Below are 72,089 nucleotides of genomic sequence, written 5' to 3' on the forward strand. Positions count from 1 at the left end.
AAATCGATAGTAAGATGGTAGTCATCGAAATGTGGGTATACAAAAGGATGTTATATCCTGGACAGAAGACAGAACACAGAACCAATCTTCTCTTTACAATTATGTACTTGTCAAGAGTGACATTATAGGTTAGAGGAATACAGGTTAGGTCATCAGAATCAACGTGGTTTTCATGTAATTAGTCCATTGAAATGTTACATTTAGTGTACATTTCTTAGAGGAGTCAATTTTATTTTTTTAATCTGTAGGGGGGTTCAGTAGAAGCTTAAGTTCAAGTTTTTGGGGTTGAGGCCCTTGTCTCCCGGCCGCCATCTTGGAAAAAGAGGTGCAAAGGGCTTTCGCGCTGTATCTCGTAAACTAGCTACCCTACAGAAAATTTAATTTCACGTAAAATGAAGCAAATTAAATTTTCTACAATTTTATATCTATTACGTTTTATCGTAAAGTGACCAACAAAAAAGTTATTAACAAAAATAAGAGAAAATTTTGTAAGAAATTTCCTTTTGGAGGTTATAACTTTTTTTACGTTCATTTCACAATAAAATAAGATCATAGCGATTTTGTAGAGGATTTTTCAATAAACAATTTTCACTATAAAGTTGTTTAATTTTATTTGTTATCTAGGTTTTACAGCGCTCCAAACTTGACCAGATTCTCGAATTCTCGTAGAAAAATAATGCTTTTCTATCTATAATATATTAGACGAGCGGCATTAACCGTTATGCCAACCACGAAAATCAAATTTAAGGTGAATGATCAATTTTGGTCTATTTTTATGTTTTCGAGGTCGCTGAATCCGAATATGAAGTTTATTTTTATCTAGAGTTGGTGGAACATGTTAAAAAAAATAAATTTTATACAAAAATTCCAAAAATCAATTTTGATGATTTTCAAATTTACCTCGCTGTATCTTTGGTAAATATTTCCTTTTAAAAATTTTACTGTGTCATCTTTGAAGTATGTAGATAACAATGAAATTTGTCCAAAATGTTTAAACACATTAAAAAAGGAGTTGTTATTTATTAACATTTTGTCATCATATTTCGTTAGTTTCATGTTTACTTAAAAAAGTTGAGTGACAAACTTTTTAGTTTATAATTTTAACCAACACAACAATAAAATATAGTTCATGAAGAAGTTTTTTGGAAAATTTTAAGTCAAAATATATAATAGGAAAAAAGTTATGTTACTTCATATACAAGCGGCACACCCCAAAAAACGCTTATATCTCGAGATCCTGACCACGGTGTGGTGAATGGCTAATTTTTATTATACTTTATGATTTTGATATCAAAAATCGTTTTTTTGCTCTGCTTAAGAATTTTGCATTTTGCGGTTGCGTCATTCTTCTTCTGAAGCGGCGAATTTGTCCTCAAACAACTTCTTGGGCCTTTTCTATATATGCTTAAGAGTAATAAGTTTTATAGTGGAAAGAAAGGTCAAAAACATATTAATAATAGCATAGGAATGTTAAAATCATAATAAATTGTATGAATAAAAAATCTATGTAGATAGAAAAGTAAGCCTAACTTTTGTTTTTATTGTATCCCTATGAGCATTCGAGAAGCTGGTCAAGTTTGGAGCGCTGTAAAACCTATATAAATAAATAGAATTAAACAACTTTATAGTGGAAATTGTTCGCTGAAAAATCCTCTAGAAAAGTTATATCTTTTTTGTTGGTCACTTGACGATAAAAAGTAATAGAAACAAAATTGTGTAAAATTTAATTTGCTACATTTTATGTTTAATTAGATTTTCTGTAGGGTTGCACCCCATTTCCAAGATGGTGACCGGGGGACAAGTATGGCGACCCCAAAAAAATGAACTTTTACTGATCCCCCCTACACATTTAAGAAATAAAATTGACTCCTCTAAGAAATGCAAGGTACGGCCTAAAAAATGTAACATTTTAATGGACTAAATGTGTATTCAAAAAAGTTTATTATTAAAATAATTATACTAAGAAGTCTTCCTTCATTAGTAACTACAACATGGCCATAGAACACAGAACCAATTATTTTTATAAATTATTTTAGTTTTGTATCAAATACTCGTACGTACTTATTATTAAATAGTAATTTAAAATTAATTAATAATATCTATTATTAAATAAAGAACACGAAAATAAAATGTTCACTTATTTCAGCATTTTCCTACAATAATCGGTTTTCCTAAAGTATATGTGTACTTCAAGGATTATTTATTTATATTGTTGTGATCTTGATTATTGATATGAGATGATAATTTTATATGTCATTTAATTTAATCAATGCATTACTAATAATCTAATTAATTTACCAGATCACATATCAATATGTTTTCAATCTCAGGGCTTTTTATAAAATTAATTACTTACATACGTGGCTTCTAAGTATTTCTTAATGGTTCCTAATCGGGATAGGAAAGAAAAGAGTAAAATAATAACACATATGGGTTACAATTGTAATCAAAATATTGTTTATTTTATTCAAATGGCAATCACTGCTTAATATTTGCTGTATCTTATTATTCTTAAACATAACATTTACATATGGAAATCTTATTTTCTTTTGATTTCCAATTGAAAGTTTTTATTAACATTTAACTATTATGATTTATTAGCAATAATTCTATTTAAGTTTGATGAAGCTTTTCTGATATTATTGATTATGTTTCTTCAATTTTAAATGTGGTATTTACTACGAAAAACCCATACATTCATGTCCAAAAAAATGAGACTGACCTTTTTCTGGTGCACTGAGAATGTCTTCACACAAGACCCGTTTCCTGCTATCCTTGGCTGCAATCAAAACCTCGTCCTGGCTTCCAGTAATGTTCTCCTCTGAAACTAGCTCGTATAGCTCTCGTTTCCTGCTTCTGTCGTGATGCTGTCTTCTACCTTTTTCGAAACTGCAATCAGCTACCGGGAACTCTTGGCTCAAGGAGGTTCTTTTACTCTCAACCTGGCCTACCTCTCGTTCTACGATAGATACTCCACACTCACGGAACTACACAGGCTTTCTCACTCTCCGTACACTACCGTCTACTACTCGACTTCACTTCTCGACAGCTCAAAACATTCTGCCCTCTATTTGTCATTCATTCCCCTACTTTCTAAATATCCCTTCCAGATTCACAAATCAAAATTCCACCACCAACTCTCATTCGCAGTATTCCTCAAAACCAATTTTTAAACTTTCTAAATATGCTTAATGGATTTCAAAGAAAATAGTTAATTCCCATTCTAAAATTACTTTCTACTATATACAAATTTTAATGACCTACTCTCTATTTCCACTTAGTCTTATTTAGCATCGGCTAATGATCGGTCCTTCCGCGAACAACGATAATTACCTATTATCGATTTCACTTGAGTCTTATTTAATCACTTCTTAAAATTAAATATAACAATTTGTTGTATACAGGTTGTTCTAAATTTATATGCCCGTGGTTGAGAAAATTGAAAATATTTTATATTAAATTGAATTCTGTTTATAATTATCAAATTTTAATTTTCATATCACACAGAAATATAACAAATCCCCGCCTTGTATTCGATAAAATTTATCTGCATTTTTAAAGAAATTTTCTCGAGGCAAAACCAACTCCCTGTATATTTCCTTACTTTAATCTACGTCTTATACCCCTTCTTCTTGTATTACTCTAATTAGTCCCACCTGTAGAGTAATTGTTTCCTTATTTTCAGTGTCCTCATCCTGTGTTAGAGTGTCGGCTATTATGTTGTCTTTCCCTTTTTCCCATATCAATCTTCTGTCTTTTTCCTCAGATTTTTCACATACTTTTACCGTGCATTCTGCATCCTCGTTTTCATATGCCTCCTCTTCAAATGCCACTGTTTCGATTATATCTTTTTCGCTTTCATTTGTTAGCTTTATTTCTCCTTCTCCTGAGCTCATCTCTTCTTTTGAGGAATCCCAGTTTTCTTTTGCTTTTGATACTCTCAATTTTTCTTCTTCTGGGCTCAACTCTTCTTTTGAGGAGCCACAGGTTTCATTTTCTTTTGTCTTTTTCTGACTTTTTCTCCCTTTTCTTCTTTGTCCTTGCTTCGTTGCCAAATTCATTTCCACTGTTTGGTCTTTACCTGATTCGTCCGTATTTTGTTTCTCCTGTTCCTTGTCCTGTTCTTCTTCTTTTTCTTCTGTTAGATTCATCGTATTATTTTTAAAATCTATCACTACATGTTTTTCTGCCAATTCGTCAATTCCTACTATCATGTCATGTGACATGTTTGGCATTATTACACATTGTAGTGCATACATCTTCTTACCCAGTCGTACCATTACTCGTATGCCTTCATTTATAGTTGCCAATGTCCGTTTGTTTGCGCCCACTAAATTTACCCTAGGTATTTTGTAAATTAAATTTGTTAAGTTAACTTCTTCTATTAGTTTTCTGTTGACCAATGTTATTTCAGATCCAGTGTCTATCATAATTTTAATTGGTTTCTCGTTGATAAATCCATCCACAAATTTTAAATTAACTCCATTTTTCTTTTCGTTGTTCCTTGCCAATTTAATAAACTCCTTGGGGTTACAAAAGATTCCTGTTTGATTTTTGGTTTTTAGTGAGCGCCGTCGTGAAAAAACGCCGGTTGCTCATCGTAGTTTATATTTTCGTCATAATGTCTCTCTCCGTCATATTCATCTGTCTGGTTATTATTTACTTCTCTTCTATTTTCTCTTGGTCTGTCGGATCTGTTTCGGTTTTCTCGATATCCCTGTTCATTTTGTCTACCATTATTTCTGTTTTCTTGATTTGAGCGTGTGGTGTTTCTATTCTGGTATTCTCGATTTCTGTTCTCATTCCATTGCCTATTTCTTTGTTCATAATTTCCTCTTCCGTTGTCTCTATTTTCGTTTTCCCTTCTGGGATTAAAATCTCGTCTTGTATAGTCCCTCCTATTTTGATTTCTATCTCTGTAATCCTGTGTTTCTCGGGGCCTGTAATCTTCTCGCGACCTTCTTGATTTTCTTTCCCTTAAACGTGATTCTCTTATTTGTAGGAATTGGCATAAACTATCTATGTCTTTGTAGTTTTGCAATGTGATATGGTCTTCCAGCGTTTCTTCGAAATGTCTTGCAATCAGTTCGACTAATTGTTCCGATGAGTAATTATATTGTAAATGTTTTGCGTTATAGTAAATTTGTAATGCATATGTCCTTTCTGATATACCCATCCTATCATTGTATTTCCCATTTTGCAATTCCTTGTTAATTTCCAATTGTTGGACTTTTCCCCAGAAATAATTCAAAAATTTTTGTTCAAATTGTTGCCAACTGTCAAATTCTTCTTCTTTGCAATCGAACCATAGGCTTGCTTCATTTTTTAGATGGTTTCTGATAGTTTCTTTTGCTGTTTCGAAATTTCCGATGTGTTGTATTTTCTTTTTCAGGCTATTTATGAACGGCACTGGGTGTAATCTTCTTACATCCCCGCCAAACCTTATCTTCACGTCATCTGTGCTATGTATAACCATTTCTCTTCTTTCTCCTACATTTTGTTGAATATTGATTTCCGCAATCTTTCTTTCCATTTCTTCTCTGATTGCTTGAATAGCGTTTTGCAACTTGTTTTCCAAACTTTCCATTTCTTTTTTCTGGCAATTCGTTATCTCCTTAATTTTATTTTGGATTTTCATTTCTTGTTCTTTCATCTCGTTTTTCATTGTTGTCAAACATCCTTTTACTTCCTTTTCATACTTTCCTATGCGTTCCTCCATTTTCTTGTTGTTCTCTTCTATTGCTTGTTTTGTTTCCTTCTGATTTTCTTGCATTATTCTTTTTGTTTCATCTATTGCTTGTTTTGTTTCTCTTTGATTGTCATCCAGTTTTTGTTGTGTTTCATCCATTTTTTGTTGTGTTTCCTCCTGATTTTTATCCATTGTCCTTTTTGCTTCATCCATTGCTTGTTTTGTTTCTCTTTGATTGTCATCCAGCTTTTGTGACTGGAGTTGCATCAGTTGTAATAGTTTATCTATTCCTGATAATTCTTGCTGTTCTGATGCCATGATTGTCGTGTCTAAAATATCTTCTTGGTCTGAATGTTCTTTTTGTTTTTTGTTGTCCTTGCTTTGGCTTCTTGTCACAGACATTTGTTTTCAAGAAGTATTATCCCCGCCAAATATGAAATTTTACTAGTATGTTACCAAGACGACTTTTTTTTTACCCAAATATTATCAATTGTCAATAAATATATCAAATGTAAATATCGTAAAAATAAAATATTAAATCAGTTATGTAAAATTTGTACCTAAAGAGATCTTAAATTTTATGTTATCAAATGTAAGTATCTCACTTTTTACCACAGGCATATAAATTTTCAAATACCGGCTTTACTCTTTCTATCCTTCAAATTTGCCACTAGAAATACTTATCAATGCCCTCCACGTTGGACGACAGTTGTTGTGATCTTGATTATTGATATGAGATGATAATTTTATATGTCATTTAATTTAATCAATGCATTACTAATAATCTAATTAATTTACCAGATCACATATCAATATGTTTTCAATCTCAGGGCTTTTTATAAAATTAATTACTTACATACGTGGCTTCTAAGTATTTCTTAATGGTTCCTAATCGGGATAGGAAAGAAAAGAGTAAAATAATAACACATATGGGTTACAATTGTAATCAAAATATTGTTTATTTTATTCAAATGGCAATCACTGCTTAATATTTGCTGTATCTTATTATTCTTAAACATAACATTTACATATGGAAATCTTATTTTCTTTTGATTTCCAATTGAAAGTTTTTATTAACATTTAACTATTATGATTTATTAGCAATAATTCTATTTAAGTTTGATGAAGCTTTTCTGATATTATTGATTATGTTTCTTCAATTTTAAATGTGGTATTTACTACGAAAAACCCATACATTCATGTCCAAAAAAATGAGACTGACCTTTTTCTGGTGCACTGAGAATGTCTTCACACAAGACCCGTTTCCTGCTATCCTTGGCTGCAATCAAAACCTCGTCCTGGCTTCCAGTAATGTTCTCCTCTGAAACTAGCTCGTATAGCTCTCGTTTCCTGCTTCTGTCGTGATGCTGTCTTCTACCTTTTTCGAAACTGCAATCAGCTACCGGGAACTCTTGGCTCAAGGAGGTTCTTTTACTCTCAACCTGGCCTACCTCTCGTTCTACGATAGATACTCCACACTCACGGAACTACACAGGCTTTCTCACTCTCCGTACACTACCGTCTACTACTCGACTTCACTTCTCGACAGCTCAAAACATTCTGCCCTCTATTTGTCATTCATTCCCCTACTTTCTAAATATCCCTTCCAGATTCACAAATCAAAATTCCACCACCAACTCTCATTCGCAGTATTCCTCAAAACCAATTTTTAAACTTTCTAAATATGCTTAATGGATTTCAAAGAAAATAGTTAATTCCCATTCTAAAATTACTTTCTACTATATACAAATTTTAATGACCTACTCTCTATTTCCACTTAGTCTTATTTAGCATCGGCTAATGATCGGTCCTTCCGCGAACAACGATAATTACCTATTATCGATTTCACTTGAGTCTTATTTAATCACTTCTTAAAATTAAATATAACAATTTGTTGTATACAGGTTGTTCTAAATTTATATGCCCGTGGTTGAGAAAATTGAAAATATTTTATATTAAATTGAATTCTGTTTATAATTATCAAATTTTAATTTTCATATCACACAGAAATATAACAAATCCCCGCCTTGTATTCGATAAAATTTATCTGCATTTTTAAAGAAATTTTCTCGAGGCAAAACCAACTCCCTGTATATTTCCTTACTTTAATCTACGTCTTATACCCCTTCTTCTTGTATTACTCTAATTAGTCCCACCTGTAGAGTAATTGTTTCCTTATTTTCAGTGTCCTCATCCTGTGTTAGAGTGTCGGCTATTATGTTGTCTTTCCCTTTTTCCCATATCAATCTTCTGTCTTTTTCCTCAGATTTTTCACATACTTTTACCGTGCATTCTGCATCCTCGTTTTCATATGCCTCCTCTTCAAATGCCACTGTTTCGATTATATCTTTTTCGCTTTCATTTGTTAGCTTTATTTCTCCTTCTCCTGAGCTCATCTCTTCTTTTGAGGAATCCCAGTTTTCTTTTGCTTTTGATACTCTCAATTTTTCTTCTTCTGGGCTCAACTCTTCTTTTGAGGAGCCACAGGTTTCATTTTCTTTTGTCTTTTTCTGACTTTTTCTCCCTTTTCTTCTTTGTCCTTGCTTCGTTGCCAAATTCATTTCCACTGTTTGGTCTTTACCTGATTCGTCCGTATTTTGTTTCTCCTGTTCCTTGTCCTGTTCTTCTTCTTTTTCTTCTGTTAGATTCATCGTATTATTTTTAAAATCTATCACTACATGTTTTTCTGCCAATTCGTCAATTCCTACTATCATGTCATGTGACATGTTTGGCATTATTACACATTGTAGTGCATACATCTTCTTACCCAGTCGTACCATTACTCGTATGCCTTCATTTATAGTTGCCAATGTCCGTTTGTTTGCGCCCACTAAATTTACCCTAGGTATTTTGTAAATTAAATTTGTTAAGTTAACTTCTTCTATTAGTTTTCTGTTGACCAATGTTATTTCAGATCCAGTGTCTATCATAATTTTAATTGGTTTCTCGTTGATAAATCCATCCACAAATTTTAAATTAACTCCATTTTTCTTTTCGTTGTTCCTTGCCAATTTAATAAACTCCTTGGGGTTACAAAAGATTCCTGTTTGATTTTTGGTTTTTAGTGAGCGCCGTCGTGAAAAAACGCCGGTTGCTCATCGTAGTTTATATTTTCGTCATAATGTCTCTCTCCGTCATATTCATCTGTCTGGTTATTATTTACTTCTCTTCTATTTTCTCTTGGTCTGTCGGATCTGTTTCGGTTTTCTCGATATCCCTGTTCATTTTGTCTACCATTATTTCTGTTTTCTTGATTTGAGCGTGTGGTGTTTCTATTCTGGTATTCTCGATTTCTGTTCTCATTCCATTGCCTATTTCTTTGTTCATAATTTCCTCTTCCGTTGTCTCTATTTTCGTTTTCCCTTCTGGGATTAAAATCTCGTCTTGTATAGTCCCTCCTATTTTGATTTCTATCTCTGTAATCCTGTGTTTCTCGGGGCCTGTAATCTTCTCGCGACCTTCTTGATTTTCTTTCCCTTAAACGTGATTCTCTTATTTGTAGGAATTGGCATAAACTATCTATGTCTTTGTAGTTTTGCAATGTGATATGGTCTTCCAGCGTTTCTTCGAAATGTCTTGCAATCAGTTCGACTAATTGTTCCGATGAGTAATTATATTGTAAATGTTTTGCGTTATAGTAAATTTGTAATGCATATGTCCTTTCTGATATACCCATCCTATCATTGTATTTCCCATTTTGCAATTCCTTGTTAATTTCCAATTGTTGGACTTTTCCCCAGAAATAATTCAAAAATTTTTGTTCAAATTGTTGCCAACTGTCAAATTCTTCTTCTTTGCAATCGAACCATAGGCTTGCTTCATTTTTTAGATGGTTTCTGATAGTTTCTTTTGCTGTTTCGAAATTTCCGATGTGTTGTATTTTCTTTTTCAGGCTATTTATGAACGGCACTGGGTGTAATCTTCTTACATCCCCGCCAAACCTTATCTTCACGTCATCTGTGCTATGTATAACCATTTCTCTTCTTTCTCCTACATTTTGTTGAATATTGATTTCCGCAATCTTTCTTTCCATTTCTTCTCTGATTGCTTGAATAGCGTTTTGCAACTTGTTTTCCAAACTTTCCATTTCTTTTTTCTGGCAATTCGTTATCTCCTTAATTTTATTTTGGATTTTCATTTCTTGTTCTTTCATCTCGTTTTTCATTGTTGTCAAACATCCTTTTACTTCCTTTTCATACTTTCCTATGCGTTCCTCCATTTTCTTGTTGTTCTCTTCTATTGCTTGTTTTGTTTCCTTCTGATTTTCTTGCATTATTCTTTTTGTTTCATCTATTGCTTGTTTTGTTTCTCTTTGATTGTCATCCAGTTTTTGTTGTGTTTCATCCATTTTTTGTTGTGTTTCCTCCTGATTTTTATCCATTGTCCTTTTTGCTTCATCCATTGCTTGTTTTGTTTCTCTTTGATTGTCATCCAGCTTTTGTGACTGGAGTTGCATCAGTTGTAATAGTTTATCTATTCCTGATAATTCTTGCTGTTCTGATGCCATGATTGTCGTGTCTAAAATATCTTCTTGGTCTGAATGTTCTTTTTGTTTTTTGTTGTCCTTGCTTTGGCTTCTTGTCACAGACATTTGTTTTCAAGAAGTATTATCCCCGCCAAATATGAAATTTTACTAGTATGTTACCAAGACGACTTTTTTTTTACCCAAATATTATCAATTGTCAATAAATATATCAAATGTAAATATCGTAAAAATAAAATATTAAATCAGTTATGTAAAATTTGTACCTAAAGAGATCTTAAATTTTATGTTATCAAATGTAAGTATCTCACTTTTTACCACAGGCATATAAATTTTCAAATACCGGCTTTACTCTTTCTATCCTTCAAATTTGCCACTAGAAATACTTATCAATGCCCTCCACGTTGGACGACAGTTGTTGTGATCTTGATTATTGATATGAGATGATAATTTTATATGTCATTTAATTTAATCAATGCATTACTAATAATCTAATTAATTTACCAGATCACATATCAATATGTTTTCAATCTCAGGGCTTTTTATAAAATTAATTACTTACATACGTGGCTTCTAAGTATTTCTTAATGGTTCCTAATCGGGATAGGAAAGAAAAGAGTAAAATAATAACACATATGGGTTACAATTGTAATCAAAATATTGTTTATTTTATTCAAATGGCAATCACTGCTTAATATTTGCTGTATCTTATTATTCTTAAACATAACATTTACATATGGAAATCTTATTTTCTTTTGATTTCCAATTGAAAGTTTTTATTAACATTTAACTATTATGATTTATTAGCAATAATTCTATTTAAGTTTGATGAAGCTTTTCTGATATTATTGATTATGTTTCTTCAATTTTAAATGTGGTATTTACTACGAAAAACCCATACATTCATGTCCAAAAAAATGAGACTGACCTTTTTCTGGTGCACTGAGAATGTCTTCACACAAGACCCGTTTCCTGCTATCCTTGGCTGCAATCAAAACCTCGTCCTGGCTTCCAGTAATGTTCTCCTCTGAAACTAGCTCGTATAGCTCTCGTTTCCTGCTTCTGTCGTGATGCTGTCTTCTACCTTTTTCGAAACTGCAATCAGCTACCGGGAACTCTTGGCTCAAGGAGGTTCTTTTACTCTCAACCTGGCCTACCTCTCGTTCTACGATAGATACTCCACACTCACGGAACTACACAGGCTTTCTCACTCTCCGTACACTACCGTCTACTACTCGACTTCACTTCTCGACAGCTCAAAACATTCTGCCCTCTATTTGTCATTCATTCCCCTACTTTCTAAATATCCCTTCCAGATTCACAAATCAAAATTCCACCACCAACTCTCATTCGCAGTATTCCTCAAAACCAATTTTTAAACTTTCTAAATATGCTTAATGGATTTCAAAGAAAATAGTTAATTCCCATTCTAAAATTACTTTCTACTATATACAAATTTTAATGACCTACTCTCTATTTCCACTTAGTCTTATTTAGCATCGGCTAATGATCGGTCCTTCCGCGAACAACGATAATTACCTATTATCGATTTCACTTGAGTCTTATTTAATCACTTCTTAAAATTAAATATAACAATTTGTTGTATACAGGTTGTTCTAAATTTATATGCCCGTGGTTGAGAAAATTGAAAATATTTTATATTAAATTGAATTCTGTTTATAATTATCAAATTTTAATTTTCATATCACACAGAAATATAACAATATATTGCTGGCATATTTTTGCATGCACAAAGCATTGAACAAATTTGGTTCAAGCGTAATTTGCTAACAATGTAATCGAGATGAATAAACAGGAAGCAATTGGTAAATATGCGTTAATAGTTTACACAGCACACTCTGCTTTGATAAGGAAAAAGGTTGGAATGTCAATAAAATATAATTAATTATCAGTTTAACATGTAGCCTAGAAAATTTTATGGATTTTTAAAACTGTTTATGAGAGTTCTACTTTTCGTGTATTACAAGATTATACATGTATTAGGAAAAATATATTTAATCACGCCATTATATAAAATGTATAAGCTTATCAGAGAGCTTCAAAAAATACGAAACAAGCACAACATTGCAAGATTTATAATACTAAGGTATCTTTTATCTATAGATAAGATTAAACCGCTCTTCTTGTTATGTAAAAGTTTTTCTTCATTCTCAGTATGACATTATCCCAAGTTTTTACCATTGTTCCTACAAATATCTGTACCATATATCAACATGCTGACCTACGCGTCTCATCAAGTCTTCTTTGAACTTCCTTTCCTACTGTTTCCAGGAACTTCCAATAATTAATGTCTATGCCCATCATCATCATCATTGTCTTTGCCTTATCCCTATGCGGGGTCGGCTTCCCTAATTGCATTTCTCCACAAAATTCTATCCTGGGTCATATAAATATTAATCCCCTTTACCAACATGTCTTGCCTAATCGTCTCCCCCCCCACGTCTTCTTTGGTCTTCCTCTCCTACTCCTTCCAGGAATCTGCACTTCAGCTACTCTTCGTATTGGATGATTAATGTCTCGACGTTGAACATGACCAAACCATCTCAACCTATGCTCTCCCATTTTGGCATCAATTGGTGCCACACCTAGACTTCCCCTAATATACTCATTTTTAATTTTATCCTTTCTTGTCACTCCACTCATCCATCTAAGCATTCTCATCTCCGCCACATGCATTCGTTGTTCCTCTTTATTTTTCACTGCCCAACATTCAGTTCCGTACATCATAGCCGGTCTTATGGCTGTTTTATAGAATTTTCCTTTCAGCTTGATTTTAACTTTTCTGTCCATCTTTAAATGAACATTCCAAATACTCTGTCTTTGTCCTACTAAGTTTTAAACCTTTTTCCTCCAGAGCCTGTCTCCACTGTTCCAGTTTTTGTCCTAAGTCTCTTTCACTATTTCCTACTAACACGACATTATCAGCATACATTAAGCACCATGAAATTCTACCCTGTAGTTTCGCTGTTATCTGGTCCAAAACTAATGAGCATAAATACGGACTAAGCACCCAGCCTTGGTGCAATCCTACTTTCACATGAAATTTATCAGTCTCTCCCACACCTGTCCTAACACTAGTCGTTACTCCCTCATACATATCCCTCACAATCTTTGCATATGCACCAGGGACTCCTTTCTTATTGAGTGCCCACCACAGAATCTCTCGAGGAACTCATATCATTGCTTTCTCAAGATCAATGAATACCATTTGAGCGTTTGTTTCTTTACTCCTGTATTTTTCCATCAACTGCCTTATAATGAAAATTGCGTCTGTTGTTGATCTGCCCTGCATAAAGCCAAATTGATCCTCGGATATGTCGGTCTCTTCACGTATCCGTCTATCAATTACTCTCTCCCATATTTTCATGGTGTGGCTAAGCAGTTTTTTTAGCCCTGTAGTTTGTACACTGCTGTATATCTCCCTTGTTTTTGTAGACAGGTACTAGTATACTGCTTCTCCATTCGTCTGGCATTTGTCCAACTTCCACAATTCTATCAAATAAACCTACTAGCCACCTTGTTCCTGTTCCATGCTTTCCAATTAATGTCTATGCCCAGTTTATAATATATTCGGTTATGGATGACTTTTAGTAGTAACTTTAGCACATTTAACATCAAACAAATAGTCCATGCAGCATCGCCGCAATCTCTTGCGATTTTCTTTTTGGAGAGTCAAAAATACAGATCGACTTTAGCCAGTCTTTGGGTAATACGGCTGAACTTATAAATTTGGTTCAAGAGTGTCATTAAAACATCAATGTGATTCTCATCTATAATTCTATAATTTTTAGTACTTAGATAGGAAGCATGTCATATCCAGAGCTATTCTCATTCTTCATTTGTTTCTAAGGCGTGTAATATTTTTTCTTTTGTAATATCTGGATCCATTTCTTTTGAAGTACGTTATATGTGTTCCAGATACCCTCTTTCATCATCGAACAGTTAATCGATGTGTTCTGTTCAGCGTTGTACTTTGTCATCCGTCTGTGTTATAGTAATTCTGGTTCTTATTCAGCATCTTTACCTGAGATTTTGTTGTTAAGAGTCCTGCCAATTCTTTAACTTTCTTGGGTGCTACTATAGTATGCGGTCTACGGTAACGTTTATAAACGCATAATAGTAAATAAGAATTATTATCTTAATTTTACAAATAATCCTTTTACGCCAGTCAATGGGAGCAAGAATAGGATATTACCTCCGAATTCTATCCTACTGCATGGATTTTAATGACATTTTAGGCCTAGCCTCTACTTATCTCCTAATGCAAAGTCTACCCTATGCCGATGTGTGCTTTTATCTTGGGGGTGGTTCCCACCCCTTCTTAGGGGTGGAAAATTTTTTGGTTAAAATTACCACGGAATTCGCTAGAGAACCTAATTCTAAGCAAAAACTATAATTTTTTTTTAAAACTCGATACTTTTTGAGATATTCGTGGTCGAAAATTGGCCATTCTCATTGAAACATAATACCTTTTCGAACGGTTTTTCGCGAATACCTTAAAAACTATGTATCTAACTAAAAAAACTATATTAAACATTTTTGTAGGTTATAAAATAACAAAGAGACACTTGCCTTCATAAATCTTCTAGTTATAATACAAAAAGAGATATGGTAGGTGAAAATAGTTTGTTTTTTAGGTGCATTCTCAAATTGGTGTATTCAACTTGAAATAACAGAGAAACGGTGGATTTTAGGTGTATAACGCTACTAATACCTTCTGTAGTTCTTGAAAAGACCTTTAAAATAAGCTATATTAAAGATCCATTACATTAAAACTAAGCGAGATGTGCTGCAAACAAAATTGATAACTAATGTATTTTAAGGAAAAATGAGAAGTAATTTTAACCCCATCCACCAAAATGTAAATGCATCGTTTTCCTTTTAAAATACTTTTTATTATACCTAGTGTTATTTCTATGTTAAAAAAGTTGGACTGGTTTAAAATGAATGGTTTTTGAAAAACAAGATCAAATTATAGAGAGCATTTTTAAATTTTCTTAAAAATCTTCCTTTTTCTCCCATGTAACTTCAAAATGATACGAGATGCAGTAATGAAAAAAAAAAGGAAATTTTTATCTTAAAAAGCCCTACATTTTTGTGTGGTATCTTTTTTTCGTATCTCTTATCTTTTTAGAGTTACATGGAAGAAAAGGGAGATTTTAAGAAAATTTAAAAATGCGCTCTATAATTTGATCTTATTTTTTTCAAAAACCATTCATTTTAATCCAGTCCAACTTTTTGAACATAGAAATAACACTATAATAAAAATGAATGAGGGGTTAAAATATACTTCTCATTTCTTCTTAAACTACATTAGTCATCAACTTTTTTGCAGAATATCTCGCTTAATTTGAATGTAATCGACATTTAGTATTGCTCATTTTAAAGGTCTTTTTAAACACTATAAAAGTTATTAGTATCATTATACACCTAAAATCGACAGTTTATCTATTATTTCAAGTTGAATACACCGATTTGAGCATGCAGCAAAAAACAAACTCTTCTTACCTACCATATCCCTCTTTGTATTTTAACTAGAAGATTTAGGAAGGAACGAATCTCTTTGTTTTTTTATACCTACAGATATATTTTATATATTTTGTTAGATGCATAGTTTTTAAGGTATTCGCAAAAATCCGTCCGAAAAGGTGCAATTTTTCAATGAAAATGGAAAATGGAGTTTTCAAAAAATAATTATGGAACAGTTTTTGCTTAAAATTAGGTTCTCTATTTGTTATATCTCCATGTACTATTTTAGTTGGGAATAAGCAAAGTTTGTGGATTATTCCCAATTAAAATAATAAATTGACATGACACAGTATTAGTTTGTAGAATTAAAATGGTAATTCTTGTGGTAATTCTAATGGTAATTATAGTGTGCAAACCCTTCTGAGAAAAGTTAAAAAAAGTTTGGGGTATTGTTTAGCCATACAGTGACAGCAAAAAATAATTAGAAGAATTATTGTTTTAATTAACTTTGTCATATCAATTTACTATTTTGATTATTATCTAATTTACTATTTTAGTTGGGAATAAGCAACAAAATTGGCTTATTTTGCACACTATGATAGATAGGGACAGGTAGACCGCATACCATAGTAGCACAATTGCTTGTGGAGATTAAATAGTTCCTATCTTTTTTGAAGGTCCTCAATATCTTTGCGTTTCTCTTCAATACATTGTTCTTTTGCCTGTTTTATCATTTATTGTTATTTTTGAATAAATTACACATAAACTACCAACTATAAAGGATTCAATACCTTCACCTAATCAATACCAACTTAATAATTCGGCGGAAAACTGATTTACCATTCTAATTGGGAAATAAATCACAATTTAACTTGAAAAATAATAAATTTTTTTTTTCTATTTCTTTTAATTAAATATTTTATTTTTATTTTGAGGGCATCTGGGTTGTGTTATTCAACGAAAAATTTTAAACACGGACATATATAATAATTAATATGCAATTTGGCTATAACCTACGCATATTTTTTTTTAGAAAATATGAACATCTTTTTAGAATATAATTTTGGTATGTTTATTTGACTTTTAGCTCATCGACACTCCCTTATTTATAACCCCTCATAACCGGTATATTCCTTTGTAATCAGCTCATAGTATCCTATATTTTCAATGAAAACACGGTGTGACCATCCTCGAGCACTAGTTCAGAGAAATAAGGAAAAAAAATATCCTGTTGGTGACACAACCCCCTCCAGGCCGAAACCAAATTTTTTGAGTAGTATGGACATTAGGGTGGAACGAAAAAAATGTTTTTATTATATCAATGTATAATAGTAATAGAAAGTTGCCTAGAGCCATTGTTAAGTCACAAATAAAATAATTTTCCAACAAAATATTTTTAGAGGTGCCGCAAAAGGGTTGAAAATTGGAATTTTTAGTTAAATTTTGCAAATTTTGATGATTTTGGTTTGGTGATTGTAATGTCTTCATTCCTATTTTAAATGATAAATACACACTCTAAACCTACTCTTTTTTGATAATTTTAGTTTTAACTTTCAACAATCCAATATTTCTTTTTACTAAAACTGGCAAAGTTTGAACTTGAATTTCACATTTAAAGAAATATTTAATAGTAAATATTTACTTCATTCATTAATATAATTTAACATTATATCTATAGTAGAAGAGCAATTGTTCTTCTATAGTAGAAGAGCAAAACAATTTTACGAAGATATATTAGAAGCCATAAGAGAGAATAATGCCCACTACACTGTCATAGGTGGTGATTTCAACGCAAAAATGGGAACACAGTTAGATGCATCGGAAATATCTCTGGGAAATTTCGGAAGTCCGGGTAGAAATGAGAGAGGTGAAATGCTTTTGTCATTTCTACTAGAGAATAATCTTTATCAAATGAATAGCTTTTTCTACAAAAAGCTACACAGACGCTGGACATGGAGGAGCCCAGACGGCAATACCCGCAACGAAATAGATTATTTTATTACAGATAAAAAATTTATATTTAGAGATGTGACCGTTCTTAATAGATTCTCGACAAACACTGACCATAGGATGGTTAGAGCTACCATTGAGATACCAACTCATTTAGATAGAAGCCATATATTAAAAAAGAAATACTTTCACTGGACACGCCCACAAGACGAAACAGCATTTGGAGACTACATTAATAACACTCTTGATCACACCATAATATCAAACGATGTCGATGAGTTGAACAAACAAATAGTTGATACACTTAAACTGGCACAAGCACGTTTTTGCCCAAAGACCAAACGAGATGAAAAGATCACTTTAGAAACACAACACAAAATAACAGAAAGAAGACAGTTAAAAAGTGAAAGGGACATTGATCCACAAACCATTAGGGCACTCAATAAAGACATATCGAAAGCTGTGAGAAGAGATATTAGGAAATTTAAACATGAAAAAATAGTACAGACTATAGAGCAAAACCGGAGCATGAAGGTAATGAGACGAAAAATGACGACAAGTAGAAAAGAAATTTTCCAGCTTAGGGATAAAAATGGTGAGATAACAACAGACAGACAGAAAATACTAGGAATAGTCGAAGAGTTCTACACTATATTATACACAAACCAAGTTAACAATGTCATAAATCCAGAAAATAGACACACGGTACAAAACCAGGGATCTGAGGATATTCCAGAAATTAGTCAAGATGAGATACAATATGCACTCCAAAAAATGAAAAACAACAAGGCTCCGGGAGATGATGGAATAGTTACAGAAGCTATAAAACTTGGCGGAACTTCTCTTCTGAAAAAAATACAAGACCTCTTCAATCTCTGCTTGTATAGCCAAAAAATTCCTATAGCTTGGAATAACTCAATTACAATTCTTATGCATAAGAAGGGTGACAACATGAACCTAGAGAATTACAGGCCAATTTCTCTACTCAACCATTTATACAAACTGTACACCAGAATAATAACCAATCGATTGGAAGCAAAATTTGAGCTGTACCAACCAAAAGAACAGGCTGGTTTTCGCCCCAACTACGGTACAAATGACCACCTACAGTGCCTCAAAGTCTTGATTGAAAAATCAATTGAATATAATAGACCTCTAGTTCTAACGTTTATAGACTTCCATAAAGCGTTTGATACTATCGAATTACCCGCACTACTTAAGGCATTGGAAGAGTGTCGAATTGATCATAGGTACACCAATATTATAGAAAATATATACAGAAATGCTACAACAACTATAAATCTGCACGGTCCTACCAATAAGATATATATCAGGAGAGGTATTCGACAGGGAGATACTATGTCGCCTAAGTTGTTCATTACTGTACTTGAACGTGCTTTGAAATCACTGGAATGGGAAAATAAAGGAATAAATATCGATGGTGAGATGCTCAGTCATCTACGATTCGCAGATGATATTGTTCTGATTTCAGATGACCTAAAAACTGCCAATGATATGTTGAATGAACTCCGCAATGCAGCACGTAAAGTAGGTCTAAATATTAATTACCAAAAGACCAAAATGATGACGAATTTAGTTCCGAGCCATCCTTTAAAGGTAGAAGACGTCGAAATTGAAGTTGTTGACAGCTACATATACCTTGGACATACGGTAAAAATTAGCAGAGACAATCAAACTGCTGAGCTGCTAAGAAGAATAACTCTGGGATGGGCAGCATATGGAAGACTACGTGATATTTTTAAAGGTGATATACCTATCAGCTTAAAAAGAAGAGCCTTTAATCAATGTGTCCTGCCTGTTCTTACATATGGCGCAGAGACACTTACCCTAACAAGGACATCTGCACGAAAACTACAAGTGACGCAACGTAGAATGGAAAGATCATTGTTGGGCATAACGTTAAGAGATAGGGTAAGAAACGAAGAAATTCGTAGAAGAAGTGGTGTAGAAGACATAATAAAACACATAGCCAAAATTAAATGGAAGTGGGCAGGACACGTCGCTAGAATGAAAGATGATAGGTGGACCAAAAAAATCTTGGAATGGAGACCGAGAGCGGATAGACGAAACCCGGGAAGACCACCCACAAGATGGACTGACGACATAAAGAGGATTTGTACCAACTGGATTGCAGCAGCGCAGGATAGATCTGAATGGAAGTTTTTCGAGGAGGCCTATGTTCAGCAGTGGACGACTATGGGCTGATGATGATGATGAGAAGAGCAAATTTCAATAGTAGAGGAACCTGAATCAACTTTCCTAGTGCATATAACTCCTGCTTCCGGAACGGGTGATGCTATAAAAGATAGCATAATGGAGAATTTTAAAGGTGACAATCCTTTGAGCATTTTAAATATAACAGCTGTTGGCTGTGATGGAACTGTCACTAACACCGGTGTTAATAATGATGTAATTGCTTTAATAGAACAAAGCCTAAATCGCTGAAGTGGCTGATTTATTTGTTCTATACTAATGAATTGCCTTTGCGCCATTTGTTTTGCATACTCGATGGAAAAACTAAAGGCCCTAATGAATTTGGAGGGCTTTTAGGCAAAGAACTTGAAATCAGCTTCCTGTGGTTAATTTCGCTCCCATACAAAACAATCTCCCTATTTTAGTGATTAAGTGTGATCTAAGCACAGATCAAAAATGTTTACTTGAAATGTGGAAATAAATCTCCAGTGGTGCATGTCTTTCTGATCTTTCTTTAAAAACCCCTGGGAAATTAGCTTATTCACTATGGCTTACGTTAGGCAATCGCCTTCTTCGGTTATATGTTGCAGCAGAGAATCCTTCAAACAGTCTGGTTTCAGATAAAACTGAAACCATTTTGCATAAATATATCAAAAGATCTATGCAGACTCATCAAATTTTCACGTTATTTTTGTGAGGAATATCTCCAAATAATTGATCCAGTAATTCAAAGGAATGATTACTTCTCTCGCCCACAAAATTTGCTTTTCTGCATGTTATGTGACAAGAGAAAACACATAAGGGAGCTATGTCTGCGGCGACTTTTGAAGGCAAGATCGTAACTCATAACTGGTGTAAGGAAGTTTGTTTTTCCGAAGCTTAACTTCAATGCCAATGACTACATTGATATAATTAACTGAACGAAAGAAGAAATTACTGAGCCTCCTGTGACAAAACAGATAACTGACGAGGGCTTAAAAAAGTATATAAGTGAAGCAAGAGACCCTAGTTGTCAGGTGCAGTGTGGGGATTTTCCGTATTTTCCCTGTCATACACAGGCAGTGAAAAGAGTAATAAAGCTTGTGTCTGAGTCATCTCTTAGTTTGTGTGGTCTTGAAAAAAATGGCTTTGTTAGAGCAAATATTGCTTCCCAAAAATTATGCCCAAATTTGAGACAAAAAAACAATTTATTTAAGTATTGATATGAATATTGTAACTAAAGAAATTTTATAGCAATGTATACATATAGCAATGATAGCAGTGTTAACTGTTATTAGAAACAATATTTGACTAAGATATGTTAGCTACGGCACCAGGTTAAATATATAAAATATTTGAAATTTTCTGTTAAAAACCTATCTCTTCAGAGCTCTTGCGGCACCTCAAGATGTAAACCTAGAACAAAAATATTTTGTAGTTTTATTGTAGACGTGATAAGGCAACTTTCGAGTGCCATTAGAAAGTTCTTTGAAAAAGAAATTGTTTTTTCCTATCTTTTCGTTCCACCCTAATGGACATCTATAATAATAACATATTATGTTTTCCACAGCCGATTTTGATGATATACATAGATATAAACAAATGAAGATCAAAAACGGTAAATTTTCGCTTTTTTCGTCTATTACAAAAAGTTAGCATTTTAAACAAATTTGAGAGTAAGAAACTCATAAATCGTATAAAAAACTTTAATATGGAGTTCGCTGAATATGTTTATCCGTATTGGTTGCTTAGAAAATTGCAAAATAAATCATAAGTTTTGAGTTTTTATCAATAATCATAACTTATGTAAAAATTAACTTAGAACCTTCTTATTACACGGAATGCTGAGACTTCTGGCGCTTAAATCATACCATAAATTTCAAAGCAATCGGTCAAATAGTTTAAAAGTTATTTAATTTGTTTATCCCAAATTAGTTCAACACTATAAGTCAGAAAATGATGAAGTTACAGTAATACTTTGCATAGTTTATGAAAGAAGAAGATTTACACTGGTAGTTTAATTAAAAAAAAAATGACAAAAAATAGTTCTAATGTATTGCAGAAATATTTTGCAAGAACATGTGAATTAAAAAGGGGGGAGGGCTAACTTCGTCTCTAATTGTCCTAGGACAATTGTTTTTCTTTCTAAATGTGTATAAAAATTCAGTCTTTCTAAATATGAAAAAATAATTTTTCTACGGGCAACGGTTAAAAAGTTATTCTAATTGTTTTTAAGTAAGCCAAAAATCGACATGTTTTTGCAAAATAATTTTACACTACTTAAAATTACTTTTTGTCATTTTTTTTTATTAAGTTAATAGTATAAATTATGTTCTCCTTTCATAAACTGTCCGAAGTATTCCTGTAACCTCATAATTTTCTGACTTGGTGTTGCAAAAAAAATTAATTTGGGATAAACAAATTAAATAACTTTTAAACTATTTGACCAATTGCTTTGAAATATAAGAAATAATTTAAGCACAATAAGTCACAGCATTCCGTGTAATAAGAAGTAACTTAATTTTTACATAAGTTATTAACATTTATAAAATCTCAAAATTTATTACTTATTTTGCAATTTAATTTTCTAAGCAACAAATAAGGATAGACATATTCAGCGAACGCCAAATTTAAGTTTTTTATATGATTTATGAGTTTCTTACTCTTAAATTTGTTTAAAATGCTTAACTTTTTGGTAATAGATGAAAAAATCGTAAATTTACCGTTTTTTTATCTTTATTTGTTTATAACTATGTATATCATCAAAATCGGCTGCAGGAAATATATAGGTTATTATTATAGATGTCCATACTACTCAAAAAAATTGATTTCGGCCTGGAGAGGGATGTGTCACGAGAAAAATTTTATTTCTCTGGACTACACTCCCGAGTGCTTCATCTTATCTCTAAAGAACCTGTTCAGTCCAATTTCTATTATTAATATTATATGTTTTTACTAATAATTATTTTTTGTTTCAGTTCTGACATCTGCATTATTGCCAAAATGTTTTTTTGTTACCACAGGTAATGCCGTGTCTTCAGTATTAAAGATCTTGTATTCCTGGCGCCTTCGCCAAAAAATCGGTAAGTAGAAAACTTGCACTCAATTACTTGAAATTAGTTCCAGCTGTCGCCGAGAGGTGGCAACGGGAAACATTTTCAACTAACAATTTCAACGCTTTGATAATTCTAATGTTGATTTAACGCATTGATTGGCATTCGACAATATTTGCAATACGATTTTTTTTGTTGGTTTTATCGCCACAAGGCATTCCTGTGAATTCATTGGATCACGTCAAATGGCGATAATATTTTTTTGAACATGGGAAAATTATTTCTAAACCGCTACTTCCATCCGTTTGCTGATATTCGTATCTGAATGGTTGATAATGCTTTTTTGGTTCGCATATAGACGTCACAAGCTCAAGGTAGCCTTATTATCTACGTTCATTGAAAGTTTAAGACGACTTAAAGTGAATGAAAAATGTTGAATGTATTGGAGTTACTAAGGCTACGGCTCCACGGACGGGAAATTGACGCTAGCAGTAGCAGTAAAATGAATTTAAGGTTCCACGGAACGGAATAGGGATAGCCGAACTGTACCGACTACAGGACTTGTGCGTAGTCGGTTCAGTTCGGCTATTCCCATTCCGTTCCGCGGAACCTTAAGTTCATTTTACTGCTACTGCTAGCGTCAATTTCCCGCCCGTGGAGCCGTAGCCTAAGAGTATCTAACAGAGCCGTATCACAAGTATACAAGAATGTATGATTTGGTAAAAAAGTTCTAAGAACAAAATTTTACGCACAACAAAGACACATGCACTTGGACTAAAATGGCATCCATTCCTTCCATTTATTAGTGATGTTGATTATAGTTACGGAAGGAAGGCGTGTGGTCTTCACAAACTTTCGAGTATTCGTTACAAATCGTTACTTTTGTATAAAGTAATCATTTAAAGTATTCGTTACTTTGATTACTTTTGTATTTGAGTACCGGTAATCATATCGAGAATCGCATTTCTCAGTATTTCGTATAAGTATAAGATCCGATATAACGACCTTCACTGATCTATTTAATGGATAGAAATTAAATGATATGTAATTGTTCTGTCATTGCTGCTCCGCAATATCCGTAATCTCGAGTAATCTGTTTGCATCAATTAAGTACCAAAAACAAACCCTCGAAACTCTAGATGACGTACCTTAGCAGTAACCCTGGGCACCCAGGTGCTTCGGAGGTCGGTTCTGATAGCAAAATCGTGTTCAGTGACCCCAAATACCCCGAAATAAGAAAATCTGGCCCTTAATATACTGATTTTAACATGTTTGTGCATTTTTCGATGTGTTTTATACACTTTAAAATGTAATAATGCATTTCCACCTATTTTTTTTATTGTAAACTTTTTACCAGACGTCATCCTAATCCTAAATACAATGCAAAAAGTTGCAAGTCTATGTATTGTTGTTTTTAGTGTTACATGCTTTGGTCTAATAAAAAAAATGCCATACCTACATGTAAAATTAAAGTTTGTGATCATAGACTAGAAATATTATCATTTCTACATATTTTCCGGCCAATCTAAGCTATTTTTTTCTAGGCCTGATAAGAATAGTGTGTATTTATTTATTTATGCTAATGCTTTGTGTGTATTTTTTTGCAAGCTTTGTTAAATGATATACCTCCCTCTGTTTCAGCTACTTCTCAGCGCCCTATAATCCTATAAAACTCTTCATAGCCTTCGCCCTTCATAGATAAAATTTTAGTTAACTGTACTGATACCGAACACTCGTGGAATACCGGTCCGACTCCGATATCAACCGAGTAAATACAATACTCAAAATCAAAATAGGTACTCGCTCTGATACGATTGGTACGAAGTAACAAAGTAATCAGAGTAATCAAAGTAACGATTTACCTCTCTGTATGGTAATCGTTAGTTTCGGTATTCGTAAGTAATGAGTACTTTGTAACGAATTATTACTTTTTCAACATCACTACCATTTATGTTGTCTATTTTACTTTTACACTTGTTTCTGAAGTAGTTTTTTAGGTATCTTCGTTAAGTTTATGGTTATAGTAGATTGGGGCAGGGTCCATTTGTGATTCAAACACTTAAACCTTCTAAGACGGGTCCCTTGTATCACCCCTATTATACGGACTAGGCCCAATAAGTACCAGGCCTCCGGAGTTTTTGGGGCCCATGCAAATCTGAGTTCTTGCTTTTTGTAATCTTGTTCCCAAAGCCATAAGTCTCTTTACGAGCAACTCCCTCATTTGACTCAGTTGCATGAAGGTCGAACTCAGAATCTGCCACCTCTGGGTGTTTCCAGAGGCCATGTGATGAGTTTTCCTCCTCATTGTATAAATGGCACCGTGGGCCATTCGGCAATCCAAGCAAATGGCCCCATTATATGGAACCTGTCCCATACCTTCACAACTGGCCCAGTAATCCTGAAACCTCCAAAATAAATACCCCCGACCAGTACCTACTGAAGTGCTTCCAGGTATCTTATGGTTGTAGTCTCTGGTCTTATTTCAGCAGTACCTACATAATATGTCAAAATACGCCTGTCACTCTTGTTTCCGAGATTCTTGTTATAGGCTCTTATCTTATAATATAGGCATATATAGGCTTCTCAACGAATGGGATCCTAGTTTGGATTGGGGTGGACACTGATTTACCGGTAAAGTCATTTAGGTTCTTTTGTCGAATAATTTCGATATAATCAATCTTTTATTAGCATAGTATGTACGATTCCCACTGCGTGAGAATACGTGCCCAAATACGTGCATTAATTTCGCTACTTGCGGACTTCTTTTGATTGATTTCTTTGATCAGATATGTGAAGGAATCCACACGTTCAATAGTATCGTTGTCTTTTGTGATATAATTTTCATTGTCAGGTGTTCTTTTGATGGTCATGTGTTTTTGTTTCGCTTATTTTTAACCCTCTTTTCGTGCTTCATGATCAATTTGCTTGAACGCTTCCATTTCCATTAGTAATTGCTTGCTCCTACTAAAGTGGTTCTCTGAGATAGATAAAAAAGAGCTAAAAGATTTACCCAGAAGACTGGAGAAAGCGCCAATGATACGAGGTCTAGAAATCATAGAAAAAAACCAGCTGTTTGGTTCTAAGAAGAGGTAGATATAGATGAAGATGTAATACATAGTAATAGAGCCCGATGCAGAAGTCTTTGTCATAAAATATTTTCTTCTTCAGACGTTAGCGATCACATTTTCCATTAACTCTCATGTTGATTGATTGATGTTGTCTCTGTACCAGAGATTGTATGTCGTTAATCCCTGTCCATTGCCTTATGTTTCGGAGCCAGGACATTTTCTTGTGTCCTGTTCCTATCTTGTCTTCAATTTTACCCTCGGTTATTTCCTTTTCTTGATGGTTTCGAAAAGTTTGCGCTCTTGGTTGATTCTCTTAAGGACATCTACATTTGTGACTTTCGCCGTCCATGGTATCTTTAGGATACGGCGATAAAGCAAAATTTCGAATGCTTCTAATCTGTTCATATCCCTCGTTTTGAATGTCCAGCCCTCTACGTCATATAGCAGCACCGACCAAACGTAGCACTTCGTAAACCTTAGTCTCAGTTGACAATCGAATTCTTGAACAGGTCAGTACCTTTCTGAATTTTACGAAAGCTTGTGGAGCTTGCTCAATGCGACATTTTACTTCCCTGTCCAATGCCCAGTCTTCAAAAAGCCACGTTCCCAGGTATTTAAATTTGCTCACTCTTTTAATGCACTTGGTATTCAGTGTTATGGTGGAGTTTTTAAGTGCATCCAAGTTTCTGGAGATTATCATGAATTTGGTCTTTTTGCTATTAATCTCTAATCCCATTCGCTTACTATATTCTCCGATTATAGTAACAATTTGTTGAAGATCGACTATGTTGTCACAAATTAAGACACAATCATCACCATATGGTATGTTGTTGATCAATTCACTTTGATACCCATCTCTGCATCTTAAAAAGCCTCTTGAAATATGGCTTTTGAAAATATTTTCAGTCAGAATTTGTTCACTACATAGATATTATATAATGTGAAAAAAATATATAAATGCCTTGTCACTAATAATTGTCGAACATTCACCTAAATTATCAATGTCGAAATACGAAAAGATAAGCACTAACAAATATATATTTCTAAAATTAAACAAAGAAAACGACTAACGTCTGTCGGTATCTACATAAAACTATGTCACACTTTGACCAACTTTTCGCAATTTTTTCAACATTTTATGAATATACAAACAGCATCTCGAAAGAAATTAATCTTTTTCTTATGTTGCGGATCAAAGGTCTACATATTTTATCTCGGCACTTCCTGTCGCAGCAGATTATTGTTGTGTTGTGTGAACGGGCTTCGACAATATTATGAATGAATTTAAAAATACACACGAAATTTGCAAATGAAAGAGTTACAGAACATGAATGAAATCACTGGTTGTTGCGTAACCACTGTTCACATCATATGGGATAGTGTAGGCGCTAAAGACATTTTCTTTCGTTATTTTCTCACGGTTCGTTGTCTTCAATTATTAGTTTGGGTTGGGGGATTTAAATTATTTCAATTTTATCCACTGTGTAACAATTTTCTTTAACAACGTAATGGTAACCTAAACTTACAATGTTGTCAGACAATCTAATAAAATAAACTAAAACTGGACAAGATATAACAATGAGCTTTTGAACATGTTACATTTTTGAGCTTTTGGGAATGGAAATCTATCAAAAAAAGACTGGAAGCTAAGTTAGACTTTTCTAGACTTTAGCTATTTCTAAGGAATCACTGTGCCAATGTTTTCTGAGCAATATCAACGTTCTATTCATGTAGGGGGCATAAAAAGTTGTTTTTCCTCTTATTTTTCCAACACCCTGTGAAATTGATTACAAACAGACGCTATATCTTATTAATATTGCGAGATGCTTCATCTTTTCTCAATATTTTTGTAAAAAAATCATCTGGATATCTCTAATCAAAGATTATACTAAGTTTTTATGGCCATTTAAAGCAAATGAAAGCAAAGAAAACACTGAAAATACTGGTAATCTATTATGTTGTATAAACATTTTCTGTGTATTTATCAGATTTGTGGTTCTAATATACAGCGTGTGTAGAAAAACCAAAATAAACATATTATTTTTTTTTTGAGAAAAGGACTTGTTTAACAACTATTCATGTTCCCGTTATAAGAAGACACGTGCATCCCTTACATTTACATGAATATGAGGAATAGGGTAATATTAAGTAAAACTGTAAGTCAATAATGTGTGTTAAATATTGAAAATGGTTCAAAACGGAGAAAATTAGGGCTGGATACTAAATTGAGAGATTGTATATGCATTCAAGGTAAAAAAGAGAAGTATGAAAGCAAAAACTTGTTTGTTAAAAAAATTTTCCTTGTACATAATGATTTGTATAATTATTTTCTTAAATCCGTGACAGACCACTATGCCATTGTTTCAACTTTTATTGATGGAATACAGATCAAATACAGATGAAATAGATCTTCAATCAAACTTTTAGTGAAGATCGTCTAAAGATCAGCTCTATTGCCAAAATACATCCATACTTTTATGGTAAATAATATTGCGCCATAGTCGTGTGACCATGAGAGCCAGATCAGAGATTTCTTCTTACTGAATTGCAAAAAACGAGACTCGCTTTGATTGTCGCTAGGATTGAGAAATCCTAATATAAGATACTATAATGTTAGTTTTAACAGATTTATATACTTTTGTTTTAACCTAACAGTACTTCATTTTAAAAATCCACAAGGAAAAAGTTTTCCTGTAGTTGGCTGTATACCATGTGATACAAAAAACAGTAAATCCTGTATAAAAGGTATATTTAAAAAACCCTCAAAAGGGCCACATCAAATTCACATAACTAGTTTTCGACTATTTTACCAGTCATCATCAGTGCTTACGTGCAATGTACATGCTTAACTACCAAGATAGTATTATACAAAAATATGTGGGTCAAAGCCCAGTAAAAGTAGTCCGTCAAGGAAAACGTTGACGGACTACTTTTACGTGTTTCCTTGACGGACTACTTTTACTGGGCTTTGGCCCACATATTTTTGTATAATACTATCTTGGTGGTTAAGCATGTACATTGCACGTAAGCACTGATGATGACTGGTAAACCAGTCGAAAACTAGTTATGTGAATTTGATGTGGCCCTTTTGAGGGTTTTTTAAATAAACCTTTTATACAGGATTTACTGTTTTTTTTTTGTTTTTTTTTACTTCATTTTACTTCTGGTTAAACTTCATAATTGCCCCCCCCCCCCTTATTTAAAATTCCAAGATATAAGCAGGGAAGCCGCCGATCGTACAATAAATTAAAAAAAAACTATCGTCCAAGCTATAACAGCAATAATAAAATAAACCAAAACAATTCAAGAGATAAATAAACCCATTGTACAATGCGAAGTTTTTAAACATATTTATACGTAAATACAGCAAATAACGGCATTTTAAACATTACTAAATTCAGGTAAATAATTTACTATTGTAAACATGTTTACTACTTTCTAAGCGGACTCAGGAACCTTGGAATACAATCGTTGAGTACATAATCGCCGTTACAGGATGATCATGAATGCAATACAATAATAATTGGAAGTTTTATAGTATTTTCCTGATACAAAAAGGGGTTTTGTAATGTCCCACGTGTATTTATGCTTTGTTTTAACGCCTTGTATTTTTACTTTATATTGGGAATCGAATATGAATCTTCAAGCAAACTAAGAGAGTCATTCATATTCATTTCAGCGGGGTGCTATTCTTCAAGGTGTGAAATTCTATCAACAAAGGATCTACCTGTTCTATGGAATGATCCCTTGTTTATTTAAGTACACCTATCCATCAATAGTATCCTGCTGAGCTGAATATTAATGACTCTCTTAGTTTGCTTGCAGAACTATACGTCGTTTCTTCTTTTGTATATACTCTTTCAGTATCGGATCTTAATATATACCGCCTCTTTCTGCCTTAGTTGGAGACAGATCTGTCCGACCAATTTCCGAAATTTTGGGAAACATTCCTGTAAATGTTTGATCGAATTTTTTTTAAATTGCCTCGTCTGTTGACTTAAATTCGGACTAGTGATTATGAGTCCCTTTAATCGTTCTTGCAGAATATTTTTGGAAGGACTAATCTATTTCTTAAAATGCTCTTCTACCATGTCCAGATTTACTATCTTATCTTTTTTGGTATTATTAGGTGGAGAATGTTGAATTTAGTCTGTGTCATAGCATGCCCAAAATATCCATGTATTCTGTTTTTTATGGTGTTAAAACTTTCAGTTCCTTTCCCTTTCGGATAGGACACATAGTCTTGTTTGGCGTTCCTAAAGAAACTTAAAGAAGTGTTTGAAGACTACAGAGCAGATAGATCGCTAAAGAAATGGATTGAGGCCGCTCTAAACAAAAAAAGATTGCAAGAATTGTGGAACGCCTATATCCAATGTCAAGGCTGACAAGAGGGGAAGAATTCTTTTGACATTCATCAGCACATCTATTAACTATATAATGGCATATTGATTCCAAGTTTTACGAGATTTTCATAAAACTAGATTACACCATTTGAATTTATTCTGCTGTATCTGTCAATAACTCTTTACACCAGAGCATTAATATATATATAGTTGTATCTTGTCTGCCTGGATTTGGCTACTGGAAGGGAGCTTATTAAATAGTCCAAATTTTTTGGTGTTTGTATTGGTGTTTTTTCTATTTTTCCTACTCTAACTAGCAAGTTTCCTAGAATTTTTATGGAAAGCTCCAGTACTAAATTATTAACTGGCTCGCCTTGGGATTTGTGATAAGACGGAAAATATTTTTACTTGCGACACACAACCGTGTACTTGAAGGTTTACGTAATATAACAGATTTGATGGAAGATATTTTTGGAATTTCAGTTGCAAAAATCTTGTTTTTCTGGTGCCAGTGTGTTCTAGTTAAATTTTATCAAGTATGAGGACAAATACTAATAAAAATAATGTACTTAATAAATAGGAGCATTAATTAACATAATCTTAGCATAACAACTAATAGGTATCAAGTTGAATTTGTTACAAATTAACTGGTCATAAACAGCAATATTCTGGATGAATCGAATAGTTGTTGTTTAGTTTTAAACGTTCTAAACCAGGTAAAGCTATTAAGTTGCCAATTATAACAAGTTTTATACCAATCTAGAAATACTAGTTTGTCTCTGAACATTTTTTGGAGTAACGTTACTCCTGAATATGAGGAACATAGCAAAAAAACAATTTTTTTTTCTTGAAAAAGAAAGTATGTGGCAATTTGCGAGGATGGTATTGTCTTCAGTGAACAAACTTTGTGAACAAACGAGGAAGTGGCTCAAGCGCTTCAAAAAATAAAGAAAGGAAAAGCATTCGGACAAAATGATATTCCTGGGGAAGTATCGAGAGCATTGAGAGAGACAGGAATAAGTTGGCTAGCAGGTCTATTTAATAGAATTATGGAAGTTGGGCAAATGCCAGACGAATGGAGAAGCAGTATATTAGTACCTGTATTCAAAAACAAGGGAGACATACAACAATGTACAAACTACAGGGCTATAAAACTACTTAGCCACACCATGAACATATGGGAGAGAGTAATTGATAGACGGATACGTGAAGAAACCGAAATATCCGATAATCAATTTGGCTTTATGCAGGGCAGATCAACAACAGATACAATTTTCATTATAAGGCAGTTGATGGAAAAATACAGGAGTAAAGAAACAAACATGGTATTCATTGATCTTGAGAAAGCATATGATCAAGTTCCTCGAGAGATTCTGTGGTGGGCACTCAATAAGAAAGGAGTCCCTGGCGAATATGTAAAGATTGTGAGAGATATGTATGGGGGAGTAACGACTAGTGTTAGGACAGGTGTGGGAGAGACTGATAAATTTCATGTGAAAGTAGGATTGCACCAAGGCTCGGTGCTTAGTCCTTATTTATTCTCATTAGTTTTGAACCAGATAACAGCGAAACTACAGGGTAGCATTCCATGGTGCCTAATGTATGCTGATGATGTAGTGTTAATAGGAAATAGTGAAAGAGACTTAGAACAAAAACTGGAACAGTGGAGACAAGCTCTGGAGGAAAAAGGTTTAAAACTTAGTAGGACAAAAACAGAGTATTTGGAATGTTCATTTAAAGATGGAGTTACTACAAATCAAATGGTATCTTTGGATGGTGAAATGATTGTGAAAGGCAATAGTTTTAAGTACCTAGGATCGGTATTAAAAAGTAATGGAGAAATAGATGGAGATGCATGCAGTAGAATTAGGGCTGGATGGATGAAGTGGAAAGAAGCGAGTGGTCTGTTGTGTGACAGAAAAATTCTAATGAAGCTGAAGAGAAAATTCTATAAAACAGCCATAAGACCGGCTATGATGTACGGAACTGAATGTTGGGCAGTGAAAAAGAAAGAAGAGCAACGAATGCATGTGGCGGAAATGAGAATGCTTAGATGGATGAGTGGAGTGACAAAGAAGGATAAAATTAGAAATGAGTATATTAGGGGAAGTCTAGGTGTGGCACCAATTGATGCCAAAATGAAAGAGCATAGGTTAAGATGGTTTGGTCATGTTCAACGTCGAGACGTTAATCACCCAATACAAAGAATAGCTGAAGTGCAGATTCCTGGAAAGAGTAGGAGAGGAAGACAAGGAAGACCTGGGAGGAGACGATAAGGCAGGACATTTTGGTAAAGGGGATTAATATTGATATGATCCAAGATAGAATTATGTGGAAAAATGCAATTAGAGAAGCCGACCCCGCATAGGTATAAGGCAAAGAGAATGATGGATGGTATTGTCTTCAGTCCTTGACTTGCTATGGGTGTGATTTCATGAGTTAACTTCTCTGGTTCCGCTTCATTTCACTTTATCTTTTCTAATTTAATGTACTAGACATGTTCAATATCTAATAATTCATTTACTATTACACAATCAGTGAAAATAACAACTCACGAAGAGAATCAACACTAGCACATTAGGCTGAAAACTTTATAGTGGACAGAACATGTGGTCCAGATGCATAACAGAATCTACTTAAGGGGAAGCCTACTCTCGTTATCTACTGCTACATAACGAGAAGAACGGGGACTAGGAAACTATTGGCAGTAGAAGGGAAGATAGAAGACCAAAGACCAAAAGGAAGATCTACAACACGATGGGCAGACCAAAATAAGATTCTGGTGGGAAAATCTCTACATAAAGCAGTCCTTCTGGTATCTATAGGATCACAACCAATTGACACAGCTAACAATATTTAGAGTGTTACCACGCCCTGACAAGAGCTCAAGGAATGAGGCAGAGGAACAATATGCAGAAGAAAGGTAAACGGTAAGTAGAAAGAACAAAACTAGAAGAGTTAATACAATCAATGATCTGAAAGATGTGCCAACAAGTGTAAACAAATGATTTAAAAATACCAAAATTGGGAAAATTCAAACTGATAAGGGACAGTCATGACCTTTAGATGGCCTTATACGTTACATGTAGATATGTTTTCGATTTAACAGTCGAAACATACAAAAAATCTCGAAGGCCCCATTTAGTTGCTTCTGCAAATACAAAAAACGTATAAATAAAACAACATCGATCGACTAAATGACTCAATCTTATCAGACGATGATAAGTTTAAAAAATGTAATTAAGAATAATGATGCTCGTTAAATCAAGCAAATACTTCAAAGTGATTATTGTTGTAGAGCTTACTTCTAAATCCAAAACCAATTACTACACACATATGACGTACACGTGTGACGTAGTTTGGGTTTAATGTTTTTTCAACTTTCCCGCGTATTAAATACATTGTGCGTCATTAAAAAGGAGCCACCTAAAATGTTGGGCATTTTTAATTTTTACGAACCCTACAACAAATTGATTGTCATTAAATGTTTGTGTAATGTTTAAGAATATGTTCTGAAGCTGTATGCAACCACTTCTTAAACAACAAATGTAAAAAAACTTCCCCCAAAATGAAGATTTTATTGGAACATTTAAAAAATTAACATTGTAAATTTTTTCTATTTTCTTTATAAAGATTACAATAAAGTCGTGATGTTTAATATTCTATATTACCACGTCTATTTTGAATTGCACTCCTCATTCGACTGGCATTGAATTGATCAAATTCTGGCTGTTGTCTTGAGGAAATGCTTCCCAGTTTTCCATGAGCGCCGACCGAAACTGCTCACGATTTATTTGAGCAAATATTTTGTTTCTTACTCTTCGTCTGAGTTGGTTTCAAATATGTGCACTCGGGTTCAAATCTGGTCTTGAGTCGGCCAATCCATTTTTGGCACACCGACAGTTTCCAGGTGGTGCGTTACCAGTGGCGGCTCGTGAGTTTTACAATAGGGGGAGGCTCTAACTAAAAAAAATCTAGACAAATTTGCACTAGCAAAAAAATGCACGAAAAAATGTAATTTAAGGCTCCATTTGTTTTTGACCATTTTTATTTACAAAAATGAATAACCATTTTCAATTTCGTTGCAAAACGAAAACAAACCCCAGCGTGCATTCCCGGATTGCAACGAACGAAATGGCATAGATGCCCTAGCGGCAACTGCTAGCAAAAAGACTAAGTTTTCACTCTAATGGCATATAAAACAACATAATGCTATTCTACATCCCACCAGAATGAAAACAATGGGAACCTTCTTTGGTTACACCTCCGAGGCTTCTACGCAAGCTTTGCTTGCTACACCTCTTTGCTAATTTGCAAGCCATACGGATGCTGAGACTAAGGAAGATGAGGGAATTCTACAATTTACAATTCACGTCCCATCTCGTTGGAACTTTACCGCGCTGAGCAGATGGGACGTGAATTGTAAATTGTAGAATTCCCTCATCATCCTTTGTCTCAGCATCCGTATGGCTTGCAAATTGTAGAAGCCTCGGAGGTGTAACCAGAGAAGGTTCCCATTGTTTTCATTCTGGTGGGATGTAGAAATAGCATTATGTTGTTTTATATGCCATTAGAGTGAAAACTTAGTCTTATTTTTATTTACATTTCACCTTACGGGGACCCTCCCTCTTACCGCATGCTTGCATTGATAACTGAGATGTAGAATAGCCTTTGTAATTAATAATAATAATATTGTTAGAATTATTGATACTAAAAGAACTTAATAAAAACAGGATTAAATCTAAAATTAACGAAATTTTTCGAATTTTGAGTCATATTTACCCCACAACGATAGAAGTTCCTTGTAATTGCCGCGATTAATGGAATCATCACTTTCATCGTGTCCGCGAAAAGCTAATTCTTGCGAAGCCAAATATATTGTTATATCAATAAGCCTATTTAAATTCATCCTATTCTCCAAAATCTGATTATTGTAAGTAATTATGGCCTCTTTTTGAGCTGTATCTAAAGTAGTTACTATTTGTTTAGCAAAAAGTTTTAATTTACACGACGAAAATATGTGATCTTTAGATTTGGAATGTCATTCAGTTGAACGAGGTAAATTTTTTAGATCTGAATATCCTATTTTAGACCACGTTGTATCTTCGGTTTGTGTTGAAAATAAGATACAAGGATAGCAAAAGCTCTTAATAGACCCGGTTAACCAGTCCCATTTATTAAACCAATTAATATTAAATGCACGATTTTGACGATTACCTGAGGATTTAATAATAGTTAAATTTGGCTGTGGTCTTCCTAAGGTTTTAATAATATAAGCTTTATTATATATACTTAAAGTATTAAAATTATTCCTGATCAAAATATCTTCAGATATTTTGATTTCGTTTAACTTATCCATTTTATATAAACAAACAACGGTACCAAGCCAATAACAACACAAATAAAAATATGAAATACAAAAATTCAAAAAAACACTAATTAAAAAAATAAAATGATAAAATCACACCAAGAAATACCCTGACTATTACTTCCTTATAGAATATAAGTAAAAACACAAGGGAGCCTAATTCTGGTTTAGCCTCCCTTGCCTTATATTTCTGAGTAGTATGACGTGAAGCGATATAATATTACGTTTCTCTATCGAGTATTATTGTACGCATAAGAAACTATATTGCTCGTTTCGAGACGTTTGTCGTAACTTATAACACAACGGAGTGGAGTCTGGTTTCTGCCTCCCTTGGTAGGGATATGAGGAGCTGCTCACAGCGTATAGGTGGGCATATAGAAGCGTTACAGATGCGTTTGGTTACAAGTGTGCAATAATTTACACTTTGTATTAGTACGAACGCTTGTTGTTTCCCGTGATTCAAAATAAACAAAACAGTGACATTTCATCAATAATTATAGAAATATTATGTCCCAGAGATGACATAAAATGTATAAAAACATTATGGGGAGGGTAAGCCTCCGTTGCCTCCTCTGACAAGCCGCCACTGTGCGTTACCATCCTGGCCATGTGTGTCAGCACGTTATCTTACATGAAAAGAAAGTTTTCGCCTACAAAACCACAAAGGCATTACATGCTCGTCTAGAATAAACACGAGATCAGTACGGCCTTCGAATGAAATTCCTGCCCTCCATCACTAAACAAAACATCTTCCCAATCTTCTATTGTCCAATGCTCGTATTTTCTAGCAAACTCAAGTCGGCGTTGTCGATATGCTACTGTTAACAAAGATCCTGATACTGTGCTGCCCTTAGATCAATTTCCCTCGACCTTCTTCTCACTGTAAAAGTGCTTAATGTCCACCCGTGAACATTTTGAAAACGGTTTTGGATTGTTCTAACCGTAAATAACTGATTTTGCAAAGAAGTTCGTTGAAATGAATTATCTTTCTGGCTGTCGTGATTCTTCTCGGGCCTGATCCTGGTCGTCGTTTGTGAGATGCAGTCTCTACGGATCGTTGGTATGTTTTTTGGACCAAACAACGACTGACTCTAAGCTGTCTCTCTTTGACTCATTCCATTGTCAATCAAAGTAACAATTTGAAAAGATCTAGCACATCTCTCATACTACGTTTTTTAACGGTAAAATATTGCAAAACCTCTAAATTTTAAAGAACCGCTTGGATTGACATGAAATTTGGCATACACATAGGTAACAAGTCAAAGAAAAAAAGTGATATTGTGCCGATATGTGCTTTTGCCCCGGGGGTGGTTTTCACCCCCTCTTGTGGGCGAAAAAATATTCGTCCAAAGTAAGTCCGGAAATGGATAAACTGACTAATTTTAAGTAACTTTTTCTTCTATAGATTTTTTTCACTAAGACTTTTCGAGTTATTTGCCAGTGAATATGTTCATTTTTTCAACAAAATAACCACGCTTTTAGACGGTTTTTCGCAAAAAACTCAAATAATAAGTATTTTGTCGAAAAAACATTTGTAGCAAAAATATAGCCCGTAAAAAAATTTAAAAAATGGTGTAAATATCACGTCTCTGTACCTAGTAGAAGCAGAGTTATAGCTAATTAAAAATTGGTTCATATTTGTCAAATTCCAAATGGAATACTTTAACGTGAAGTAACCAAAAATGAAACACAGTTGGGGGAAAACTCATTACAACTTAATTAAAGTGTTTAAAAAAAGCTTCATTTTTGTTTTATAAAAAAAATTCTAGCATCAAAAGTGAACAACTTAAGCTCAAAATAAAGTTAGTCCCTTTTTTTTGGTAAAAAAATCGGGAAAATCACCCCCTAATTAGTATCTCAAATGAACTTAATCGTTACGACTTCACAAGTTTCTTGACTCGTGTATGTATTGTTTATAGGATCTGTAAGTTTCATCGGTTCAAAGTCCTTATTTTTGAAAGGGCTGTAGTTAAAAGGGGTTGAACGAGTCACTGATAACGAATGTATGCAAATTTAGAAACACCAAATCTTAATCAATTTTTGTCTAACAGAAAAACAAAAAAATACATGATATTCAGAAAAGCAATGCTGACTTTTTTTGTTTTTCGAGATTTTTGGCATCTCTAACAATTTTTAAGTTTAAAAAAAGCATATTTTTCAATTAAAATTTTTTTAAATTTAGCTTTAAAACCAATTTTTTTTTAAATAAGCACTTTGAATCGATGAAACTTACAGATCATATAAACACAACATAAGTAAAATAATTTGTGGAGCGGTAACGATTAATTTCATTTAAGTTGCTAATTAGGGGGTGGTCTTTCCGATTTTTTTTTTGCCAAAACAAAAGGGACCACCTTTATTTTGAGCGTAACTTGCTTAAATTTAATGCTAGAAACTTTTTATAAAAACAAAAATAAAGCTTTTTTTAAACACTTTAAAGAAGTTATAATGGGGTTTCCCCAAAAAATTGCTTAATTTTTTGGATATTTCACTTCGAAATATTCTATTTGAAATTTGGTGAATATGAATCTATTTTTCATTGGCTATAACTCTGGTTCTACGAGGTCCAGAGACCTAACGCATACACCATGTTTTTTAGTTTTTTACATGCTATATTTTTGCTAAGAACGTTTTTTCGATAACATACTTTTTGAGTTATTTGCGAAAAACCGTCTAAAAATGTAGTTTTGTTCTGAAGCTATTTCCTTGTGGCATTTTTATAATAAACTATTTTTAATGGGAAATAAGCCACAATTTTACCAAAAAAAATATTTTATTAACGTTTCGAAGCCCAAATCGGGTTTCGTTGTCAAAATACAAAATACTACTAAAATAAACAAAAATGTTGTTGCTAAGTAAAAGAAATGCTTCTAATAATTTATTTAATCTGACTCATTTATATTGGCAATTCAGACGTATATTATACATTTTAAAGTAGAAGACTTTAAAATGATATCGGCAATATTTATGAGTTGCGTTCCTGGGACGACTTTACTAAAAAATAGTTCATTCGATTACATGAAATCAATCCCAACTCAAGAATATCCGTCACAAAAAATCATAGCATGTGATCTGTATGAAATAATGAACAATGAACAAGAAAGAACAAAGAATTGCATTTTTAAAATACCTTGTGAATGCGAACAATTTTATTTAGGTGAAACATTAAGACCATTGAACGTTAGAATAAGTGAACATCAGTCTTATATTAAAAATAGAGAATTTGATAGATCTCAAATATGTCAACACGCATGGGATAATGAACATAGAGTTCAGTGGAGAGAATCAAGAATAGTCCTGAAAGAATTGGATAGTAAAAAGAGAAAAATGAAAGAAGCGGCTCTAATTATGCTAAATGAAACCAATTGTGTCGCAAATTCCTCGGTAGAATACAGTAGGATGTGGTTACCCATACTGAAAGCGGAAGTCAATAGAAAGAAAATATGTACCACGATTAGTAATTCAATAACATATCGAGTAAGTCAATAACATATTGAGTACAAATTTTATATTTTAGTATTACTTATTGTATATCTATATATTATTAACATTATTTATAAACATATTAAAGTCAGAATTTGGTATTAGTTTTTTTGAAAGTAAATTAAATGTAAGACCAAAAATACTTACGATGTCGGGATAGTATCACGAGGTTTTTTCCTGGTTTTCCCTCGTGATTTACTATGGAATCTCTAACGCGAGAATTTTACTGTCATCGTTGCATTTGGTTGTCTTTTTAAAGGCAGCTCACATGCTATGATTTTTTGTGACGGATATTCTTGAGTTGGGATTGATTTCATGTAATCGAATGAACTATCTTTTAGTAAAGTCGTCCCAGGAACGCAACTCATAAATATTGGCGATATCATTTTAAAGTCTTCTACTTTAAAATGTATAATATACGTCTAAATTGTCAATATAAATGAGTCAGATTAAATAAATTATTAGAAGAATTTTTTTACTTAGCAACAACATTTTTATTTATTTTAGTAGTATTTTGTATTTTGACAACGAAACCCGATTTGGGCTTCGAAACGTTAATAAAATATTTTTTTTGGTAAAATTGTGGCTTATTTCCCATTAAAAATAGTTTATTAAAAAATGTAGTTATTTTGTTGAAAAATGAACATATTGTATTCACTCGCAAACAACTCGAAAAGTGTTGACTTGGCGAAAAAGCCCTATAGAACAAAAGTTATTTAAAATTAGTCAGTTTATCCATTTCCGGACTTATTTTGGACATATATTTTTTCACCCCCAAGAGGGGGTGAAAGTCACCCCCAGGAGAAAAGCACACATCGGCACAATATCACTTTTTTCTTTGACATGTAAGCTATGCGTATGCCAAATTTCATGTCAATCCAAGCGGTTCTTTAAAGTTTAGAGCAAAAACCGTGAAAGAATGGACTATTAGCCATAGTTTTAAATCTAAAAATTGCTTGTTCACTATTTGAACAACTGTACACTAATGAAAGATTTTTGAAAAATTTAATAGTCATATAACGTACAAACGATGGTTTGTACAACAGAATAAATTGCATAAATTATTGAATTTTTTATATAAAATTCTAGCAGAGCTAAGATACCTCGCAAATCGCATGGCTCGTTTATTTTCTTAATTTTTGAATAATTAAATGTACTTACTTCAAAAAAAAAATGTTTAAGTAAATTTAACAAATCTTTTTTAATTTAGGGGGTTAATTTTAGCGTTAAATCACCGATACCCCCAGCCAGGTCTGCCTTTTTGTATTCGGATATTATGGAAGTCATCTGAAAATTTTTCAAAAACCTACCCAAAAATGTCTTATCAGCTCTCCTACTATTTCAAGTGATTATTAATTGTTACATTGTTATATAGAACTTACTTCTAATCCAAAACCAATTAGAACACCAAACGTGACGTCCACTTGTGACGTAGTTTGATCGCTTTGACAATGAAAGTTTAATGTTTTTGTTAACTTTTCCGTGGTTAAAATATTTATTCGGATTTAAAATGGTAACAGTTTTTCCGACCGAAACACCAATTAGGTTGTTTTAACGTATCTACCTATGGAATACCATATTTACTATCAAATACCATGAATTTGCAGTACGTCATCGTAAAAGAAAAATATCGCTATCATAAATTACGGTATTTAAGTAAAGTCGAAAGTTTTTTGTTTAGTTTATAATCAGTATTATTAGTGTTTAGTTCGTAGTGATGTGACAGTATTAATATTTATTCATTTGGATCAAAGCAGTTAGTGCCTACAGTTCTTGTCAGATATTGTTGTTTTATGTATAAATAATTTATTCAACGGTATCTGTATTTTCTCCTGATTCACGTGTCATATCAGAATTATCCAAGGTTGGCGATCACCATTGCGATGGCTTCTCGATCTACTGCAACATGGAATAATTGTCCTGCATTTGATATCTGAGTCCATTCACGAATGTTTTTTAACCAAGAAACTTGTTTTCTTCCGACACTTCTATGGTCCTCTATTTTGCCTTTAAGGATCAGTTGCAGTATTCTATATTGATTTCCTCTCACTATATGTCACAGCTAAGGCATTTTCCGAACAGTGTGTAGCAGTTCTCTATTTTTGTTGACCCTCCTTAGTACTTCCTCATTAGTTTTTCTTGCTGTCCAAGGCATCTTCAGCATCCGTCTATGAATCCACATTTCCAATGCTTCAGTTCTGCTCATGGTTAATACTTTTAGTGTCCACACTTCTGCACCATACAAAAGTACAGACCAAACATAGCCCTTAACCATTCTTTGTCTTAGTTCTGAACTGAGATAATTATTGGAAAAGCCACCTTTACACGGTCAATATTATCGATGCAATATATTTTCAATGTACCACGTATTATAAAAAATTTTAGCATTGGTTTATAAAAGTATAAGAAAACATGACTGACCTTTTGGCTATGCCAGTGCCAGCAAAAAAAATATTTTTTCAATGATATTATTGTTTTAATGTACAGTAAGGTCTCTTTTTATGCGGATTATTTTAATGCGATTTTGAAGTTGTGCGGTTTGTATTTCATCAAAAAATTCTATTATTAACAAATAGTAGAAATTAATATTAACTATTCCTATCCAGATGTCAGTAATCTGAGGGTTTGCAATTCGGATATTCCCCTTGTGACATGATGTAGCATGTAGCTATTACATCAATCTGAGTTTTGCATAGAAAGGTACAACCTGTAATTGTTTTGAAATTTTTTTTTGAAGTTATACTTCTTTACGCGCGATATGAGGGTGAATTTTTATATGTTAAAACCTACGATCCCGGCGCATGCGCATTATAACTTTGTTCTGATTGGATGTTCAAATGACATGTCAAAAATTATCCAATATGGCAGCTGTAGCGCAGCTGTGGTTTGGACCGTTGACGGTTTGGTTATGTATGGTTGGTGCGTTTTAAAATTTGTGGGAAGAGAAACAACAAAGGTTAGTTAATAGTTATACTGCCTTTTTAAATAGTTTTCATATTATATTTTTGAAGTTATACTTCAAAATGTTTTAATTTATGTATGTATCAGTCCAGAAAAGGTGTGGAAAGAATATATTAGTGTTTTTATATATATTTTTCTACAAACGTGTTAAAAATGCAATTTTTAGGACTCCATAGGAGCGTTAAAAATGCTACTTTAAGGCACTAGTGCTTTAAAAATTTTAAGGCACTGCAGTTAAAAGTGAATTGTCAAATTGTGAAACGTCAAAATATTTATATTTCATTTATTAACATTAATATTAATAATACAACTTGCGCAATTTGAAAAGGGTGGTTTAAAAGGTTTTTTATTATAATTTTGTGTCTTTGGATTTGTCTTCCTTGGGCGTAAAATAATAAAACATCTATTTTTATATTTCACTTGCCACCGTGATGTATAATTATGTATATCTGAAAGGTAACTGGCATACGGCTTGATGGCCTTGTTGGTAGAGCATTGGACCAGAGATCAAAAAATCGCGAGATTGCGGGTTCAAATCCCGGACGATACATATTTTTTTTTTAATATTTGGCATTGTCAAGTTTTGGTTCATTTTCGGTAATTATTGTTAATTTTTTGTATTGTAATTGTTAAGTAGGTATATTTATTTCGTCGAAATTATATTATAATAGAAGTATAACTTCTTACGTGCGTACAAAGTACACACACATTCTTTTTTTGAAGTTATACTTCTTTACGCGCGATATGAGGGTGAATTTTTATATGTTAAAACCTACGATCCCGGCGCATGCGCATTATAACTTTGTTCTGATTGGATGTTCAAATGACATGTCAAAAATTATCCAATATGGCAGCTGTAGCGCAGCCGTGGTTTGGACGGTTGACGGTTTGGATTATGTATGGTTTTTGCGTTTTAAAATTTGTGGGAAGAGAAACAACAAAGGTTAGTTAATAGTTATACTGCCTTTTTAAATAGTTTTCATATTATATTTTTGAAGTTATATTTCAAAATGTTTTAATTTATGTATGTGTCAGTCCAGAAAAGGTGTGGAAAGAATATATTAGTTTTTTTAAATATATTTTTCTACAAACGTGTTAAAAATACAATTTTTAGGACTTCATAGGAGCGTTAAAAATGCTACTTTAAGGCACTAATTTTTAAGACACTGCAGTTAAAAGTGAATTGTCAAATTGTGAAACGTCAAAATATTTATATTTCATTTATTAACATTAATATTAATAATACAACTTGCGCAATTTGAAAAAGGTGGTTTAAAAGGTTTTTTATTATAATTTTGTGTCTTTGGATTTGTCTTCCTTGGGCGTAAAATAATAAAACATCTATTTTTATATTTCACTTGTCACCGTGATGTATAATTATGTATATCTGAAAGGTAAGTAGCGTTCGGCTTGATGGCCTTGTTGGTAGAGCATTGGACCAGAGATCAAAAAATCGCGAGATTGCGGGTTCAAATCCCGGACGATTCATATTTTTTTTTAATATTTGGCATTGTTAAGTTTTGGTTCATTTTTGGTAATTATTGTTAATTTTTTGTATTGTAATTGTTAAGTAGGTATATTTATTTCGTTGAAATTATATTATAATAGAAGTATAACTTCTTACGTGCGTACAAAGTACACACACATTCTTTTTATTTAGCTAATGCCTTGACAACTAATGGCCATTAGCATGGTAGGTACGGTAAATTTTTACAGTTAGGTACCTAGTGTCATGTGTTGTAGTATGTGTGTTGAGTAAGTGTCTTGTTACTTTGCAAAGTCGACGTCAGTGTCTTAAACCATCAAGCCACTATACAAGCAACAATAGATAAAACAGACTGCACGAAGCTGCTGGGGGTCCTTTTGGATAGTAATTGTAAATGGTCAAAACACATTTCTAATTTGAAATCCAGATTAAGTAGCGCATGTTATGCATTGAGAATTCTTTCACGTCTCTTTTATACATCAATATTAAAAGCAGTATACTTTGCCCATTTTTACTCAATAGCCAAATATGGCATTGAAGTCTGGGGTTGTATCTCTGAATTAGAGCAGATAGTCGTACTTCAGAAAAGAGCGATTAGGATAATGTATAAAATGAAATTTAGAGATTCTTGTAGAGGCATCTTTAGACAAAACAATATTCTTACAATTCCTGGTCTGTATATATTTTCGTGTATAATGTATTTACATTGCAAAATTTATGAATTTAATAAATTTCAATTTAGCCATGTTTATTCAACAAGATTCAAAGACCATCACTTTATGCTTCCACAACATCGTTCTGTTTTGTTGGAAGGTAGCACACATTATGCAGCCATAAGTTTCTTTAACAAATTGCCAACAATAGATATACGAATGAATTTACATCAGCCAAACTTTCGGAGGTGTGTACATCAATACATTTGTGAGCTAGAGAGCTAGAGCCATATTCTAAAAATAACTTTTAAGTATGTTTTATCGTATTTATTAATTTATATACTTTTAAGATGTATGTCTGTAACTTTCACTTGTCTCATACATGTACTTTGTATAATGTAGCATGTGATCAATAAATTTAACTTGACTTGAAGTACATGAATCATCGTGGAGGTTTTTGGTACAAGAACATCATGATCCAAGTGGCAAAAGACAGGTAGTGATGCTTCTGAACTAAGAAGAGGAAAAGCAGATCATTAAATAGGTAAAGCTCCATCAGTAGGTCTATGCTCTGGAAGACTCTGAGAGTCCTAGAAAACTCCAGTCTTGACGACTTCTTTAAACAACTTGCATCTGTAGCTCTTTACATCAAACTGCATCTGCAGTTTGTTTCGTCTATTACTTTTAGATGGTCAGGCAGTCCTACCCGAAATGCATACTGTCCCTGATGTAGCAGACTCTCTTCTTCTTATTGATGCTCCTATCCGTGACGAATGTTAGTAGTCATCTTGGGAATCTTGATGTTATCTGCAGTGGCGCGGAAAAGCTGCACATATGTAATGTTGAACCAGGTTCTGCGGCTCTTTAACCAGGAAACCAAGAGGGCATATCTGGATTCATTTCACATAGTCTGTCCATAGTCCAAGTAATAAAGCTTAAAATAGGACAAAACCTCGCAATTTGTACAGTATGTATCGATTTGCTTGAAAATTTGAGAATAAGTAGTGGATAATCAAAGGATCAAAATGTATATGAGGCCGAAGGGCGCTTTTTCCATGGGGGTGGTTGCCACCCCATGTCGGGGGTGGAAATTTTTTATTTCATTTTGACCACAAAAGTTGGTAAAAACATTCATTCTAAGCAAAAAACGTTATATACATTTTTTGATAAAATTAATGGTTTTCGATTTATTCGCAATCGAAAGTTTTAGTTTTATATCGAAAAATCAATGTTTTCTGCTAATAACTTAAAAAGTTTTCGTTTTATCAAAACAACTTTGCTTAACAAAAATGCACCTTTTAAAAAAATAAACAAAACTGTTTTTTAATTTTCCTTACGACCAATAATCGAGCTATTATACTTTATTATATGTTAGTTCTTCTTCGTCAAATGCTAAATATTGTAGTTTCTAAGTCAAAAGACGGGAAAACTATACATTTCTCGAGGATAACTTGTTCAAACTAATTTAAAATATTTAAAAATATCTATCTCCTGAAATAAAAAAGTAATCTCTAGCTCAAAAATTAAGTGACTTATAATAAAAAGAATGTCAGTCTCTATTTTTTTTTCAGCAAAAAAGTGATCGGAAACTTCCCTCTACGCACCACCCTAATTAAAATTAGTCATTGACCTTACTTGCGTCTTCTTTATTTATATATTATTAATAGGTTCTAGACTGTCTAGAGGTTTGACCGGCTTAGAATGATTAGTTAAAAAAAAAAATGGAGTTAAAATCGAATAACGAATTTTTGTAATTTCATAAAAAATGCTCTTTCCTTCATAATAGAAAGATTAGCATCCGAGATACGAAAAAATATTTAAATATAAAATTGTAGGTTATTTAATTCCCAAGAACTTAGTTTAAAAAAAATGTTTCTACGGAAAAATTGAGTGAGCTATTCTAGGAAAAATTGAGTGAGCTATTGACAATTAAAACTCGTAATAATATGCAAAAAGCACCTTTACCAACCCTTTCAAAGTCACCTCTTTTTGCGACTGAGGATTTTAAAAGGATTTAATATTAATAGCCTTATAGATCTTCTAAAAACCTACAAAATTCTTTTTTAACAAACTTTCTACAATAAAAAATAAAAAAGTTACGTTTAAAAAAAAAAGAATGTGTGTGTACTTTGTACGCACGTAAGAAGTTATACTTCTATTATATAATTTCAACGAAGTAAATATACTGAACAGGTCATTTTTGTATTTTATTTAAATATTAAACCAACGTTCTTATCTACCACTTTCAAAAAATTTTTATTAAAACCAAAAATAAAAAAAAATATGAATCATCCAGGATTGGAACCGGGGACCTTCCGATCTCTCATACAACGCTCTTCCAATTAGGCTACCGAGCCTCTTGTAAGTGACACGTAAGTTTCGGATATAATTTCACAACACGGTGACAAATAGATCGAGTGGAAAATGTTATACCTACATATTTTATTATCTTACTATAGAGGAAAACAATTCATAGACACAAAAATTATAATAAATAATACATTTACTAAAAACACTAATATATCCTTTTAATGACTTATTTGCGCTGATCCAGATACATACATACCTATCTTGAAAGATTAGCAACTACATACTGTCTGTGTGCGCATGCGCGCAGTATTAATAAATTTTACTCTCAATAGCGCCTAAAGAAATATAACTTCAAAAATCAATATATTTTTTTGAAAAAAAGAGGAGAAATCCAATTGGAAGCATAATAATGTAAGTTAGCGGTGTTTTTAGTCATTGGCCTTATTCATTCTTCTTTGTTTATGCATTATTAATAGATTCCAGAAGTTTGAGTGGCTTAAAATGATTAGTTTTTAAAAAACTGGAGTTAAAGCGAATAAGGAATTTTTGTAGTTTGGTTAAAAATGCCATTTTCTTCAGAATAGAAAGATAAGCATCTGAGATACGAAAAAATGCTTAAATATGAAATTGTAGTTAATTTAATTCCCAAGAACTTGGTTTGAAAAAATTTTTTCTACAGAAACAATTTAGTGAATCATAAATGAGTATAATATCAAAAAACATCGATTTTTTCGATATAAAACTAACACTTTCGATGGCCAATAAATCGAAAACTATTAATTTTATCAAAAAAATGTATAGAACATTTTTTTCTTAGAATCAATGTTTTTATCAACTTTTGCAGTCAAAACCACCCCTAGGACCAAGATAAGGTCTTTCGAGAGAACTTTATGGAGCTCTCTCCCAGCTCCTCACAATGCATTCTTCATCTTGCCCTTCTCCGTTTATTATATTCAGTCTGAGTTCGTGATACTTGCTCAACTCAACCGATCAGGGTACTTTCCTCTTGGAATTCTTCAATAGGTATATCCAGTATCCGGAAAATTATTATCTTCGAACGCTGACATGTCAACCTTTTGAAATTGTTCAATGACCATAATCTAGGTCTAGGTCCAATGTATTCCTTATCGTATTTTTAACCCAGCAACATCTCAAGTTTGCTTGATATGCTTCCCAGTTCAAACCTCTCCTGGTCCAATGTAAGATGTAGTACCTTTTTGTCAAGTAAATATTCTAAAAACTGTCATTATTTATAGATTAATGGTGAAATGATTTAGGAGTGTACACTATCGGTTTCAAAATTTTACTAATTCTTACGAAATGTTAAGAAACAATTAATACTGTCCATGTCTAATTTATTTCAAATGTTTATCAAAATTGACTCGACTATATCAACTATTCGAATTCTCATTAACATTCCACATACTAATCGAGCTCAAAATAATATAATTATTGTTATAATGTTCTTAATCGCTTAATCATTAGTGTATGTCGTGATTTTGATTTAGTCCAATGTGCCAAAAATAACATTATGACTTCAATTTCTGATATAGCATACATATACATGGAAGTTAGCCGCAGCTGATAAAAAGTTTTTTACTCTGCGTTCAATCATTCATTCATGGTTTGGTTTTCTTTCTAATCAATGAAATGCGTGTAACATCCGCAGTGAACGGCGTGTTTGGAACGTTTAGTTTTTTTCATTGTTTTTCGGTGTTTTCTTCAACAAATGTTACTGTTGTGAGTACCTATGTAAATTTTTATGGTGATTATAGTTGAGTATTTGAACCAGTTTATAGTGTTGAAACAAGATCCTATTGGTTTTTAGAAAATTTTATTTGTATATAGCCGTTCATGAAAATCGAAAATTTTCTTATATTTTTAAGATTTTTTTCCTTTAAAATAACTTTTTTGGTGTCTTAGTGCTTGTGCTTCGCTGTCAAATGCTTTTTGTTTCTAGTTTAACTTGCTTATTTTTGTTAAATCGTGTTGTAGATACGTACAGCACCTACTATTGTTCTAAATTAGTTTTTTTTCCAAATTTTTTTGGTTGCCTTATAATTATTTATTCATTGTTAATATATTTTTTGGAAATTAACTACAAATGTGGTTAGAAACATCTTATTTGACGATTCTACATCGGAAATAGTTTTCCAAAAATTCAAATCTTTGGCAAAGTATACAATTTTTTTTCAAAAGTCTGATATGTTTTGTACACGCTTACGACAAATTAACTGAAAAGAAGTCCTTTGAAAGTATGTAATTCCTAGAAAACCCTCGTAGCATAACCAAAATTTTTAATGTGTTTATTTGTTGTCTCTTAATGTGCCGTCTGTTCGATGTTTTTTTCAAGACTTTCAAACCATGAGAAAAAAATGTGTTCTACTGTTTGAGCAATTAGTCCCACTCTTTCGTAGTGGGACTTTAAGTTTGACCTAAGCTCTGAAGATGGCTTTGTAAGCCGAAAGCGCTTAGTTAAGAATTAAATGCTTTACATATTGATACTTTTCATTTTCAATTCATAAATTACATATTTTTTTCCTAACATGATTCTGAAACTATGTACTTTCTTGTGACATTTATGTTACCTATATGATATTTATAATTAGACCAGGGCTGATCTGTGAAAAACGCCTATTTTTGGATGTGATAGGTGGCATTCGGATTTTTGCAGATAAAGTTAGGTGACAACTTCAATAATAATAATTTATTTATGCTCCTTCTCAAATATGCCCGGAACATTAATAAAAAAATTAAAATATCTAAAAAATTCGAAATACATCGATTTTTTTATACTTTCTTTGCTTATAACTTTAAAACGATTCATTTTGGAACAAAGTCGTAGAGAAATAAAATAAAGGTAATTGAATTTTGTATGATGTACGACTGGTTAAAAATGTCTTAAGGTTTACCCTTTCTGCAATATAGCAATAAATACGAAATAAGGAGGCAAAATAAGCCTGTCGTTATTCAATGTTTTTTAACCACTTTGGTGGCACTTAGAACCTTAGTAATTCGCTTAGAAAATTCTTATAACATACTTAAACCGTCTACCATATTTCTTGGTTGGCTAATTTTTTTTGCATATATAAAGAGGCGCTCTACCTATCTAATACCCTACAGATACACTTTACAGAATTAAAATCGGATTATTTAAGGGGCCTCGGCAATGTTTTAAAATTATAAACAATTTTAGGCTTCTAAACAAATAGCTTGGTTTAAAAATAAAAAAATTAATTTTTAGCAATGCAAATAATCAAAACCGGTATAATTTGAGTTAAACTTTCAAATGCTGTCAGCAGAATTGCGGTTTTGTTTTTTAATCAAAGTTATTCGGGTTCAAAAATATCAATTTTTCGATTTTGAAAGTTCAACCGCGTTTATCTCGAAAACTATGCATCCTACGAAAAAACTTGTAAGAACATTTTTTGCTTAGAATTATCCAAGAAATACAAAAACATGTTTTATTTTGCGAAAAATCGATGTTATGTAATTGCTCAAGTTCTCTGTTTATAACAATCTTATCGACATCCGGATCAACTGTCACCCAAAAAATTCGCGTTCTACGGGTCAAAATACATAAAAAACTTGGTCCATCTAAATAAAGTAGGCCGTTGTATCCGCTCCTGGCGACAGCACTAATTTGTTTATAAGCCAAAAAATTGTTTATAACTTTAAAACATTGCTGAGGCTGCTTAAATAATCCGATTTTAATTATGTAAGGTGTATTAGATAGGTGTAGTTGTCACCTAACTTTATCTGCAAAATCCGAATGCCACCTCTCACATCCACCTCAAAACAGATCTGCCCTGGTCAAAATGGCTTTAAAACGACCAAACGAAAACATCAACTTTTTGACGTTTTTGTGCGCGAAGAGCCCAAGTTGCTACCCCGTATAGAAATATTGAGAATCAAGTGCATTCATCAATCTCATCTTGATTTTTTGAGAGATAGTTATGAAAAGAGACCTGTTTGCCTAAATTTAGTTAGGCGACTCATCGCATTTTTTGCATTACAAATGCGTCTCCGAACTTCTGCTTCGCAGTTGCCATTGTCTGCTGTCTACTATCTGGTATTGTTATATTTTTTGTCTTGTCTTTAATAATTTCAAGGCACAACTTTAAAACTTTTCAACTTAACTCTTCGCAGGAGACCTAGCATTTCTTGTTCATTTGCTGGTATAAGTGTAGTATCATCAGCAAATCTTAAATTGAAAATTTTTCTACCAGCCACGGTTACTCCGCAGACTCATCCGTCTAAAGTTATCCTCATAACATGTTCACCATAAATATTGAATAAGTCAGGTGACAAAACGTATCCTTGTGTAATCCCTCTCTCTACTCTGAATTCTTTTAGAACGTCTGATATTTTTCCTACTGTTGCCAAATTGGACGGGTACAGATTTTTTATAAGTGTCACGAGATGTATCGTTGTACATGTACATGTCTCTATTAAAATGCACCAAAGATTTATACAGCTTACACAATCGAAAGCCTTCCGATAGTCAACAAAGCATATTATCATCGGTACTTGAAATTCTCTTGAATTGTTGTCTCAAGTTCAGAATTTGCTCAATTGTCAAAACTTAAAAGTTCTTATTGGAACTTACAAGTTCCAATAAGCTTTTGTACTCTTTCAATTTTTTTGCGTTACTTATTTATTTTATGGTTATTTCTTTAAGTCTCTTTTGGTTTAAAATAATGTATAAATAATGTAAAATGTTGTTAAGCCAATTGTATTGATTGAGAACAAATTGACCAATGTTGTTTTCATTTTCAGGAATACCGATATAAAGGAACGTTCAGAAGTTGAAAAGCGCCTCAGTTGAAATTCGCTCCACATCATTATGCAAATATAAACCATGGATTGTGAAGAAAATCAAAATAAAGTAAAAAATGTGTTCATCAGGTAGAAAATAGAAAAAGAAAACTAGTAAGGTAGTAGTCATTTGTATTTTTAGTGTTAGGAAGATTCTTATTGATGGGATACGATTTTAATCACTGGTAAAATTCATTCTTTTTATTTATTGTAGAGCATGTTAATTCGACATTCTTGCTGTCAAATATTCCAAGTATTCTGTATTATTCCTACCAAGTTTTAAACCTTTTTCCTCAAGAGCTTATCTCCACTGTTCCAGTTGTGTTCTAAGTCACTTCCACTACTTTCTACTAACACTACATCATTAGCATACATTAAGCACCATGGAATCTTACCCTGTAGTTTCGCTGTGATCTGTTCCCAAATTAATTAGAATAAATAAGCAGCGAGCCTTTGTGCAGTCCTACTTTCACATGACATTAATCAGTTCCTTCCACACCTGTCAACATTGGTTGTTACTTTCTCATATGTGTCTCTTACAATGTTTACATATTCACCGAGAACTCCTTTCTTATCGAGTGTCACCATAAAATCTCTAGAGGAACTATATGACTACTCTCTTTCTTAATTAGGCATTAACTGCCTTATAATGAAAATTGCATCTGTTGTTGATCTGCCTTGCATGAAACCAAACTTATTATATCGGTCTCTCTCTTGTCGTTTTCCCATTACTGAGGATCGTGATTTCTTCCAATATTCCTAACAATGTTTCTCCATTGGTCTCTATCTTCAGATGCTGGAAGAGCTTCGCAGAATGAGCTTCCAGCTGAATGCTTTATTTGGTCAGACCATCTAGTTGGTGATCGTCCTCTTGATCTTCTCCCCGGAACGTTTCCAGAAACAATTAATCTCTCTAAACTGTCGTCACCTCTGCGAACCACGTGACCAAAGAAATGCAGAATTCGTTGCAGACATATTGTGGACAGCCTTTTTTTTTAAATTGAGTTGGTTTAGAATGGAAACGTTTGTCCTATGAGCTATCCAAGGTATGCGTAGTCTTCTCCAGCACCACATCTCAAAGGCATCAATATTTTGGCGCTCGCGTGCGCGAAGAGTCCAAGTCTCTGCTCCGTATAGAAATATGGAGAATACAAGGGCATTCAACAGTCTCATCTTGATATTTTGAGAGATAGATCTGTCTTTCCAAACTTTAGTTAAGCGACTTATCGCATTTTTTGCCATACCAATACGTCTCCGAACTTCTGCTTCACAGTTACCATCGTTAGTTATACTAGACCCGAGATAGACAAAGGTGTTTACTATCTGGTATTCCTGTAACATGTTAGTCAGTTGAATAGTGTCGAATCTGTCGACCACCATTATTTTTGTCTTAGCTTTATTGGTTTTCAGACCAACTTTATTGCTTCAACTCTTCGCAGAAGATCAACCATTTCTTGCTCATTTGCTGCTATAAGTGTAGTGTGATCAGCAAATCTTAAGTTGGAAATTTTCCTACCAGCTACTGTTACTCCACCGGCCCATCCTTCTACAACCATCATGACATGTTCACCATAAATGTTAAAGTCAGGTGACAACACGCATCCTTGTCTAACACTTCTCTCGGTCTTGAATTGGTTTGAGAACTTCTGATCTAGTCGTACTGTCGCTATATTAGACTGATACAAATTTTTAATAAGTGTCACCAGGTGCATTGGTGCGCCCATTTCTATTAAAATTGACCACAGATTTATCCAGCTTACACAATCAAATGCTTTTTGGTAGTCAACGAAGCATATAATCATTATATCGGTACTAACTAATTTAAGGTACTAATATACTGATTCTCCATTCGTCTGGAATTTATCCAACTTCCATAATTATAAATACACCTGTCAGCTAACTTAATTCTGTCTCTCCTAATTCTCTCCATACTTCTCCAGGAATATCATCTGGTCAAACTGCTTTTCCTTTCTTTATTTTTTGAAGTACTTGAACAACTTCTTCGATTGTTATCTTAGTGACCATTGCTCTTACAGCTCGTTCACATGAGGGCAGTTTGCCAACGTCGACGTCGCGGTTTACATACCTAAAAGAACCTGCATGTGGACAAAGACTTCATTTGGTAAACTGCCAAAGTACTTTTTCCATCCCTTTTTGACATTCTTTTCGTGACTCTTTATAGCATTTTGTAGTCCCTCGATTTTTGATCTCGCTAGTGTGTCACAAGTTGTGGTTTTAATTTTATTTCAGTTTAAATACAGATATTTATTGCTGTTTCAATGTATTTGGATAATCGTTTCGTAATAACAAAATGTTATGGATCAAATTACATAACTTTACCTGACTTACGCTGTTTGACGATGACGAAACAGACCCTCGAAAACAAACAATGTGTACTGTGTATATCTCTTATCAGCATTTTCATTGATAAATTCGAGAGAATTTAAAATTTAAAAGGCCTGCTACACTGTAAGTTGTGTAATACGTTCAATTGAATCAAAACTGCAAAAACTTCTCAATTTAGTAAAGTTGTTGATATTATTCACACCATAGTTCAAGAATACTCGGTACTATTTCAAAATAACTCGGAAATTTATTATAAAAACAACAACCAGCTGTTTTTATTTCCAAACGAGAACTATCCTTCAACCAGATAATTTTTTATATCTTTCTTATCATTTTTTATTTAACCAAGTGATAATATTTGGTAATTTTAATTTCAGTCGACTTCCACAGCTTTCTAGAGTATGTCACCAATGGAATTGTGCCATCAAACCGTACAATAACCACATATTTACTTTGAGTATCTTGCTTATGTCACGACCGTTATCCTATCGATTTAATTGTGATTGTTTTTCATGTTTTAGGCCACCTACAAGAAGTATTTGCTGACGAGAAGACCCCACGTTTCTGTACGGCCGTTGGAATGCAACTAGTCATGGCTAAGAAGACGACGATACGGAACTTTAAGACGAAACTGGTTTTCACAGTGATTTGCAGATGGTTTTGATTCTGAGATCATTGTGAAAGCTGTTTTTGTTAATTGATCATCATATAGGAAGACTACAGGACCAATAACAGAATAATGGGACACATGCGAACGACCGTTTCATGGGACTCTTTATTTAAAGGGATGGGGTCACAAAAATATTAGTTTAAATAATATATATTTAATTTTTTAGTTTAATATTGTATTTGCATAGGATTAAATCACAATTGATTGTAATAAATATTAATTTTTAATTGTTCTTTGACGTTTCGATATCCACTGCAGTAATCGTTTTCAGAAACGATTATTTGAAAATAAGGAGCTTTTAAACCTCTAGCTAGCTTATTTTTTGTTATGTAATTCCTGGGAATGGGGGAAAGGGAGGGTAGAGATAAGGATAATAGTACAAAACAATTTAACAAAAGACATCGGACCCGAACATTGTCGGATCTAATAATTAGACAGTTTGTCTGGGTAAATGATCTTAGAATTTATGCTAAAGTACTGAGTTTTTTTGATAAACATAGATCTTATTTAAAAGATTCAAATTCAGGTCAGGTTTACCGCTATAATAAGTAGCATTTAATCTTTTTCTTGTAGTTATTTCTCCTATCGGAGGTTGGCTATCATCACAGCTATCCGTACTTTATTGGCGGCTGCTGTGCTACAACTCTCTTAGGTTTCTCAGCCAGGAAATTCTTCGTCTTGATCCTTAATAATCTCATATCTCGCACCTCTAGTAATTTGGCCTAAATATTTTAACTTTCTTGTTTTGATGTTCTTTATGACCTCGCAATCCTTTTGTAAGCTTCTTAACACTTCTGCATTTGTAACTCGTTGGATCCATGGTATTTTCAAAATCGCACCACATCTCAAATGCCCAACTTCTTTTTATTATCTACTTTTAGTGTCCAGTTTCCATTCCATATAACAAAGCCGAGACTACGTAGCATCTTAAGGCTCTTATCCTTAGCTCCAGAGGAAGGTTTCAATTAACAAATCCAGTCGAACCCGCTTATTGGAATAGCCTTCGTGCCAAGCAAAAGTATTCTTATAACCAGGATATTCTAATAACCGATCATTGGTGGCTAGTAGAAACGTTTCAGGACCTCAAATTTCTATTCCTTAAAGCGGGATATTCCTATATAAAGATATTCTATTAAGCGGGTTCGACTGTAATATTTTTTTCATTTTTATAAATGCTTGTCTTGCAATTTCAATGCGTGTCCTGATCTCTCTACCGTGGTCATTGTTTTCATTTACCCAGGTTCCGAGATATTTGTAGTTATTCACTCTTTCTACTTGTTTTTCATCGATATCTAACCTTCTTACTGTATGCTGCTTAGAAATATGTAATCATGTTCTTGCTTTTTTTAACGTTCATTTGTACTGTGTTCATTTTATACTGACTTGATGTAATTTATTTAGTAATCGTTGCAGTGTTTCTAGACTGTCTGCAAAAATAGCGTCGTCTGCAAATCCTATGTTATTCAAAATTTTTCCGTTCATTAATATACCCTGCTCCTGCTCTTTTTGTAATATTGCTTCCTTAAAAATAGCTTCGCTGTACGCTGTACAGATTGAATAACAATGGGGACAACCGCAACCCTGTCTAACACCTCTTTCTTCTATATTTTTAAGTCGAAAGTTATGCACTCATAATAACTATAATAGTTTTGAACATAAGCAGGAAAAATCCAAGTTAGATACAAAATGTAGTTCGTCAAACCAGACCATAATAATAGAGCAAGATCAAGAAATTGAAAATAAATTGAATGCATCACCAAAGACTGTGTCTAAGGGTTTGCTCACTACGGAGACCAAAAGATGGTATCCTCGTCTAGAACAGAGTATCCTACTCTTCATATTCGTGAATTCTCGCATTTAATAGTATATTACTTTATGAGGCGGAGAAGCATGACTTTTCTTGACAACAAGAAAAGTCGCTTCTTTGCCGAATAAAGTATACTATTTTTTCTTCAAACGTAGCAATTTTCAACCATAAATAGTACAATTCATACGCTATTTTTACTCGAAATTAACTGACAACTATCAAAGTCGTCTAGATGTTAGAAATTAAAATAATTAAGTCGTCGGTGGGGCACGGTTGCCGAAGGATATATAGAGGATTCAATAAGAAATAAGAACGATAATGCTCAAAAAATTTTAAACCCTCATGATTCGCCAACATCGGGAATGATTGCTGAAAGTTGTGCTCGACCATCAGTATCATCAACAATTACCAAAGCGTATCAAGAGTCGGGAACATTTTTGCACGGTTTCAATTTTGAAAATGCCTCATTAACTAATTGTACTTTTAATATTACTATAAATAAAAATGATGTTTAATTATTGTAAATGACATTTGTATTGTTGCTTTGTGACATGTTTCATATTGTTGCCATGACAACATTTTTCCCTCCGCCGTAAAGAAATGGGAAAAAAACTGCTGCCGGCGGAGACATCAAACTTTGACAGGATCAAGTTAGATAAGTAATGTCATCATTATTTGACGTTTGAAGAAAAAATAATATATTTATTTTACCTGGCGATCGAAACTATATTATCGATCGCTATGTAAAATACAGGGTGTCCCAGACTAATTTACCCACGCTATATCTCTTAAACGAATAGAGATATTCGAATGGGACAAAAAGTGGTATATTCTACTTGTAATACACTGTAATATGGCGTAAAAAAATCATCCCCTAAATATTCATCCCTTAGTTACAACCCCTAACTTTAATTTTTTTAATAGCACCCTGTATATTTTTTTATAGTTTTGGATGTGGTCTTCTATCGTCTATTCAACACATTTTTTGAAAATAATATCGGTTCGTAAATAACCAAGAAAATATCAGTTTAGTTTTGTTAATTATGTGTCCCAGACTAATTTATGCAGGCTATATTTATTAAACGAACAGAGATTTTCGAATGGGACAAAAACTGATCTATTACATTTTTAATGCACTTTAATATGGCTTAGAAAAAAATTATCAGCTAAATATTCGTCCCTTAGTTACAACCCTAACTTTTTTTAATAGCACCCTGTAAGTTAGGGATGAATATTTAGGGGATGAATTTTTTCTACGCCATAATAATATGAAAGTGTATTACAAATGTAATAGATCAGTTTTTGTCCCATTCGAAAATCTCTATTCTTTTAAGAAATATAGCCTGGATAAATTAGTCTGGGACACATAATTAACAAAACTAAACTGATATTTTCTTGGTTATTTACAAACCGATTTTATTCTCAAAAAATGTGTTGAATAGACGATAGAAGACCACATCCAAAACTATAAAAAAATATACAGGGTGCTATTAAAAAAATTAAAGTTAGGGGTTGTAACTAAGGGATTAATATTTAGGGGATGATTTTTTTCTACGCCATATTAAAGTGTATTACAAGTAGAATATACCACTTTTTGTCCCATTCGAAAATCTCTATTCGCTTAAGAAATATAGCGTGGGTAAATTAGTCTGGGACACCCTGTATATACATTATTTTAAATGCGAGAATTCACGAATATAAAGAGTAGGATACTCTGTTAATATAGGCGAGGATACCATCCTTTGGTCTCCGTAGTGAACGCACCCTGAGATTGTTTGTGCCAAAGTCATTCTCAGTGTTATATGAATTCCAATTTGTGCATGCCCCTAAATTGTCACGAAATATTGCTGAAATTCCTATTCCAATTAGAATTAGACCCAAACGATAAATAATAAAACCTTCTCACTTGAAGGATTATGCGCAATGATTGTAGTCTTTAGTATTATGATAGTATGCTATTGATGTTATGCGTACAATTGCTATATTTTTTGTAACTGCTTTGAATGTAATTTTTAGTATAGGATAGTAAACCGTTTTGTATTAATATTGTGTTTAAAATTTATATAGGGTGTCCCAAAAGTAGCGGAACGGTCGAATATTTCGCGAACTAAACATCGGATCGAAAAACTGAAAAATACATGTTAAATCATTTTCAAAAATCTATCCAATGACATCAAACATCAATCCCCCACTACACCCCCTGGAGGTGGGGTGGGGGTAACTTTAAAATCTCAAATGGAAACCCCAGTTTTTCTTGCAAATTTGGATTCGTTACGTAAAAGTAGGCAACTTTTATTTAAGTCATTTTTTCGAACTGTGGATAGATGGCGCAATAATTCGGAAAAACGATTTATCCTGATACCATAGGTAAATTATAGAAACGGTCTAATATCTCACGAAATACACTTCCAAATGAGAAACCAAAAAACAGATTTTTAATCTTTTTCGAAAACCTATCGAATAACACCAAACATGACCCTCCAACCCACCCCCTGGAGGTGGGGTGGGGGGTAACCCTAAAATCTTAAATAGCAACCCCCACTTTTTATTGCAGAATCGGATTCGTCATAAAAAATTAAGCAACATTTATTCGAAACATTTTTTAAAATTTCTGATAGATGGCGCTAATAAATCGTATTTTTCCAATTAAAGCGCCATCTTGCAACAATTCTAAAAAATGTTTCGAATAAATGTTGCTTAATTTTTCGTGACGGATCTGAATCTGTAATAAAAAGTGGGGGTTGCTATTTAAGATTTTAAAGTTACCCCCCACCCCACCTCCAGGGGGTGGGTTAGAGGGTCACGTTTGGTGTCATTCGAAAGGTTTTCGAAAAAGATTAAAAATCTGTTTTTTAGTTTCTCACTTGGAAGTGTATTTCGTGAGATATTAGACCGTTTCTATAATTTAAATATGGTATCAGGATAAATGGTTTTTCCCAATTATAGCGCCATCTATCCACAGTTCGAAAAAATGTCTTGAATAAAAGTTGCCTACTTTTACGTAAAGAATCCAAATTTGTAAGAAAAACTGGGGGGTTTCCATTTGAGATTTTAAAGTTACCCCCCACCCTACCTCCAGGGGGTGTAGTGGGGATTGGTGTTTGGTGTCATTGGATAGATTTTTGAAAATGGATTTAATATGTATTTTTCAGTTTTTCGATCCGATGTTTAGTTCGCGAAATATTCGACCGTTCCACTACTTTTTGGACACCTTGTATAAAAGGCTTAAAAGGGATGTTGTATTACGTATTAGAGTAGTTGGAAAATGTTTTTTAATAACTAAAGGATTTTTTATTAAATTTTTTGTATTTCATTTGTTCTTTATGCAATTTAATTTTCTGAAATTAGTTTTAATTTAATTTAATACCATAAGAACATTTTTAAAGGGTTTTCACTTATGTATTTGGTGGCTTTAAACATCTGTCCTAGGAGTAGCCCTGAAGATGGAAGATTAATTCCGAAAACATTGTGTGACAGCCCAGGGATTTTTTAAGTAAAGTATTTTTTACAAATTTTTTGTATTTTATTTGTTCTTCGTATTTCCATTGTTTCCCTCAACTTCCTATAAAAAAGAGACACGAATGTTACTGTGTGTTTTAATCGTCTTGCAATAAAGTGTAAAACTTCTATTACGAAAAGTGCAACTTCTTAAGTGGAACAGAGCTTAATAAGAATTTTGCGAAAATAGTTGAAAACACTACTGATGAAATGAATGAAAACATATTACCATACTTTCGTAGGAAATCTTAAATAAAAGAAAAACAACAGAAACAAGAATCGGTGACGGGTAAAATACTACAGATGATGGAAAATCGAAGGAAATCAAAAGGTAGAAATGTCAATGAATACAAAAATGTGCATAAGTAAATAGGGACATTTTTTTTTATTTATTTATTGTTCATACATATGACCTGGCCTCTAGTGACTAATCCAGGTCGTTTTTTCCTGATGGGATTACAGATATTTTTTTTATATATTTTTACATTTTTTATCAAACTACTAAATCTATTTGTACAATTAATAATTTGCCATAATCTATTAATTACATTTAGCATCATCTTTAAGTTAAATCTTTCCAAATATGTTGGGTACGGTCCATGTCCTGTTAAAAAGTGTACTAAACCTTGTTTTGGATTAAAATAATTTGGAATGTTTTCTAATATTGGTGGTAATATTAAATATTAATAAGTAAATAGGGACACTAAAACGCAAAATGACGATTTCCATATGTACAAAAAAGAGGTACGGAACACCAGAAAACAATGCAATGCAGGAATAGTAAGGCCAAATTTTGACTACAATAATTGAAGATAAATTCAGAAGAGGAAAAGAATACTGCAAGAATTATTTGAAGATACAGCAAGACGACTGATTGAATTAGGCAATCCCTATGGCCCAGAAATAACAAACTAAGAAATAACTGGCCATTAACCTTGCCATGGACATGCTGAAGTGTATGGTCAAATGTTGAAGCTATTAAAGGCACACGAAAGCACAGATTTTACGAAGCTATTCAGCAACATATGTGAGACTTGCCAAAAGACTGGCTATTATCAACATTCAGTCCTCTTCCCAAAAAAACCAACGGTAGGAAATGTGAAGATTACAGTGGCGGCCCGTGAGGTAGTGCCATAGAGCCATGGCACTACCTTGCTAACTATGCAGAAACATATTTTTTATCTTAAAAACATTTTAATGCCTGTTTATTTTTTTTGTGAATATTTCTCTTTATTTTTATAAATTATATCAAATCTGGCAACTGTGTAGCGCAATGCAAATCTACCGACTCTGGCCACCCACAGCTGACCGGATAAAGGATGAAAATCATAAAAATCCCAGTGCCGAACGGCATAGTGGCTCGTGAGAAAAGAGAAAGATTGTATGAGCATCCTGTGTAAGTGACAGAGAGAGAGCGGTATTGCACTTTTAACATACGTTTAAATTGGAGTCTCCGTGCCAGGCTCGAAATCTCGAAAAGGAAGTTAGTGGATCTTAAGATACAATGTTTTAGATCTACATATTTCTAGTTTCTTTACGCGTTCGCTTGACGCTATTGTGTTTATTGTCTACTACTGTATTGTATATTTGTGTTTATACTCTACTATATTTTTTAATTTGTAATTATTAGTTAGTGCGTTGTGATCGTGGGTGTCGTAGGTATAAAAATAATATTTTGATTATTTTCTACGTTTAATTTATTTATTGACAATGAATCAAATTAGTATATTAAAAAACTCTTTTGGTGGTTTTTCGTTAGAAAAAAAAACTACAAATTAAAGAACTCGGTCGGCCTTTACCCGATTTAAAAATTGAAAAACAAAGTGGAAATGGACAAAAACTTCGCTGTCGTAAGTTTAATAAAATTATTTATGATAAAAATAGCTGGTTGTGTGGTTGCGAACAAACTAATAAACTCTTCTGTTTTGTATGCGTTTTGTTTGGAGGTGACGAGACTTGGTCAAACAAAGGCACCGATGATCTTGTACATATATGGGAGAAATTGAAATCCCATGAAAAATCTAAAGTGCACATGAATAACGTTTTTAGTTTTTCAATGCTTGGTAAGTTAAATATAAAAACCCAATTAAATTCAGCTTATCGTGATACTCTATTTATATTTTATATCCTTTTTGACCATATCGTAAAACCGCCACAAAAAATTTAGGCAGCTGCCCGGATTCTGGCACTACCTTCCTAAAGTTATACGAGCCGCCACTGGAAGATTATAATATTAATTAGGGCATGTCTCATAAATTACCTACTTCTTACTATCATTCAATCGCGGATATACACCAAATTAGAAAACCACCTAAATGAGGTTCAATTTGGATTCAGAGCAGCACTCTGACCAAAGGAAGCAATTTTCAGTTTTAGAGAAGCCTTGACAAATTAGCAGATGGTATTACAGTAAATGGCCATTTTAAAAACAATATTTGATATGCAGATGATACCGTATCACTTGCAGGTAGTGCGCAGAGATTCGAAAGGATGATGGATAATTTTAAAGAAATATGTCACAAATGCGGCTTAAAACCAAATTGTAAGAAGACAAAAATAATGATCATTAGATGTAAGAACACCAACATAAACGCCCAAATTACAATAAACGATACATCGTTAGAGAGAGTGGAGAAAATATACATAGTATCTAGACTACTACAGATACATGACATCATAGCTATGAAATAAAAACTTATTGAAAAAGCAGGAAGCTCTTTTAACTGTCTTAGGAAGATTCTCAGAAGTCAAGTGTCAATATAAGCATATGAATTCTTAGATGTTACGCCTTTAGTGTCATCTGCGAAGTAGAAAGTTGGAGTCTGGCAGAACATACCATAAAACGGTTACCTAGAGACATTTGAAATTTGGTGCTACTAACGTATGTTAAGAGTCTTAGACAATATACACCACACAACTACCATGACTATTCTCCAGAGGCTAAGAAAAGACAAAGAAATTATAACACCGTAAAGAGCAGAAAATTGGCTTGCAGCCACATTATGCATAATAATAAATACCGACTTCTACAGTTAAATATACAACGCAAGATTGAAGGCAAAATAAGTCCTGGACGCAGGCAGACATACATCCTGCCTGGTCAATTTTTTGAAATGGCTGGTCTAACATCAGCTGATCTATTTTGAGCTTCTGTGAATAAAATAAGATTTGTCAATGTGATCACATTGGTGGCCATATTAAGAAAAAGATAGATCATCTTCCAGACTAAAGAAAATAAATCATGCATATTGATCACCAGATAAATATCACTAGTGTAAAGTAACTAGAATAGAAAAAAAATTGATGAGATTGGAAAATATTGTGTCCCGGAAGTGGAATTGACCTACTGACCCCAGATGTGTGCTAGTGTGCTTATTAATAATATAAAAATTGCATATATTTGGATTTTAAAGCATGTAATTGATATTTGTATCTAAAAATAAGCCGATAATAGATCGATGTGTAATACGTAAGGAATTATTTTGTTATTTGTATAAACTAAAAATGAATCATAAAAGAAAAATATAATTTTATGATAAACGGTCAATTTGTAATGTTTAGTGGAATAATTATTAGTCACTGGAATAATATGAAAACATGTTACACAATAAGGATTACATTTTCATTGCATTTATTCTGTTGACCGAAGCGATTAGAATATGTCCCATGCGTTATTGGGATTACCTTACCAAAAGTTAAAGCAGAAGAGTATACAAATCTATAAGATCAACTTGATAACAGGGAAATAGAAACAAACACATAAAGAAAGAAAGGAAATATATGGTTGGACCAGATTATATTCCTGGGGAAGTATAGAGAGCATTAAGAGACATGAAAAGGTAGGCTAACAGGTTTATTTAATAGAATTATGGAAAATGGACAAATGCCAGATGAATGGAGAAGCAGTATGTATATTAGTCTCTGTTTACAAAAATAACAAAGATGTACAACAATTTACAAACTACAGATTGATACAATTGATACACAGATACGTGAAGAAATATCCGAATCTCCGAAGAAACTGAAATATCCGATAATCAGTTAAGCTTCATGCAAGGCAGATCAACAACAGGTGCAATTTTTATTATAAGGCAGTTGATGGAAAAATCCATACATCTAAAACCTAGATGGACGGATGATATGCAGGCATCACCGCAAATTGAATGCAAGAAGAATACGTTCCAAGATAGAAATAGGTGGAAAATTTTACGGGAGGCCTCGTTCAGCGGTGGACAAATATAGACTAATTGCTGATGATGAAAAAATACAGAAATTAAGAAACACACTCACACGGTATTCATTGATCTTGAGAAAGCACATGATAAAGTTCCTCGAGAAATTCTGCCGTGGATATTCAATAAAAAAGGAATCCATGGTGAATAGGGATTGTGGGACACTGTGAATACATTGTGGGAGACATGTATGAGGGAACAAAAGCTAGTCATAGGACAGGTAAAAGACTGACAAATTTCATATTAAAGTAGTATTGCACCAAGGCTTTGCGCTTAGTGCTTATTTATTCTCATTAGTTTTGGATCAGATAACAGCGAAACTACAGGGTACCACTCCCTGGTACCTAATGCATTCTGTAGTATTAATAGGGAATAGTAAAAGGGACTTAGAACAAAATCTGGATAAGTGGAAAAAGTTTGAAAAAAAAGGTTTAAAACTAAAACAAGAACAGAGTATTTTGAATGTTCATTTAAAGATGGAGTTACTACAAACCAAATGATATCTTTGAATGGTGAAATAACGATGAAAAATAATAGTTTTTAGTACCTAGAAACAGAACTGGTGATATAGCGTAATGGGGAAATGGATGGATATGCATGCTGTAAAATTTGGATTGATGAAGAGAAGCCAGTGATGTAGTGTGTGGCAGAAAAATTCCAATGACGCTGAAGGAAAGATTCTGTAAAACAACCATTAGAACAGCTATGATGCACGGAACTGAATGCTGGAACAACGCCTTCGTGTGGCGGAAATGAGAATGCTTAGATGAATGAGCGGATTGACAAAAAAGGATAATCTTAAAAATGAGTATCTTAAGGGAAGTATAAGAGTCGCACCAATTGATGCCAAAATGAGAGAGCATAGGCTGCGATGGTTTGGTCATGTTTGAAGCAAACTCCGCATAGGGATACAGGTAAAGAGTATAATCGTATAGTGATGATATATACTTAGTTTTATCGTTGATTGATAAATACGGAGTATATTTATCAGTCAACGGTTTTGTTTTTGCTACTGAGTAATAGCCCGTATTGTAACATTCTTGTTTTCTTTGAGAAAAATTTCTCACGTGTGTTCAAAATTTTTCTGATGGGTGAGAGGAGTGTGTAACGTTACAAACGTCACATCTTTGATATTTTATTTTTAAATAATTATTTTACCTTATTTCCTTTAATATTTCATTAATTATTATCTTCTTCTATTTGGTTTACCCATTTCCCCCTTTAAAAATCGGTTGGCGCCTGTTCTATAATAGGCAACTATATTTACATTGTATCATCTCTTGCGTTCCATGTTCGTTATTTCAAATTTCGGTCCAAGGTTCGTTGTCATGTCATTTTAATGACAGTGACAACCCCCGTATCTCATTCTCAAAATGGAGGGGTAATGTTTTAAAAGGCAGAGCAGCTTCAAAAATAAATCATTTCTATTTCAACAAATCTTCCTCTTGGGGTGAGTTACATATAGTTTTTTTAATAATTTCTTACAGTAATTATATTTCTCCGTCTAACAGTTTTTCTAATATTTTTTCATATCTAACCTAACTTTCAATGTCAGACCATGTGTTCTGATATTTTGGTTTTAAATATATTATCTTTTTAATTTACATATATGCACGTTTAGTAATCAAAATTCTAACTATTCTCCTCATCTAAATTCTATCTAATTTACCATTACCAATTACTATTTCTGAATACTATTTGGCAAAGGTACAATTTGGTTTTCTTCTTGATCGTTGATATGTGTTTACTCTTCTAGTTTTTGGAATAAGATCACCGTTCTCCCTCCGGGAGTTTCAACAACCCTCAAATCGCCGGCGATAGAACAACGAGGACATGGCATCCATACTGCAACCCCAACAACTACACTGCAACGACCACCACCTGTAGGCCTGGTGGAGTACAGCTTTTAGAACCCCAGAGCCCGTTGCAGAACCAGCAGCAGTACCATACGACATCAATAAGTTACCATCGTGCCGAATACCAAAAGCCATAAGTATAATCCAGAATTGTTAGTTTTTGGCAAGAATTTGAATACATTTGTTAATGCAATTTACTAAGTCATTTTATTTATTATATCTTTATGAACAATAAACATGATTAGTTAAAAATATTCTTTTGTTTGCTTCTATTCCAATTTTCATAGTTCATATCTAAGGTTAGGACAAGACCAACACACACCTCAGTGACTGAGCTAAGCTAAGGGTGTAACGATGGCTATCTTGGTTAGTTGTGGTAATATTTTCGAATATTATTTCAATTAGCTGGGTAGTCCATCGCTATTTCGTTACAGTATATAGCAATAAATTGTAGAAGAGATGAAAACTCAAAGCACGCTGCCAATTAAGGGTAAACTAGAAAAATATTAGATACTGCACGAAAATTTATTCAAAAGCATACTGGATTTTGTAGTAAATGAACTGATTAATGAAAGCAAAGTATTATTAATAAATGTAATAAATATTCATAACTCTTGTTACAACTTTTACTGGTCTGGTATGTATGTATTAACTAGCTTTCTTTGATTGTTTCTTTGCAATATTGGTGGCCTATATGTAAGGAACACATTCATAGAATGTCTATTTAAAACAGGGCCGAACTACGCAATAGGGAAACATACTATTATAAATTATAAACTATTTGGATACCTAAAAGGTCGACAAAGAAAATGTAGACAAGTGGTTAAAGTTGACAAAGACTCATAGGAAACACACTTTACAGAACTATATAGATGTAAAGAAGCGCTCGAAGAGGAAGAACGCGTAACAAAAGACATGAGAGACAATGAAATATGGATACCAACATATACAAAATATTTACATATCGTTAAAAAACCGAAACTTGGATTTTGTAGTAATTTTTTAACTGACGAAAGTGCATAGGGAAAGAGTTGTATATGAATTGATTAATACATGAAAAGGATTATTAATAAATGGAAAATAAATATCTGTAATAATTATTGTTATAACTTTTACTGGTATGTATTATGTACTAGATTTCTTTGGGTGTCTCTCTGTAATGATGGTTGCCTATATGTAAGGAACATCCGTACAATGTCTATTTAAAACAGGGCCGAACTACGCAATAGGGAAATATAAATAATACAAACTACTATTTGGATAGCTAAAAGCTCGACAAAGAAAATGCAGACAAGTGGTTAAAATTGACAATGGATCATAGGAAACGCACTTTACAGAACTTTATAGATGCAAAGAAACTCCTGAAGAGAAAGAATGCGCAACAGAAGACAAGAGATATTGAAATAAAGATATCAACATATAAAGAATATTTACATAGGTACCTATCATTAAAAAACGAAACAGAAAAGAACACCTGGTCCAGATGAGATTACCAATGAACTGATTAAAAACAAAGGGAAAAAATTATAAACAGGCATCTACAACCTACTTAGAATATGGGAAGGAGGCGAAATGCCCGAGGACTGGAAGGAAAGCAGAATTATACCAATATTTATGAAAGGAGAAATAACAGACTGTAACAACTACAGTGGAATATCCCAACTGACACAACATACATAACTCTAACAGCACTCATCACACCGAAACTCACTCAATTCACAGAGAAAAAACTTCACTACAGATGCTTCTTGTTTCTTTTTATGCAGACATGACTTATGTTTTGGGAATATCTCTGACAGAACATCCACAAAACGAGGACGTGCGAACCAGAACGAAGGTGGAAGATGTAATTGGAAAAATTGCGTAAATGAAAACTGGGTAGGACGCGTAGCACGGCAAACCAACGACAGGTGGACGAGAAACAGACAGTTGTAATAGAAGAAGACCACAAAAACGATGGCTAGACGATCAAAGCCAAAGTGGGTAGAAACTGGCACCACATAGCACAAAACGGAGAAGAGTGGAGAGCTCATGGGGAGGCCTTTGTCCAGGAGAGGATGCAAACAGGCTGAAGAAGAAGAAGAGATATGACTCTGTTTGTTTTTTTTAATGTGTCTTCCCACTGATTGTCTTCCCATTGGGAAATCATCTCTCGCTTTTCTTACTATTCTATTATCATTCTGCTTATGTGGTCGTTCCATTCTACTCTTCTGTTTCTTATCCAGTTATCACTGTTCTCCACCTTACATCTCCGTCGTATATCTGTACTTCTAGCTCTGTTCAATATTGTCTTAACATCGATTTTGCGAAGATTTTTATTTCTGCTGTTTCTAGCATTCTATTTTTGTCCTCTCTGTGCCAGGTCGTATATCTGTCGCGTATCTCATACACGCCATACTTCAGACTGTAAACTACAATATTCAACGTACCAGTAGAAGGAACAGTCAAGGCCAGCGTAATTAAAGAAAGGAAAAATTAAAGCATTACACATCTGTCAAACGAAGCATCGAAAAGAGGTCTAGACATTAAGGGAAACAAAACAAAATAATATCTAATCTGCCCTAGAAGAGAAGATAACAAGACGAGAGAAATCAAATAGAAAATAACACTTTTGAAAGCGTTCAACAATGTAAATACCTTGGGAGTACTTATGAATGGTAAAAATAAGAGAAGTGAAGAAGTAACTGTGCAAATATTAACAGACAACAAAACATACAGTAGATATCATAGGCTAATGAAGGCAAAGAATTTATTCAGAAATACAAAACTTAAAACATACAGAGTTGCAATCAGACCCGTAACTACATACTCAGCTGAGACAATGTGCATCACAGATAAAGACGAAGAAAGATTAAGTATATTCGAAAGAATAATCCTCAAAAGACTGGCATGATATCATGAATGGAAAACGGAGAAATTTGAAGAATGACCCATGCAATTAGAGATATAATGAAGGAAGAAAATATAGTTTGATTCATTAAAGAGCGGAGACTGAGATGGCTAGAAGACATAGAAAGAAGGGAAAACGACCTGCTGATTAAGGTCAGTAGATGGAAGCCACAAACTAAGAGATCAAGAGGAAGATCTAGAGAGAGATGAGAGGACTAGGTTATGAGAGGTATCAAAATCCTAAAAGTGAGAAACTGAAGGTACATATTGAAATAATTGGAATAAAATTGCAACGAAAGACAAAATATACAACAAATAAAAAAATATTGGGGAAATCTTTAATTAAAATCTTTTTTTTTTTAACATCCAACGTTTATTGCAATCTGTCTAATCACAAACAATAAGCAATACCTACATATAATTATTGAAAAATAACACAGATGGAAGCCGCCCAGTGGCGAGCACCCAGTAAGACATATAACATTATAATTTTAAAATAAGACATAACAATTACTTGGAACATAATACATAGATAAAATTTAGTATAGTGGACAGTTCAGACAATAAAAATATGATTATTAAAAGTCTAAGGAACATGAATAAAAATACGAAAGAAGTTTAAAAAAATCACTAAAACTAAAACATGATTATTTCACTGCACTATGACACTGCACTCTGTTGTTGCTCTGATGTCCAGATGTACTAGAGGTCCAAAGGGTCCAGGTCTTTTTAATCGTCTTTCATGAGAAATGTTGAGCAGGTCCGTGGCGAGTGGATTTGGATGGCAGGATAGTCTGGTCTTATATCTAGAATTTACAGCAGATATTGTTTCGCTAACTGTTGGTAGCTGTAGGTCGTGGTGCAATCTCTGGTTAGTAACATACCAAGGGGCATTGCAGATCTGGCGCAACACTTTTGATTGGAACCTTTGAAGTTTTTGAATGTTGGTATTACTTGCTGTTCCCCATATTTGTGCTGCATATAGCCACACCGGTTTTAAAATACATTTATAAATCATAATTTTGTTATCCAGGCTAAGATTTGATTTCCGACTCATGTACCAATACATTTTCCTGTAGATTAGGCCGAGTTGAAGACGTTTCTTCCAGATGTGGGTGCCCCAATTAAGTTTACTATCTAAATGAATTCCCAGGTATTTTACGGCGGTATTGACTGGTAGTGGAGTGTTATTTATAGAAACCGGAGGCGCGACACCTTTTTTTAAAGTAAATGTTATTTGTGTGGATTTTAAACTGTTGACTTGTACTCGCCACAATTTAAGCCAGCTCTCTAGTTTAGTCAGATGATTTTGCAATACCTCGGATGCTTCTGTTGCTATAGGATTTGAAGCCATTATAACTGTGTCATCCGCATATGTAGCAATTGTTGTATTAATGGTGGTTGGAAGATCCGATGTGTATATTAAGTAGAGTGTTGGTCCTAATATGCTTCCTTGTGGAACTCCAGAACATATTGGAAACAGGTTAGTAATTTCCCCTCCTCTTTTGACTTGAAAAAATCTATCTGTCAGATAGGATCTTAATAGTGAACTTACGGGATAAGGAAATATGGATTTAATCTTGGAGATAAGACCTACATGCCAAACTTTGTCGAATGCCTGTGAGACATCTAGGAATGCAGCTGTACAGTAATTTTTGTGTTCGAGCGAATTTCTGATAGTTTTTACTACCCTATGAATTTGCTCGATGGTACCATGTTGTTTCCTAAAGCCAAACTGATAATTAGGTAAAACATTGTTGCTGTCTAATGTAGGCTCTAGTCTTCTCAGGAAAAGCCGCTCGAACACTTTGGATATAATAGGCAACAAGCTTATTGGACGATATGAAGATACTTCCGCGTGATCCTTATTAGGTTTTGGGATTAGAACAATTTGAGCTACTTTCCATTGGAGTGGAAAGTAACCTGTTTTTAATATTGAATTAAATATATAAGTAATTAAGCTTACACCTTCGTTGGGTAGATTTTTCAGTACCAAACTAGATATTATATCATACCCAGGTGACTTCTTATTCTCCAGATTATCAATTACTTCTTCTACTTCAGATTTCTTGAAAATTTTAATAGGCAGAGCCATTTGATATGGTGCGTTTATGACTTCATGAATATCTTCTTCTTCTTCAGCTGAGACTTCCCTCTGATGCGGTTGAAATACCTCGCATAAACGATTTGCGAAAGTATAAGCTTTATCTTTGTCAGTTTTAGCCCATGTGCCATTTGGTTTCCTGATTAGCATATTCATTTGTTCGTTGTCTTTAAGTTTTTTTGTTAGTTTCCACAGAGAATAATTTGTATCATCTGAGGGTGAGAGGTTCTTTAAATAATTGTTGATTCCATTGTCTTTATGTTGGATCAAGTTTCTTTTGAGTAATTCAAGCTCTATTAAAATTTGTTTTATCTTCTGGGTGCCTAGTGAGCTGCCACCTCTTTCTTAGTTTTCTTTTTTCCAGTATAAGTGTATTTATGTGAGCAGGATACGACTCGGAGTTGTGTGTGTAGGTAATTTCTGGAGTGGACGGCCAAGCAGCTTGCTGAATAACTGTAGTTAAGTGAGTGACTGCATTTTCTATGTCCCTGCCACTTTTAAGAGGCAAGTTTAGGTTAATGGATGATTTTATTTCGTCTCTATACCTATCCCAGTTTGTTCTTTTATTACACAGTGTTAGAAGTTTAGGGCAATTGTGAATTTGGCTTAGTAGGTCTATGAAGAAAGGGGAATGATCCGATGATAGGTCAAAAGAAGGAGAAATTTGGATATGGGTGTGTGTTATTCCTTTTAATATAGCGAAATCAATAAGATCAGGAATTTTTTGTCTATCAGTGGGCCAATAAGTAGGCTGTCCAGTAGAGAGAGGAGTTAAATGATTCACATTAATACTTTTTAATAATTCTCGCCCTCGTGAGGTTATGATTCTGGAGCTCCATTTGTGATGTTTGGCATTGTAATCTCCAGCAGCAATGAAACGGTGTCCGAGTATCTCAAAGTATTTAGTAAAATGATCAGCTTTAATTATTTTATTCGGTGGACAGTAAACAGCAGATAAAATAATCGAGCCTTGTGAATCTTCTACCGACACTGATGTGGCTTGAATGTTAACTCTGCTAATTTTGTTTATTTCATGATGCTTAATATTATTTCTTATAATAATTGCCGTACCTCCATGGGCCTTTCCTAAAGGATGTTGAGTTACATAGGTTGAATATTTGGGAATATTAAAATAACTCTTAATAGTCATGTGTGCTTCGGAAATAAACATAACATCTGGATTATGAGAATAAATAAAAGCTTTTACTTCGTGAAAATGATTAGTTAAGCCATTGGCATTCCAACAGCACATCTTAAGTTTAGTGTTGAAGGTTAAGCTTAGATATCAGAGACATTATTAGATCAAACATCTTATCCATTCTTTCCATTAGTTTATGTA

The sequence above is a fragment of the Diabrotica virgifera genome, chromosome 7, assembly GCF_917563875.1.
Source record: "Diabrotica virgifera virgifera chromosome 7, PGI_DIABVI_V3a".
Classification (NCBI taxonomy): Eukaryota; Metazoa; Arthropoda; class Insecta; order Coleoptera; family Chrysomelidae; genus Diabrotica; species Diabrotica virgifera.